At 44.7% G+C, this 70,897-nt stretch overlaps 3 protein-coding genes and 1 long non-coding RNA gene across 4 annotated transcripts; all 4 read right to left on the minus strand.

Moving 5' to 3' along the window:
* Positions 1–635: 635 nt before the first annotated feature.
* Positions 636–2,757, minus strand: foxi3b (forkhead box I3b). Its single transcript, XM_076041542.1, has 2 exons — positions 1,955–2,757; positions 636–1,841 (listed from the first exon to the last, which is right to left on the minus strand). Exons 1-2 carry the CDS (start codon positions 2,553–2,555, stop codon positions 1,261–1,263), a joined length of 1,182 nt encoding a protein of 393 aa, XP_075897657.1. The 5' UTR covers positions 2,556–2,757; the 3' UTR covers positions 636–1,260.
* Positions 2,758–9,148: 6,391 nt separating this feature from the next.
* Positions 9,149–10,915, minus strand: LOC142898583 (protein Wnt-8-like). Its single transcript, XM_076041576.1, has 6 exons — positions 10,795–10,915; positions 10,669–10,702; positions 10,446–10,575; positions 10,164–10,289; positions 9,915–10,057; positions 9,149–9,817 (listed from the first exon to the last, which is right to left on the minus strand). Exons 1-6 carry the CDS (start codon positions 10,860–10,862, stop codon positions 9,275–9,277), a joined length of 1,044 nt encoding a protein of 347 aa, XP_075897691.1. The 5' UTR covers positions 10,863–10,915; the 3' UTR covers positions 9,149–9,274.
* Positions 10,916–11,388: 473 nt separating this feature from the next.
* Positions 11,389–13,338, minus strand: LOC142898582 (protein Wnt-8a-like). The gene is made up of 6 exons (XM_076041575.1): positions 13,191–13,338; positions 13,031–13,064; positions 12,764–12,902; positions 12,443–12,568; positions 12,197–12,339; positions 11,389–12,011 (listed from the first exon to the last, which is right to left on the minus strand). Exons 1-6 carry the CDS (start codon positions 13,259–13,261, stop codon positions 11,445–11,447), a joined length of 1,080 nt encoding a protein of 359 aa, XP_075897690.1. The 5' UTR covers positions 13,262–13,338; the 3' UTR covers positions 11,389–11,444.
* A 4,425-nt stretch (positions 13,339–17,763) lies between these two features.
* Positions 17,764–20,408, minus strand: LOC142898584 (uncharacterized). The gene is made up of 3 exons (XR_012928614.1): positions 20,139–20,408; positions 18,796–19,117; positions 17,764–17,778 (listed from the first exon to the last, which is right to left on the minus strand). It is a non-coding gene; the product is annotated as an uncharacterized LOC142898584 (long non-coding RNA).
* Positions 20,409–70,897: the final 50,489 nt, after the last annotated feature.

A 70,897-nucleotide genomic window follows, 5' to 3' on the forward strand; every position in this document is an offset into this window, starting at 1 on the left:
TACATTGCATCAGGCCCATTCTGCATTTTGCTGTTTGTTAAAAAATATTCATTTTTTCTTTTCTTGGGAATTTACTTAAAGCCATTGCTCTAACCATTATTTATGAATGGGAAATATTAGCATTTGCAATGTAAATTCTGCTTTTCAGAATACTTTTGATAATAGTGATGACATAAATTTGCTTTCTCTGTGGAGTAAAAGGGGTGTACTGCAAACTGTGTAACAGCAATTATCTTAATTCCTGCTTCAGCATCTTTATAGCTTTTTACTATCAGTCCCACTCTCATAATAAAGCTCTTTGTATCCAGTCAGCACAATGTGTGTATAAATGGTTTGACAAACAGGGAATTTGCTCAGCAAGAAGGGAATCCGTGGGAATGTGCATTTCAACCGTTAACTATCCATCAGAAAGATATCAGGTTACAACATGCAGGGTTTATACTACTGGTCATCACTTTTCTGACGGGACAGCTTTCTGTCGGCGAGCGCTAATTTATCTTTATCTGTGTTTGGGAGGGGCTGACTGGCTGGTTTGGAACTGTAATACAGTGTTGATGGCTTCCATAATGTTTCTCTTTTTCTTTTTTTTAATTTTGCATAAAAATGAATAGTAACAGCACCGTGGAACATTAAAGTAATCTTTAAAATGTTTTATTTATATCAAAAAACACAACAAACATGCAACACCATACATTAGTAATTCAACTTATACAGCAGTGCCAACCATGAATACTACACGGCACAATGACATATTTACAAAGCACTGCCACCTCTGTATCAAAGACCAAAACTGTGGGTTTAGCGGATTGTATTGACTTTAAATAAGTCCCTTTTTACCTTAGCGTGGACAAATCTTATAGACAATGGTGTAATTTTAACTACCCCCTTGAATGTGCTCTAAGCCTGATATTATCAGGGAATCACAGAGACTATGGCCTGATGTCAGCAGACACAATTCAGAATCTGTTAGTAGTGAGTCAGATCTGATAGTGACTAGCTTTAGGTTAAATAAAAGCTGACTGAGCATCTGATAGTGTGGCTGACAGTGGTTTCAGGGTGTGACACTTGCCGGCCGTTGTGGCAAACTCAGCAGTTCCTGTGGGAATCAAAGACTTCTTGCTGTGGTGTCACACGGGATTGTTTACCGTCAGCACAAACAAACCACTTCTGTCTTGTAATTTGTACAACAGGATGTGAATTTAACAAAATTGATCTCAAAGGTAAACTTTTCAGTCCAAGAGTCAAACTCGTACTCCTGCTTTAGACCTCTGTGCCCTCACGATGGTAGATGAGTCCCGTAGAGCCCAGTGTTGGGTAGAAATGCCCACTGGACCCAGCATATTGGCTCAGGATTGGGCTACTGTAGCCAAGCGATGATTGGGTGGGCGAGGAGGAGAGCGCAGGGGGTCCGGGTACAGGTGGTACAGGCACCTGTGGGACCCACTCTGAGCCGCCTGGGCTGGGAGAGTAGCTGAAGTTTCCAGGTTGTGTGGGCCTATGAGACCCATCTAATGGCAGGTTGATTGGTAACGGCCTGTGAGACCCATCTCCGGCCTCAGATACTGCGGTCACTCCAGACATTTCAGATAGGAAGCTGCTGAGACAAGGTGTAGGCCCAGATGACGGAGGAGAGGGGATCCTGTCTGCTGTGGGCGAGACGTTTAGGGCAGGATTCCCAGAGAGTTTAGGGCTGCCCTGCTCACTGTCACCTGACTCTGGAGCCCCAGAAATGCCATCACCACCGGAGAGTGTATCAGACTTTCTCTTCCTTTTGCGACGGAAGTTACCATTGTCAAACATCTTTTCGCAGTTCGGGTCGAGTGTCCAGTAGTTTCCTTTACCTACAGCATAAAAAAATCAAAATGAACACAAATTTGAAAAAAACAAGGTGAAAGAAACTTTTGCAGGTATTCTAAATGATATAAACACTTAAACACAACACTTAAAATATTACCTGGGTCATCCTCATCTCTTGGCACTTTTTTGAAGCAGTCATTAAGCGACAAGTTGTGTCTGATGGAGTTCTGCCAGCCTGCTTTACTCTTGTTGTAGAATGGAAAGTTGTCAGCCACATATTGGTAAATCTGACTCAAGGTCAGTCTTCGCTCTGGGGCCCCGTGGATAGCCATTGCAATGAGAGCTGAGTAGGAGTACGGTGGTCTGACCAATTTCATCAGGTCCTCCTGTGAAGGAAGAGAGAACCAACCTAGCTCCCCTCCTGGACCCCCAGCCCCAGCAGGACCCAAGTAAGGCCTCTGCATGCCATAGTGCTGAGGGACAAAAGGGGGTCCAGGGTTCCCAGGTGGCCCGGTAGTAGACAGGTACGGCGGGGTGTTGATGCTTGATCCATTGAACCACAGGTAGGGGTTTGGGGAGGAGGTGGTGTAGTCGTTCAGGTCATAGGACGTTGGCGTGGTGCGCTGAGGACTTGGCAGTGAGGGTGGAGGATAGTAACAGTCGCTGTACATGCTGAGCTCAGGGGGCTCCTGGCCAAGGCTGGGGAACTGTGGGCCACAGCGAGGAGGTGACTGGCCCTGGGTTTCAAATGAAGACATTGTCAAAATTTCCTCTCACCTCCTCAATTGTCTTCTTTGTCTTTTCCTTCAGTTGTCCTTTTCAAAGCAAAAATTCAGTGCAGCAATTTGGTCAGCTCCTGGTTTTCCTCTTCTTCATAAATCTGCAGATATTTGAACCTAATTAAAAATGTGACTCCTGATTTGCAGGTTACAGTTGATTGTCCCTGTCTTGTCCGTTTGCCCTTGGTTTCTGCAACGATGCCTCTTGTCATTCCTGCTTTATCTCTTTCCCAGGAAACGCCCCCTTTTACTTTTCATTGGTTGGATTCTCAGGTGAACTGTCAGCTTCTTCTCTCCCTCTGTTTTTTCCCCTGCTGTCAGCTTCTTCAGTCCCTCCAGGGCATTTGTTCACCTACAATTAAAAAATTTTCCTCTCAGGCTCTCAGTCCGTCATCAACCATTAGTGTATTTCGGATCATAAAGGCACAAATGTAAAAAAAAAAAAAAAAAACAGGCAAGATTTGCGTGTGTTATGTTATCCCCTCTCACCAAAGTTAGTCTGATTAGTATACAATATTAGATTGCATAGGTTTAGGATAAATAAAATAAATAACAACAAAAATAACATAGTCATGTAGAATAACCTTGTGTTGAAAACTGTTTTCATAAATTAAAAATTATTTAATTTTAAATTAATTTTAAAACCCCAACACATTATTTCTTCTTCTTACTGAAAGATTGAATGTTGCTTTTTGGCTTGTGCTTGTTTGTTTATTTTTATTTTTATTATTATTTTTAAATTATGTATTTATTTATTTATTTTATTTATTTTGCTTTGTTAATAATTTTTTTTCAAAACTTTATGTCGCTGTTAAAAAGGTGCTTATTTTTCCGGTTTCTTTCTGTAAATAAAATGTGATCGTAAAATATTCTTCTTCTTCTTCTTCTTCTTCTTCTTCTTCTTCTTCTTCTTCTTCTCCTAACTTTTGAAAGGATAGCGCGAGATTCTTGTAAGGAACGCACACTCAGACGAGAGGCTAAAAATTGTAAGTTTTACGCATTTTAATGCCACACTGCCTCTTTATTTCATGACAAAAGTCAGTCATCTCTGTTTTTACTGATGTCCTTTCGGGTGTGAATGACAAGCGTCAGTGTCATTAGTGAGTGAACAACGCTTAACTCTGCGAGGCTAAACAGCCGCTAGCTAACTTTACACCGTGACTTGTGTGAAATGTGATTCCGAGCCTCACTCGTTGCTCTTCAATGTGCTTGCTTGGTGGTGTTTATGAGTGAAGTGGCTGTTGAAAGGCATTTGTGTGGTTAATAGATGGCCGATTCATCTTTTGAGCCCCCTCGGGACAACAACGACGACGCTCCGGAAATCATTCACGATTTGGATAAAATGATCGAAAACATGGAGCTCATATCAGGTGGTGCAATTTTTCTTCCCAATACCCCCATTACTTGTACACCACGTAGCGGACTCACGGCAGTGTGTTGTGTTCGTCTGTAGTGCAGCTCACCTGGATGGCCTATGACATGGTGGTTCTGCGTACCAACCCCGAGCTGGAGGTCTCTATGCGTTTACTGCAGGAGGCTTACGAGAGATGCAGATCTGTTGTCTTGGGAGGAAAGGAGCCAGAGATGGATTCCAATTTGTAACTTCCAGCTACAACACGTTTAACACACAGTTTTGGTGTAAAACGTCACCTACCTGTTATACAAGAGTAGAAGTTAAAGTGTTGTTGGGAAGCTCTGCCTTGCTTCTGTTTTTTTTGCCATTTGTTTGGAGGTGTTCAGCTAGATTTTTCTGCTTTCAGGCTGTATTTTATGTCATCAATCTGCATTCATTCTGCAGATATTTTTGTTTTGTTCATCTGATGGGCTGAATTGTGTTTTCGTTTGTTTGTTTCGTCTGTTGAGCCTGCTTTGTGTGATAATAAATTAAAAATGAATTAACTGAGATGTGTGTTCTGTGTTTGTATTCAAAAACACAGACTTCAGTGTTTGGGCACTATTTTTTATTCATGTGATGTGGCCTGTTATCAATTGCACTGCAGATGGAAACCGAAGAAAAAGACACCAAGGCGGTCACTTCAGCTGCTGCTGCCCGCATCAGTCTGGAAAAAATACTGCAGGAGCTGAACGTCCTGTCTGACTGCATGAATCAACTGGCATGTATGCATCACTGTTGAGTCCTATACAGTCGTGCCTGCAGGCACCAATTACGTCGGTGGAATGGCCCCCTGCTAATTTATTTGCAAATATGCAAAGCATGTGATGAAACTGTTGCACTAGATGTGAGGAGTGATAACCCTAAGTGGATTATTGTACACCAACTGTTACTTCTTGGTGTCAGCCGGAGGTGAGATGCCAGTCAGACTTGACTCTGCCTCTGAGTAGAGAGGAGTAACGGAACTAAACGATTGCGCTTGCTGTCGGTCAGACAGCTGACTGGGAGGTGTGAAGTGGGTGTTGCTTTGACATATATTACAAATAAAAACTGACAGCTTTCAAAGATGCCGATGGATAAACAGCATGTGCAAACAGACCTCTCTCAGATAGCCTCTGCAGAGAGATGCTTGCCACAGTTCCAGATCTGAAAGCCTGCTTGTCATGTCTACACAATATTTTAAAATGAATTTTGTGTGTTCAGGACAGAAATCAATGTTATCAAGAATTCATGATGGTACTTTCTCATGAACCTAAATTTGATTTTCAAAATAATTTTGTTTTTGTATTGTATTGTACACCCTCAGAACCTCATCAGAGTTTAATTACATAATGAATTATTGATTATTTAAACACAACTGTGCTGTTGTGTATTTGCAGGACGTGACATGCTGTTTTTGAGTGTATTTTGAAAATTTTGTCAAATGTATACAGTGCCTTCCTTTTTTGTGATGTCATTTTACGCACTTTGCTACGGATGTTCCTTTTCCTTGCAGTGCGCACCCAACTGAGGTTGTGTGATTTGATCGTTTGTGTTGGCCACCCTGAAAAGCAAGCATCGCAGAACGTCCAAAAGACGCTGGAGCAGCAGCAGCAGCAGCAGCAGCAGCAGCAGCAGCACCACCACCACCACCACCACCACCACCACCACCACCGGTAGGAACCTCCCAGCAAAAGGACAAAGGTAATGCTGTTTGTACGCGGACAAAGGTCTCAGAGAATACACAAATCATCTGTCGAGGATGAAGAAGTTTTTTTTTTTTAAAGCTATTTCTGTTTATTAAAAATATAAAAAAAACAACAACAGCAAAAATAGGTATTACATAAGAATGACCTTTGAAATTTCAAATTAAAAGAACAATGGCATTTGTTTGGACATTCTTAAAAGGCCTCCCCGAAAGACTTGCTCTATGACTGAGCACAAATTAGTATGCATGTAACCCAGGGTCATAACCAAACACCCACATTAAGCTCAGTGGATGTCTTGGTCAGTAGCTGTGGGAGAAGCAGGCAGCACTGTCTCTGTGCGCTGCTCTGTGGTACCGCAGAACAGCAGGATGATGGCTAATCATCTCCCGCACCCTGGGGAAAAACCCCAGCACACTGGCACACACCATGGTAAGACAGGGTTGTAATGACACTATGCAGCAGCATCACGCACCCCCAGGAGGTCTGCGGCAAGACGCAAACATTTAAGTTCATTTTAAGGGAGCACACCAACTTCTTTTTTTCCCAGGAGATTTTAAGATCCCAGATAATGGTCTCATCATTTTCAATTTATTATTTTGTATGTCGAGGTCATTGCCGAGGGAGCAGGGGCTCTGCTGGTGATAAATCTTGATATTGTGAACCTCTCTGTGGATAAACTGCATTATGTTGTTGCAGTGCTCAGCAGAGCTTTCAAGCTGTTTCTCACTAAGAACATCCTTCCTGCTTAAATGTGCTAATATTGACAAACTTGTGAACGAAAAGGGTTAATTTATTGAAACTTAAAATGTTATTGATATATTTTTGTGCAACTCAGCCCCAGAATAAATATTCACCATGCCTTTTGTAAAGCCATCCGGCCTTGTTTACTTCTCAGAGACAAACTTCAGGCTCAGCTGACCCCATTCTTGACTGAAACTGACTCTTCTTCATTTCTGTTTTACTGTCAAGTTGCTATTTTCTTTTTCATTTTGTTTCCCCTCACTTTTTTTTTTTTTTTACAACATCGCCATCTGCTGTTTATCTGCTGAACCGACACACGATGTGCTGTTCCATTTTACTTGATCTCAAGTGTTATTTGGATATTTTTTGAACGATGCCTTGGGTGATTCTCTGTACTCTTCGTTCTAGTAACAGTTAATGAACTAAGCAGGTTGTGTTGGCAGCTTAAAAAACAGAATTGATGTCGACTTGCTTTTAAAAAAATGAAAACCGTATGTGTGTGTTTAATGAATTTGCGCTGGAAGTCCTCGCAGTGCTCGCGATAGCACCGCCCCCTTGTGGAAGAAAAGTATATCTTAGTGTTTAAAAAGACCACAAACCAAAACATTTCTTACCAGAGTAGAAGCAAACTTGTCTGAATTTACCCTCTAGATTTCAGGAGGATAAAAATAGCTTATTTACAATTTTAAATTAATTCTACTTACTGTGCAAATGCCAGGAGAAAAATACTTCTAATATTATTTATTTATAATGATTTATTATATATTATTTGTTGCATAAACTCTGAAAAAGAAGTCTTCACCTTCAGTTAGTTAGAGTGCATTTTTGTTCTGAATTGCCTCGGGAACTTAAGAATTCTGTTGCTGTTGTTGTGAAATGTTCTTTCTTTCTTATCAGTAACAATGAGTAACATGGAATTGGTATTGTTATTTTAAAGTTGTCAGGAAGGAATTTGGCACATTTCCAAATTGTAGATTTGTTCAAATTGTAGACGCAGAAGAAGACAAATTTACTTCTGTGAATAAATAAAACACACCTCACTGCAATATGTTCCATTAAAACCCCACACTTTTGAAAGTCATGTGCCTGAATAAGTAACAGCAGCTTGACTGCGGCTGCTGACTTGTTAATCAAACAATTTAAAATATGCTCGTCGCAACCATCTCATGTTTGCTGTATAATTCTGGATTTACAACATGCAGTTATTGGAGGATGCAGCAGCCTGTCAGGCATCTCGGCATCTCACACTCAGGTGAGAGGGGAGGGGACGGGAGGGTCAAGGAAGGGAGGGCAGAGCCAGAATGATCAATCGTGCTGACGTCCCCATAGGACTCCAGGCATAACCGGGTGAATATACGAGCCCTCCTTGGGGGGTCCTGCTGGAAGCTCATCCCACTTTTTCTTAGTCCTGTTTGGAAGACATACCACCACTGTGAAGGGGAAGATACTGTGGCCCTGTAAGAATCCTACCTAGGATGTTCCCTCTTTGCATGTGTTGGGGGATTGGGCTACTATGAGATGGTCAGCACAAACAAATGGCAGAACAAATAAACAACAGCATCATATGGGACCAACATGGAGCCAATCATGTAGTCAGTGGAGGGCACAGATAAGAGCTGCATCACTGTTTGGCTTCCAGTGGGGCGAAACATCCATTAACACACAGCGGGGTGGCGCGGGAAATACGGGACGCCGGCAGCAAACACACAGATGGGAAGACTGATCGCTGTGATCACTGTCTTTCTATCCCTTCTTTCCTGACAAAATTTAGCCCTTAATACTTGTGATTTCCCGTGAGAGTCTCAAGGGAGCTGTGAAAGTCCTGCAGGATCTCAAGTTCTGCTATTGATCCACAGCAGCACCACTACTGTAATAACTAGTTAACTCTCCTACTACAGCTTAGAGGCTTTCTAAAGACAAAAACTTCCTTTTTTTTTCTTACCAGCCCCCCCTCTCTGTTAGGGTCCAACTCCCCCCCCCCCCCCCCCCCCATCCCCCCAGGCACGGCCCTCCTTTCTGAAGGTAATATCCATGCCATCAGTCATTTAGACGAAGCCATGGCAGATTTATGACACTTCCAGCTGAGAGGGAGATTTTTGTAGGAGATGCACACTGGGAGGGGGATGAATGGCTCCTGGAGGAATTAGGCAGGCCAGTGGGCGGGGACAGGGCGGCTCTTGGAGCTAATTACTTGCAAATTATACTATTAGAAACCAACTTGCATTGAAGAGTGAAATTCAACAGTGGTGGGTTTATAAGAAAAATAACGTCGTTCGGCATGCGGGCCACCCAAAAAAAGAGACCCCAGAGTAGGATTAGGTTAGAACAGTTTCCCCTCGGAGACTTTGATGTATTGTGATACATGGCGCGGCCACAAAGGGCGGCTCTGCAGCGTCAGGATCAGCGGGGCCTAATACGCAACTTGTAGCGATGTGTGTCTTCTTAATTTGGCTTTCAAAGCTTCACTATTCTTTGAGTGGGGAATCAATACACATTGACATCAAAGTGAATCAGAGCCGGATCAACACCTTGGCTACGGTGTGAACAGCACCATGTTACCCCATGTAATCCTCCGCCGAGTGTATTGCGGTCATTCTTATTCTAATGGCATTATAGATAAAAATCTGGTTCTCAGTTTGTACAAAGGGGATGATCCCCTGGGTTGTGTCAAGTAAAATGTTTATTTATTTATCCGACAAGAGAATGAATGAAGCACGCTCTCGGGATTTGCTTTAATTCAATATTTTTATTTAAGTTGTAATAATATTCATAAATAGACACGAAGGGGAAAGTTCGCAATGGAAGAGACATGGAAAGTGCAGGCAGGCAGTTCGTCTCTTATATTTTACACGGTATAAAAGTTTCTCTGACTTGTGTCACTTGGGCGTCCGGTGTCTCCTGAAGACGTGTCCCTCGGTGGCGTCCCTCCTGGCGCACACGTGTTTGACCACCACCTGCGAGCAGCGCTCGCAGTTCACCGTGCAGCACCAGTGGAACTTGCAGTTGCAACTGCTCACGACCTCCGTGCGCCGCTCCTCCACCCCCAGGCCGCAGTCGTTACACAGCCGCCGGCAGCTGCGCCTCTCCCGCTGGCTCAAGCCGTCCTTGTGCTGTACGCACTCCCGGCCCTCGGTGCCGTACAGGCCCAGGCTGGTGTTCCTCCGGCAGTAGTCCGGAGACTCCTCCAGGTAGATGAGCTCCGTCTGGGCGATGCCTCCCAGCTCGTCCACGATGGGACCCTGGTTGTCCGCGCTGTTGAGCTTTTTGTCCAGGTCCAGCTTCTGGGCTTCGTGGTGCTTGGCTTTCAGGTAGTTTCCGATCTCTCTGAAATCGGACAGCTGCGTCCAGCACGTTCGAATGCTGCAGCTCTCCGACATGCCGTGGCACCTGCACATGCGCTTCATGGTCGCTTTCACAGCCTGTTGTTGGAGAAACATTCGGAACGTTCAGTCACTGCCACAGGCTTCACTTTGGAATCCTTCCAAGTAAATAACTGGTGATGTGAACGGGACTTACCAGGCGTCCCGCTGCGTTGTTGTGCAGGTTGACAGCAGCCCTCGAGTCTTGGCCGGTCTCCTGCGTGTCCACGTACTGTTTGGAGATCTTCTCTCCGAACTCCACGTTATCGCTGCAGCCACCCCACTGCCAGCCTCGACCACCTGCGCGCGAACAATAAAAATGATGATCTCCCCACAGAAAACGCCAAACTTGGGTAGGTTTTCTTCGTGCACTACCTTTTTGTTTTGTTTTAATGTTTAAGCTCACCGTCTTTCCCGTTCCTCGAACGATCACAGCCGCAGTCGTCCAGGTCCCCCAGGCTGCAGTTCCTAGTTAGGGTGTACATCACTCCCGCTGCACTAATCGCATGGACGAAGGAAGTCTCTCTCGTCGCTGTAAGTCGGATTCAACAGCTATTAAGTAACGATTAGCAATTGCTGCAAACCATCATTGCGTATTTTCTAATGTGATGCGCGCAGTCTTGCAGTTTGCACGCGAATGCAACGTGCGTAAAACGTGATCATGATGTCGCTTCGAGTGTCAACCTACCGCGTCTCAGGCCCCTGAGTTGGGTCGAGGTGTCGGCACAGTTCCATTTGTCCCAGGCAAACTGGTGTTTGCACTCCTCCAGCCCATTCTGTACCCCCATCTGAACGCTTCTCGCATAGGTGAGGTGAGCCTGCAACGGACGCACAAACGTTACTACTAACTACCAATATTATGGTTGATCAGATTTTGAACGCAGCAACCAATTATGTATTTTTGTATCTACCTTGTGTCCTGTCATGAGGAAGTTGTTTGCCGCCCTAAAAATAGATATAGAGACAATAACAGACGATGAGAATAAATTCACTCGTCCGTAAACCTCCAGAAGACAAGTTTGTATGTATTTTCTTACCAGGCGTTTGCTGGACTCATTCCGCGTAACAATGACAGGAGCCAAAACAACAAACACACCATTTTCATCCACAAGGCGAACCTTCCAGAGCAGATTTATTGCTTTTTTCAACCAGTCTGCTGCTTTCTCTTTTATTTGGACGGCGACCAAATGGGACTCCCCAGTGTCCGAGAAAGCTGATTGGTGTTTCCATTCTTGGAAACGCCTACTGCGCACATCAAAGAAGGGCGTGAAGACGTGGGTTTGCTTTCTTCGCTGGGGTTGATGGGCACACCATTAATATATAAGATCGGATCTAATATATATTGAGTTTCTTTTTAATGTCTAGACAAATTAGATCACCAACGAATTTTAACAGGAAAATATTTATTTGTTATAATTATTCGATACAAATGTAGAAAACAATCTGACAATTTTCAGACTTCACAGAAGATAAAATAAATAAATAGAACTGATTGCTGTCATAAACTTGAACAGGTCTACATTGGATTAAGTTTGCGTTTTAAGTTTTTAAATTTTATACAGAATAGTGAAAAAATAAAAAAAATAAAGTGCGTTAAAAGACATGAAAACATTTTTTCCCCAACATATAAAAAAAAACAAAAAAACAAAATGCCAAACATCCGCGTCAAATGCACGTCCTTTCTTGTTCAGTTGTTGCGACGCGGCCGGTGCCTGCGCTTCGTTTTGTTGTCTGGCCTCCTCCCGTGTTTACGTGTACAGTAGTATTTCGACACGACCTGCGTGCACCTCTCGCACTTCACCGTGCAGCACCAGTGGAATTTGCATTTGCAGCTGCTGACCACCTTGATGCGCTTCTCCATCACCCTGAGTCCGCACTCGTAGCACAGCCTGCGGCAGCTCTTCCTCTCCCACACGGGCATGTTCTTGTCCCCCTTCAGACACTCGCGGCCTTCCGTGCCCTGGTACTCCAGGCTCTGGTTCTTGACGCAGTAATCCGGCGACTCCTCCAGGTAGACAAGCTCTGTCTGGGCGATGCTGCGGAAAGCGTGCGCAATGGCTCCCCTGTTGTCCGCGTTGTTGCCAGACCTCACGGGCCTCTTGTCCATCTCCAGTTTCTTGGCCTGCTCGTACTTCAGCTTCAGGTAGTTGCCCACCTCTCTGAAGTCGGCCAGTTGCATCCAGCACGTTTGGATGCTGCAGCTCCCAGACACGCCGTGGCACTTGCAGGCTCTCCTCATTGTAGCTTTGATGGCCTGAAAAAAAAATCATGATAGTTGTATTATAGTATTTATATTTAATAGTATACAATATTCAATCTAACCACGTTAGGAACATAAAGACGGGTTTACATCTTTGTATACTTCTCTAGAATGTACACGTCCGATTCACATTAATACTCGTGTTAAAATGGTGAAGTTGAGCGTCAAATCAAACTTACCAATCTGCCTGCCTCGTTGTTGTGCAGGTTGACTGCAGCGCGCGAATCTTGGCCACCTTCCAGCGCGTCCACAAACTGTTTGGAGACTTTTTCCCCAAACGCCACGTTATCGCTGCAACCTCCCCAAATCCATCCTTTGCCACCTGAGAATAATAATACAAATGTTATGCAATCTGGACATAAACAAATATGTACACTTTATTTTTTTTCAGCGCGTATGTTGGTTTTGTTTTATGTATTTTATACCTGTCTGTCCAATTCTGGAATCGTCGCAGCCGCAGTTGTCCAAGTCTCCCATGCTACAGTTTTTGGTAAGCGCGTGCATAACTCCGGCCGCGCTGATTGCGTGGACGAATGACGTTTCCCTCGTGCCTAGAAGAAGCATGAACCACGCATGTTACCATCTGCAACCTCTTCTTAAATTGTACTCGTGTAGTACTCCAGTGCGTAAACCGTGCGTAAAGTCAAAACTTTAAAATAAATATGCAACAACTCATTTATATTGACAAGAGAAAATATGAATGTGGTACCTGTTGCATTATTATTATTACTATTTTTAATGTTTACCTCTTCGAAGTCCACTGTGTGTGGACAACTGGAGTGTATTTTCAGGACAGTTCCACCTCTCCCACGCGAACTGATGTTTACACTCCTGTATTCCACTCTGCGCTCCCAGCTGGACACTGCTGGCATAAGTTAAAAATGCCTATGGGAGGAAAAAGGAGATATGTTCGCATTACATTTAACCTGCAACAACAAACACAATCGAATGCATCAGGAGCCGTTTTACGCACAAAATCTGACGAGATAGAGGAGGATTTTTTTTTCTTTTACCTTCGGTCCAGACATTAGGAAGTTATTCACTGTCCTGCAAGAACAAGAAATAGAAGGTTCTGTTAAATCAAGGATCCCACAACATCAGTCAGCTGACATTACAAAGCAGATTTTCTTCTTTTTTGAGAGCGAGAGAATCCTTTCAAAATAAGTGACTTACCAAGCAGACGTAGACGCAGCGCGCAAGCACGTGGACAGAGCCATGCATAAAAGGAGAAAGTAAAGTCCCATCGCAGCTCTATTCCAAACTGATGCGTGTTTGTTGCCAAGATGTGGAAGCCAGGCGGAGACAGGACGACTGAAGATGAGTCTGGCCGGATGATATTTATACCGTCCCGTCCCTTTGATTGACAGATGCTGGTAACGGTTCGCTGTGAAAATACGTCAGCGACGGCATGTATTGCCGTGTCCTATAGACAATCAGGAGTCGTCGCAGCATTAGTACTTCAAAGACGTGACACAGACGCTTAAACAGTACCCCTCCCGACTCCCCTCTCCAATTCACCTGTCGTCCGGGCCTTTCCCACGAACTGAGGTCTTATGTGGTTTAATGAAGTTTTGCAAAACGTCTACCACATCTCTAGTATGCATACATTTAATTGGAACTTTACAGTCGAAACAAAATATGATGCAGCGATGTCATGATGGAGGCAGTAAGTGTATGATTTGCAAACCAGAAATGCGCCAAAACTACGCTCATGGTGTTTTACTACAGGCTTGACACGGCGACTAGTAAGCTGGTGTGTACTTGGAAACATTTGGGAAATGGCACTGGTATCCCAGAGGGAAAGACGGCGACTACAAAGCCATAAAGTCTTTCAGGAGCTGATGGTATAGTCATGTAAATACTGCCTCGCACATATCGGCGACATTGGCACGTTCGTGATAATAGGATAATAGATGTTTCCCTGGGAAACAACTCGGTGTGAAGACAGTCTGGAATTTACAAGAGTATGAAACAACTACAAGCGTTTGGATCCGGTTGCCCGGAGGATACATTCGATTTAGCCTGTACCTATTTTTTTTGTCATTAAAAAAACAAACAAACAAACAAAAACAAAAAAAACCTCACCACGTGATTGGATTAATAGGGATCATTCCTTATCCTGATGGTCATCTGCAGAACACCCCTGATTATCCTCCTTGATACGACCATCATTGGCAATCAACGTGGCAGTTTCTGTCTTCAGGCGCGCATTCCGGCATCCGATGCGAGGGAAACTTTTCAGATTTTTAATGAAATCGTTACACTTGTCAAATCCCCGCTAAGCCACTCAAAATCCCTAAAACAACAATCCACTCAGCGGCGCGGACAATGGGCGATGTTCTCCACATCGACCTGCAGGGGCGAAGGTGAGGATAATCCCCACTAATTGGTAATGACCCTCATTTATTTCGCGATATGACAGAAACCTGCAGACCGCTCAGCACCTGATTGGCAAATCGTGCTGAACGATTCGGATTCTGCGAGTTTATCTTGCTGGCCCTCCTCAAATTAATGGACTAATAAACCTCACACAATAGACTTCTACTGAGCTGGGCGTGTTTAACAGCATGAGCCCCGCATCCTATGAAAAAAACAACCCGAAACCCCCAACAAATCACGTGCGTCGAGTAAATGTTTAAGTCATTAGCAAAAAAAATCACACATTTTCAGTAACGTAATCTCTTTTTAAATAATTCTAAAAAAGTGTCTCGCACTATGAGTACTTATTGTCCGGCTATTACTACTACTACTACTACAACCACCAATAGTAATAATAATAATAATAATAATAATAATAATAATAATAATAATAATAATAATAATATTTATTTTTTATTTTTTTTATTTTCAGTTTTGGAGGATGTGTATTCCAGTTCTCACTGACAGTTCGCACCTTTGTGCTACACGGCAGGGTGCTTGGAACGACTTGTAGTCAACAAAGGGTGCCTTCGATGAATCCCTCCAGCCAACATTTCAGCCACATTAGGGCGGGCAAGGAGCGCTGTGCGCCGCCGGCAGGCGTGAGATGTGGAGCAGTAAAAGCTGCGGAGGTGACAGGTTTGACAGACAGAGGATGGAGGTGGCAGGACTGCTGACGCCAGCCAGGCGACCCGAGCAGCACTTAAGATTAGTCACACTCGCCAGTCATGTCAGAATTTAGGAAAGGGGATCATAATAAACGGGAAAGCCACTCATGATTATAACTTAGAAGAAATTATATATAAAGTATAACTGGGAAGAAATACATGACATACAAAACGAAAGAACGAAAGCAATGTGAAATTGAAAAGAATAAAAAAAAAAAAATGAAATTATTCAAAAGGTGCATTCTTTAAAATTTAGCACAATTTATTGGCTAAAGCTAGCCATTGCACATAATCCTACCCGTTTTTTTTTCATCATGTATTCATATAGCGAGGCTCTTGCTCACTGGTAGTCGCTATCGTGCACCGTCATGTTTGTAAGAGAGCCTGCTGTGGACAAACCAGCTTTCAAATAAATGAAATACTAAGAAATAAAAAAAAAGGTTTTATTGTGACTGAAATGCAGTGAAATGTTATTTTCTTCTTGGAAAATTACTGCACCGACTGATATACATAATCTAATAACCTGTATTTACAATTCGTCTTTTCCTATTTTCCGTCTCCCATGGTTACTGTTGCTATGCCTCGAAAGCTTTCGCTACCCCTTCATTCACGGCCATAACAACAACAAGCTGTTTTTTGTTTGTTTGTTTGTTTGTTTTTTAACATTGGTGACAGACAGTCTGAAGAAAATCATATCTGCTTTCTGGAGTAACAGAATTGTCAGAGAGAACTAGACAGCAAGGACTGTAATATGCATTTAAGACTCCCGGCCAGCAGAATAGCGCTGCCGCTGTTCATGAACAGCAGGAATCACCAACCTTTTCCGCACTGAGAGCTACACTTCATGGGTCCCGAGTCATTTGAAGGGCTTCCAGTTTTCTAGACTCTCCTGAAATAACAAATTCTCTGTGTTATATATTATTATTAAAGATTATCATCTATGTGAAGACACTTATCAAGTTATTGCGTTCTCAATAATTAACAACAATGACTTAACAAAGTGGGGTGACACAGTGGCGCAGTGGTTAGCGCTGCTGCCTCACAGCAAGAAGGTTGTGGGTTCGATTCCGGGGCCTGGACCTGGGACCTTTCTGTGTGGAGTTTGCATGTTCTCCCTGTGTCTGCGTGGGTTCTCTCCGGGTTCTCCGGCTTCCTCCCGCAGTCCAAAAACATGCATGTGAGGTCAATTGAACGTTCTAAATTGTCCGTAGGTGTGCATGTGAGTGTGAATGGTTGTTTGTCTCTATGTGGCCCTGCGATGAACTGGCGACTTGTCCAGGGTGTCACCCTGCCTTCGCCCTAAGACAGCTGGGATAGGCTCCAGCAGACCCCCGTGACCCTGAATAGGAATAAGCGGGTATAGAAGATGAATGAATGAATGAATGACTTAACAAAGTTGGATAAAATTGAATTTTAGACTAAGCTCAACGAGTTGTGCAATTTTTCGAACCAGCAGCTGCAGGCTACTCATGTGGTCCTTGGGGGCTACCTGGTGCCCGAGAGCACCACGTTGATGACCCCTGGTGTACGGGTTTACCAATAGCGTTGCTAATGGTCCACTGTGAGGTGGACCAAACGGGAAAATATTTCAGAATTTTCTCACATTTTCGCATGTATTTTTTGACGATTACATTTTCACGTTTCCAGCCTTGTTTCCAGTCTTGCTAGACCTGATTTTTGTCAATTCTGGTGGCTCTTGAGTGTAATGTTTTCATTATTTGAGGTATGAGCTGGATCATTTCATAGAGTTATTGTACGTGCAAGCATTGCAGACATATTTTCTGTTTTTGTCCCATGGTTGTTATGTTATTTATGATTCCACATTTACATTTGATTGCATGATTATCAGAGCAACATTTGCAGTATTCGGGGAAGGAATGCACAGCTTTGACTGGTTTCACATCTTGTTTATTTGACAAAGAAAAGTAAAAAGTATATCAAGAAAACACCCCTGTGTGATTAGACTCCAATTGGTTCCTGGTCTGGCGACCCTCCCTCCCTCCCCATACCCTTTAGCTTGGATGCCTGCCTATCTCTGTGCTTCATCAGAACACGCACTCCACTTTGTCATCACTGGAGGCGTGTTAGCGACAGGCTAGCAGCGCAAGGCAGGCACCCAGGTGGACGTTTTTCCCTACCCGGGCAGTAAAAGAAACCCCCACATGAGGATACCGTTTACACCCAGGGCACCCCAGCAGGGGGGCGGGGCTTCAAGAGCACCCTCATCTGAAGACAACGTTGGAGATTGAAATACTGTGGCAATCAAAAGAAAGTGCTTTTTGCAATGGCATCTCGTCTTCTTCTTCTTCTTCTTCTTCTTTTCTTCATGTGCAGAGAAGTCAAGGTGTGGCGTCGCCTTTCCTCTCCTGCTCGATGGCTGCATGGGAGAGAAGCGGAGGGTTTAGCGTCAGCCAGATTTTATCTGCATGGCCATTCTTGTTTAATCTGCCCGGCTTGCTGAGGACGTCATCTTTTTTTGACAGGTGCCGGAAGTGACAGACTGACAGTCGGGGGCGGGCGAGGCGAATGGTTTCACCGCCGCTGGCAGACACGCTAACGGGGACACTCACTCTCTTTGGTGGGCAGAGGGTTCTTCTCTTTCGTCTCCGTCTTCTTCAGCTTTGTCTTGTCAAAGCGGCTGATCTCCGTCATGTCGGGCTTGTCAGACATCTTGGCTGAGAGGAATGAGGGTGGGAAAAAATAGGAGAAAAGAAAATCACACCTGACTCTACAAGCAATGACCCTCTAAATAAATCAGCAGGATGCGTTATATATATATATATATATATATATATATATATATATATATATATATATATATATATATTACAAGATTTTTGCCGCAGCCGACACTGGAGATGTGAAAACCGCCCCAGTGCACATGAAGGGAGTGGCCGGTGCACATGCCCTGCATGCCTGTGAGCGATGGCTGCCTCCCACATACAGTATGTGCGCTCTGAACCTCACGTTCTCGCCATGTGGCAGTGCACCTATTTTTACCCGCGCTGCCGCTTCATCGTTCCTTTGTCTCCCTTATTTCCTCCTCTGAGCTTTGGGTCTTTGTTCTCTCCCTCGCCTCCTGATCGTCTCTCTCCTCTCTCCCTCCCTCTTCCCTCCCTGCATGTCTGCATCCACCCCTGCAGCGTGGCCGAGCTGGGCGGTCGTCTTCCCGATGACCTAGCCTCAGGTCCCACTAATCCGCCTTTCACACAGCGTGGCCCAGTCGCAGCTGTTTCCCCCGACCGCTGCCGCTTTGCCACCAGTGTGGACAGTGGCCGGCCATTTTCAGAAAGCCAAGCGACTGTGAAATTATCCTCCACCGCACTGATTTTCAACAGGGCCTCCTGGGGCGTAGAGGCCGGGCCCGCACGACTTGAATTTCAAAATATTTCTGCCGCTAGACGCGAGGCTTTACCTCAACAGATCCTGATCAACAGCACCGCTGATAATGTCACCTTTTCCCCGGTTCATCACTCGCCCTATTGTTCCCTCTGTCATCACCTGCATCCTTGTCATTATTCTCCCGCCGTTGCCTCGCCTCAGAGAGCTGCAGCTTCATTCCCCACAGCCAGCCACACCCCAAAATCCTTTGTTTCTCTCCCACCACGTCTCCCCGCTAATCACACGGACGCAGAGGCAAGCATGGACGCACTGAGAGGAGAAGAGAAAAGAGGGGGGCGTTTGGTTCTTACCGTTGTCGCAGGGCGGCGAGGGTTCAGTCTACCTGCGGAGGGAGCAGGGAGGGAGCCGTAGGAGCAGCAGTTAGAGAGCGATGCGGAAGCCGAGTGCGTCTGTTTGGTGTGTGCGTGTGTGTGTCTATGCGCGCCTCCTCACATCCAGGGCGTGGGTATAAGAGGGAGGGTGAGAGAGAGAGAGAGAGAGAGAGAGAGAGAGAGAGAGAGAGAGAGAGAGAGAGAGAGAGAGAGAGAGAGAGAGAGAGAGAGAGAGAGAGAGACTGCAAGCTTGGTCAGTCTTCCTGCCGCACATCAATATTAATGTCCTCCAGGGAATAGGCTGGGGGGAAAAAAAGAAGAAAAAAAAGGCAGCCAGTGACAGGAAAGGATTGCCCATGATGCGCTCAGTTGAGATTAGTACGGATTGAATTGTCATAAATATTTTAGGTTGTGCACATCTGTGTTATTGATTTGTAGTATACGATGTCTGTAGACTGAGGATTTTCTCTCAGAATAATAATAATACCTGCTATAAATGTCCTTTTTAATGCTTGGAAGCGTATGCCTGGTTTTATTTTGACGCTGAGACATAATTGTTTATTTATTCAACGTGTAATGTTTATTTTAGGAGGTGAGGCTGGGTGCTTCATACCTCAGTGCAACAGTTTGTCAGGGCCAAAGTTTGTCACCGCCTGGCCTCATTACAGGAAAAACAGCATGGGAAAATTAACATAAAACTGAAGCTCTACTATGAAACCCTATTATCTTATATATCGACAAATCATTATAGATTGACTTGTATTGACTTTACTGATTGCTTTTCCTTCAGTCCTTCTTGATCTTCCAGTCATTAAGATGTATGTGAGAGTCTTGAGCATATATAGAATCAGCGTAGGAGCTGAAATTTATATCTATTCCTGGAAGTCAGAGCACTTCGGAAATGCTATTTTTATATTTACATTTCAGTACTGATCGGGGCTATATAAACACATGTGTTACAGGCTACGTTGCAGGGCACGTCCTTATAAAGGCCTTTCAACAAACACAAAACCTGATGTCAAAATGCATGGCAACCTGTTGAATAGTAGTTAAACAGTTGCGTTGCCAAGTCTGTGGAAAAAAAGGCCTTTTGATGCATCAAAATGTTCAATCAGTTTTCCAACAGGATGAAATTTAGTTCATCCCGAGATCTTTTAGTTTTTGACAGAAAACCAAGATGAGGACATTTTAATTTTATTTAATGGATTAATAAGAAGACATTTTCATTTCATTTGCACAGTAAGTCACTGACTTACAACACGACTATTTAAGGATCGAAGCTGTTCTTAGACATATACATGCAGGTCTGAAGGTAGTCATACCCTTTACTTTGCCACTGATCAACAGGCTGTTCACTACATCATGCTCCGATGATGTGTCGTTTCTTCTCGGCCTTTGGTGACATCATGAACAACCGCCCTCAGCCCCCCACACTCCCTCCCTCCCTCCCTGCCTGCAAGGCCCTTGACTTCCTATAGCACACAGCTGATCTCAGAGCAGGCTGGTGGTGACGGCGGTGAGTCAGCATGTAGTCAGTCAGTGCTCGGTTATGATACCGTAACCCGAGCTGGCGGGCCGCGTGCTAGGCCGCCCGCAAGCACGCCGTCAATACGTGACATCATAGTTCTGCGTCGCTTTGGTTCAGCTGGCTCGCACGAGGTCGCTAATAGCTCCGTGGTGCTCTGTGGGGAGACTGCAGCACCACCTGCTGGCAGAAATATGAAACCGTTTCATTTAGGAGACAATCACGTGGGCAGAGAACTTGAGTGGCAGCAGGCAGACTCACTTTGCCTCGACTCTGCATGAAAATTCTGAACACTCTATCGTAGCGAACCCGGCTAACCTATTGCGTGACCTTAAACCAGCTAATGTTATTCTGCTGCTCTTCAAATCTCTCTGATTCAACCTCTCAGACGCAGGCTTCCATTGTGCTGTGCTGTTTCCTTTGTGTGTGTTTGTGTTTGTGTTTGTGCAGTTAGGGTACGGGGGTGGGGGGGGTGGTTGACCTTCTTTGCGTCTGCCCAAGACCGTCCTATTAACCTTTCCCTCTGAAATGCTATCATATTTGAGGCCCGCAGACAGAACGCTCACTGCCAAAAGGTCAAATATTGAACAGATGACTCGTCTGAGGAGTCAAACAGACCTCTGTCTGCTGGCAGAGTGGCAGGGTGTTTGTGTAAACTCTGTCTCTTGGGGCTCGGATGAAATGGCACTCACGCGTGTTGCTTTATTTTCTTTGCATGCAAAGACTGAAGCGATTTGACGAGGACTCGTCGTGCTCTTTCTTATGCGTGGCGTGAACACAGGGTGGCAGCACAGGACTGTTGACGTTGTTACGATCGCTGAGGAGCGGGGACTGCGGGGGACCAACAGCAGGCGCAACACGACGCCTTCCACTTGATTTCATCCACACTCAAGAGTGTCGACGGTCAACGGGAAACGATTCACGTGAGCGGGGCAACATGTTTCAGGAACGACTCCCGAATGAACGGACATGATTTGACTCGGTCTTAGTCTCAGACTGATCTCAGTCAACAGCACAATGTTGACCGTAGGAGGGAGTTACGTCATGTTCCATCCTCGCGCAAGCAGTTTGACGATCAGAATCAGTGTTGTGTGCACCGATTCAAGGTTTTTGCTGCACGCACATTCACCTTCTCTCACTTTGGTGCTTTTAACGTGACTGCGTTGCCATGGTAGCGTTACCACTTTTGGCATCCCTTAACAGTATTTGCTATGTGACATCCTCTGTGTGCACGTTTGCTGGGCTATATATCAAAATGCAGTGCAACACCGTAGTCAACAGGAGTAGTCAAACAGTGCCAACTGGTTTTAACATCAAGTGTTTGCATGGAGTTGACGTTACATATGAAATGAACGGACAGTAAATAAACCGAACCATACGCAGCACATGATGTCTATAATAGAAGAAGATTTGTGTTGGTTTTTTTTATTTATGTTTATGATTTAATGACGGTCTCCCTTTAATTGCTGGTTTTGCATGTGGAGGTACTTTAGAAGATATTCATATTTGCCCATTTGTTGTTTGTCAAAAATCCTGTGAGAGCATAAAATGATCTTCTGAGATGAAAATGCGTGTTTGAAATTAACATTTGTATTTAGTTTATTTTGTGTGTAGTACTCACTTCTTCCTTGCACACAGGACTTTTGTTCAGATTGAGTGACACCTTGTGGCAAACCTGCAGGCATGGCTGTAGACGTTTCTCCTATCGTTAACCACCCACTGTTCATGTTTCTGCTGAGCGAGCTACAGTGTAAGTGTCTTATGCATGTTCAAGATTCTAACTTTGTTTTCGAGAGGTAGATGATGTTCTTCATGTATTTCTGGCACTGCCATAAAATTGGATTGCTTCGTTTAAGGACCTGATCGATTCTTGCCTAACGCTTATAAAAGATACAGCCCAACTTTGACATGTTTTTTTTTTTTTAAGAACACCAGCCTTTTTCTTTTCATGACACCTTTAATTTTTTTGATATTCATGTTTTTATATTATTATTTATGGCTTTTAATTCATCAGCAGTTTACTTGCATCAGTACTATTTGACTGTGTTTTTCTCAATGTAACATATATTTTTGCTCATTATAGTGGTTGGTGTTGTTACTTCTACTGCTGCTGCTGCTGCTGCTGCTGCGATAAGGGCATGGCTGCACTATAGATTCAGAACTTTGTGCGGCTTCAAAGTGGTGTGTAGGAGCTGAGGCTGAGTGTTTCATGCAGGCGATCCAGAAATCCATAACTGTTTCTGCCGTTAGGATTGATTTCTAGCCTTGATCTACATTCACATATGATCCTACTGCAGCGAGGTACCAATGTGCCAATCAATGCAGGAAAATGTGAACTGCGTTGTGCAGAGTTTTTTTCTTGATTTAGAATGTGACCAGTGTCAGTATGTTTGTGGTTCTTTTGTTTTTGTTTCAAATGAGATTCTTACAATGTCACTACACTAATGCGTTTTTCTTATGCCATTATAGAATCAGAAAGCTTTACAAAACTTTTTTTTTTTCAATTAAATTGTAACTAAATCTTCTCACTGCCTCTTAGATATTATAGCCACTGTAGCAGAAGTCATTTGACTTTTGTGCAAAATATAATGTGACCGATGTGATGGACTTGCTGGATTCCCTGAAGTGACTTGCTTGTAGCCCGGCATTGATCTGACTGTCGCTGCCAGATACTTTGCAACTTCACCTCATTTGAAAGTCGAAACTTTACACGTTCCAATTTGTTTTTGCACTTCAGACACCCCTCATGCATATTTCTGTGCAAAGTTTTTTCTTTAATGATCCACGTTGATAGATGATGATTGTAAGTGGTGTTGAAAATGAAAGCAGTGTAATATTAAGCAATGCATTAGAAGAAGAAAAAAACCCGCTGCGAGGCAATTTTATTAGCCAGAAGATAAGCGATCTTGGAGACGAGGCAACTAAAATAATCTCGAAGAGGGCTGAGTTATCACAGAGGAGAATCTTATTATGGCGCCTTTAAAGGGATTTAGAATTAGGCTTCAACAAAAATGAATCTTTTGTGCCGACACACCAGAGTGGGGTGTGTTTCTGAAGAACTGTGGGATGTGCGAGACTGATTAGGACAACGCCGGATCAGTCCGACCAGATAAACGCTCTTTTCGCTCCAGCTCCGGATCTCGGCGGCTAATGATGCGGCGTTTGATTGGTGCCCTGTGTTCCATCAGCCCTGCAATGAGCTGAAAGCACCTTGCTTTGCGGGGAAGTTATCTCACCTTGCCAGCTGGAGCACAGTGACAAGGATGAGCGGAGTAGACGGAACAGGGCAAAGAAGGGATGGGAGGAGAGGGAGGCAGAGATCACGCCCGGGGAATCGAGGGAGAGGAGGAGATGGATGAGAGATTGGTAGCGCTGCTGTGTACACAAAACACGTTTGTAAGGCGCCTTATCAGCAGCTCGGGGAGTAATGGCTCCCTGCGTCTGATACAAATCATAGGTGTGTTTACTGGTTAGAGGTGTGCAGGTGTCCTGCTGTATTTTATAAGTCCAGGCTACTGGCTACAGGCTTTGCTGGCAAAGATTAAAAGGTCAAATTAAAAGGAAAAAAAAAAAAATCTCTTTTTCTTGCTCTTCTCGCACTTCTATCTTTTGCTTTCACACTTGGAGCAACTCCTAAGCGTCCTCGGAGGAACCCATTCAAAGCATAAAGCACATATGGAACTGACAGCGCGGGGTGGATTAGGCAAATAATAACTTCCGTAAATCTGTGCTTGAAGAAATTCAACGTATAAAAGAGTGACGATGCAAGCAAATTGACTGCTCTGGTAAGACTTTTTTTTTTTTTTTAAAAGGGATGAAGATGGCCCTCTTGCCGTAAGGAAAACACAAATTGAGTGTGTTGCAGACTATTTCATTGCTGGCAGTTAAAGCAACATCACTTTTATGTTGTTTTAGCAGCACAGCTTTATAATCCCCGTGTTTTCTACATCAGCAGAAGAGCCCTAAACTAAATGGAAGTCACTTCGTAAACATTTTTGTTTTTACTGCACCTTCAACAACGCCTCTCCATCCAAATGCGAGAAATAAGTGGCAGACTCAAGAGTGTTTATTGCTCTATAGGCAATCTGTATGGCGTCGAAGAGTGACAGTGCTGTTAAGCAGCGGTTCCTGATTCATTTTCCGCAACAATGAAAGCAGTTTCAAAAGCCTCCAAAACTTATTTTATGATTTCAGTCTGCCGACATGTTTTTGCCCCAGCAATGCAAACCTTTTGAGTTCAGAGAGGAGAATGAGTCTTTAGAAGTTAGAAGTGGGCTTGTTATTGATGTGTTACTAGGACGCTTCCCGCATATGGTCATTCTGACAGGACGATTCACATCCGGCATGTCTGGAAATTCTTGTGAAAATAATAAATGAAATAATGCAAATGAACAGAAGGGGGAGCTGAAATCACATTGCATCTACGCCTGTTAATAGCGCAGATGCAGACAATAGAAATGTCTTGCATAAGGTTTTTTTTAATGTATAATAATGAAAATGTAATGAAACGAGAGAGAAGCAGGTCTGGTGGAGGGTGTGAAGTCTGAGGCCTGCAGGACTAACAGTCTTACAGCAAGTTAGGGGGATGTAATTCTCAATACTTAAATAAAAAGAAGAAGAAAATGTGCAGAAGCGAATCAATAATTCCAGCCACGGTTATTATTTCAAGAAATACTTTAGATATTGGCCCTTAAGCTGAGCAGAGCACTCAAAATTCTGTCTTAACTCAGAGGTTAAGAGTGAGTGAAGACGATCTGCTGAAAAAGATCCACCCAGAGGGCAGACAGTGTTGACTCGTTAAAGATTTTTTTTTTTTTATTATTAAGTGCACTGAATTGAAAATAGAGAACATATAGCTGTCAAAAGCTAGTGTTGCATATTGCGCTGTTTCTTATCCTCATAAATGTGTTCCCTTTTTCTGAGTAATCAAAAAGAATACTCTGCCAGCATACAATCATGATTTTGACTCAGTGACCTTGTACAGTAAAGGAGGCTATTAGTGCTTTACTGTAACGTTCGCATCAAAAACATGTGTGGGCTGAGTGAGTCATCGTGGACTTTCAAAGCAAAGGTTATTTGTTGAAGGAACATTTGCTTCTACGAGTCATTTATTGAGGGATAAGAAAATCAAGCTCGCTTTAAGTCACAACCGCAGGTTGCAAACTGAAAATTAATCCCTGATATTAAAAGCTAGCTGTTGCAGAACATCAGAAAGCTAGCGACAAATCTAACCTGTGGCTAGCCTCTACTCACCTTAGTACTTGCCCAAAACCAATCCAGACTGATGTAGAACAATGTTTTCTACAGAAAATAAGCCTTCCTCACTGTATTTCTGTTTATCCATTACTTGACAGTAACATTGAATTCTAAGGTGACTCCATCTTGAGTCAGTCTCCTGAGCAGCAGCTGAGCTTACAGTGCCTCTATGTTTCTCGCCTCTGCCTTATTTGGTATTTAAATTCAATTTCATTTTAAGAGCCACTGAAAATGTTTTCTATTGTAGACTGGCAATCCAGCAATCCAACAATCCAGTTCTGATGTAAGGAAAAAAAAAAAAATAGATTTAACTACTCCAAACTCTAAATCACCGCTCATGTGGCAGAAATAAATAGATAAATGTGAAAACACAATTAACAAGCGCTCTAAATCCTTCCTGCACGGATGGAGGGCCGTTTGATTTACACATGATGAATTGGAACGACTCTGTCCGCTTGTATTTCTGAGCCTTTGAATTGAGAGATCAATGCAGAGATTGGCTCGTCACCAGATGTGAAGTGGCAAGGTCGGCCTGTCAAGCGTAGTGGCAGCAGAGGCAGCAACTACTCTGGCACCAGAGAGTTAAGAAAAAAAAAAAAAAAAACTTTTTGAACTCAGGCCCACCCACACACACACGCACATCATCTACAAAGGACAGCTGTCTTTAGTGGTGCGTCTCTCCACGGCAATGGCAACAAGGCAAAGCCCCCCCCCCCTTTTTTTTTTTTTTTTGTTTTGTCGTTGCGGCGCTCCACGCTGGGCGGGTACGCGGTGACATCTGTTCAGGAATCCCTGCTCACACACCTGGAAGGCTTTGGCACTCCTCTTCTGAAATGGAGACATTAATAAATGCCCCCTCTGACTGGCTTGGGATTAAAAATAAACACACACAAAAAAACAACAACAACGACGACGACGACAAAAACGGTGTGTGTTGCGCGCGCGGGCGCACCGTTGTCGGCGCAAAAATGCTGAGCGCTATCTCCACACAGACACCTGTTTACGTGAAGGGAGTCGACAAACATCGTATGAATTCCAATAAGGCTCACCCTCCGAGTACAAAGACTTCATCATCACCGAGCTGTAGCGTTGTTCACTGTAATCTTAATCCCTTATTTGAAAGCTGTGTGTGTGTGTGTGTGTGTGTGTGTGTGTGTGTGTGTGTGTGTGTGTGTGTGTGTGTGTGTGTGTGTGAGAGAGAGTGTGTGTTTGTGTGTGTGGGGCAGGGAGATAAAAACAAAAAACAAAAAACAATTTCGGGAGCCTTGGAGGCAACTTGTGTTTAAGATAATGGAGACGGGTATTATAAGTGATCAATCATGGGTTTAATTAGCAAATTGTTGTCATTTCTTAAGCCCAACCCCTTTTTTGTTATTTGTCTCACCTGTGCCCTGCCTTCCCCTTCCTATACATCGAGCCCTTTCACTTGAGTTCAGAGTCTTGGTGGGGGGAGACGGGACTCAATGCCGATCACTTCCGCGACGTCCCGCGTCCAAAAACATGGTGACATCCCGCTAATTTTAGTGGAACAGAGGCCATAGGGACTGAACTTGAAAGTCGACACTGCTTCAACGTCGGGTCTATATCGTCAGTTTCTTGTTGATGTTTCGGGGGAAATGCTCCTGCGAAGTTGTGCATGGATCGCCATGCCATCATTCCAAGTTCCATTCGAAAGCTTTTCTGGTTTGGCTCCGGATTCCTTTTTTTTAAACTGACTTCCTTTTAAATTGTGACTAAAAGCAGGAAGCAACCGCTGCAGTCAACCATTAAAAACCAGGATAGGAGAAAGTCTACCTGCTGCAATGCAATGTTAGCATGGAGGGAACAGCAGACAGAATGGGAATGTGATGGTATATTCACGTGAAAGGAAGCAGAGCCGAGAGGTGGGCAACATTGTAGGACTCATGAATGTAGGACTCTGGACTGGCATTGGCTGGAGATTGTCCAATCACAGGTTTTCCTGTCTATGGGAAGAACCTTCCCTTTACAAACGAGGTTCTTCGGGGTTCCTAGACAGACAAACAGAATCTTCTTTGAGATGCCACCAGAGTCAGACTCTTTATTGGTCTGTTATTTTAATCCCCTCAGAGGCTGAAGTACCGGCGAGCTCAGTACCGAAGAGAGACAGAAATTTAATCACTGCACCGGAATTTGATCTTTTATCTGTTCTCGCAACGCCAACAGTGAGCGTGATGCACGCTCGAGTGTCTGTTACATCAGGAGGCTGGTTGCCTGTGGGGCCCTCGCTGTCATTATCTAATATTAAATCACCCTCTATTAGATGTATAATAAACTGCAATAAATTGAAGGGCATCATCCTCTGTGGTCGAAATAGTCCTCAGAGCTTTTTTTTTTATTTTTTATTTTTTATTTTTTTTAACCCCAACGCTTAGTTCGCAAGATCTACTGCGATATTTTTCTCAGTGCTCTGTCCTTAGTGGGCCTTTGGACAGTCTCTTGCCTTGCTAGTATTTTCTCATCTTTTTAACTTAATCCTAAAAAAAATCTTCCCCGAAGCCTCAATCACCTTCCCCTACAGATGACCTCGTAAAACAAAGGACTAATGTTGGTTGGGGGTAAGGGTGTACAAGGATTCTGTCTGGTTCTATGACTGCCTCCACTGCTTCACAAGAAATATTTGAGTATTCACCTCACATGCTGCCTCCATTTTCAAAGAGGAAATAAGACTTTTTAAACTGTTGAGAATTAAAGCTGCTAATCCCAGGGATTAATACAATTGAGTTTGCTCGATTCTCTCCTCTTTTTTCTTCTCTCTCCCCCCCCCCCCCGTTTTTTTTTTTTTTTTTTTTTGGGGTAATGCTGTTTCCTCAGCTTTGCCCATTAGGAACCTGCAGCTGTCACACTCCAATGCCCTCACAGGAAATTGCCTGGTTTAAGGAGGGTGACAGCGTGCCAGGGCATTTTGAACCGTGGCAGCACATGAAAAGCCGTCACACACTCACACACACACACACACGCACTCTTAAAACACTCACCCAGGAAGTCAGATTCTGCAGTTCCTCCTCCTTGTTTGGCTTTATGTGCCCAATTACCAACCCAGGCCCATGTTTGTGTCGCTTTTCCGGGGCATTTGTTTTTGTGAATTAGTCGGCCGCTTCCAGCCTGCAGGCAGATGCGCCAGCGGAGCCTGACAGTCAGTCAGACTTCATGCTTCACAGAAGGCTCGCCAACAGACACACTCTGTCTAGGAGTTTAGGAGACGGCCGGCCTTGTGGGTCTTGGAGGAGCTTTTCACCGACGTGATTATTTTTTTTGGAGAGGCCAATCAGGAGCGCGCCACCGGCCACGGATTAGCATACTTCAGCTTTACGCCACGTCTCCAGACGAGGCTGCCGAGGTTGCGCCGCTTGTCACCTCTGATTCTGCCAGCTTGGCGAGACGGCGACGGGCCCGACAATAGATGGCGCAACTGTTGGGGCGAATATATTTCAGCGCCGGTGCGACACCTTGTTGCCGCCGTCACTGCAGTGTGTGTGTGTGTGTGTGTGTGTGTTGGCAGCGGGTGTGAGTGCAGCTCAGTGTTAGCACAAATTCCCCATGTTGTTTACCTATTGTTCAGAGAGGTTTTCTAGTTGATTAAGTCAAACAGACTGTGTTTTAATTGAGAGTCTGGCAACTCAACGGTCACAGCTGACTGGTCAACCTTAGAACGGAGATCCCTCCCCTAAACACCCCACTGCAACTGGTAATACAACAATACTGCAAACAATAATTAATTGGTTTAAATATTTATTATTTATTATAATATGTGATCTATTTGCAAACAACTGTATAAACAACTGTTATACTGATGATCACAACTGCATATGTGTCTTGTCTTATGATGATGACAAACAATAAGTGGTATTTAACTTAGTTAAAACAGTATGGTATGGTGGTATGTAACTTAGTTTAAACAGCAAACTGATACTTTTCACAAGGTAAATGGCTATCTGTGTGCACGGTGTACATGTAAAACATATTGTGTTCACTGGTGCACTAAATGTACCCATGGGAGGTATGCTGCTGTCAAAGTTGTACGCCTTTCAGATTGTGAACCAGTACCAGAGAATGATAAAATAAAGTTTGCAAAAGCGGTGGCCAGTGTCCAGCTAGGGTTGTTCGCCCTCCAGTATGAATCATTTTAGAACATGCAAATCTGCAGTGACATTAGGAATGCAAAATAAAATTTAAAATGGATGGCCTATCAGACAACAATATCATGACTGGCATATATTAGCCAGTAAACTTTAGTTATACATAAATATTTGGCTTGGCTAATCATGCAATTTCATTTCATTTAATCCTAAGGCAAAAAAAAAAAAAAATCCTTCCAAAACAAAATCTATCATACTTAAAGCAAGACACACGCACACGCACACACACACACACACACACACACACACACACACACACACACAGTTACCTGTCCTTTCAATTTTAACCTGCTGTGATGAGCAGGTTTTCAAGACTGGAGGCGTCACTGGCAGTGGCGCTGTTATTTAGATTGCAAGGAAAATATCAGATTTGTAAACCTGACTCAATGTTTTCTGTAATCCTTATACGTTCCTTGTGAATCATTCAACTGCATTGTGCTTCAGTGGCATTCCCCAAGGGAGCTGCATTTGAATTTCGTTGCCACGGTTTGAACCAAGTGCAGCGGCGAGAAGGTAGGAGGCGCTCCCCCGAGGATGCTGCGCAACCTCAGGTCGAGCTTTGTTTTTTCTGCACCACCACAATTCCAACTAACATAGCTTCGGGTCCGAGCTGCCGTTTCTTTTCTTCTGCCTTGGGTGATTGCAGGTACTCAGTGTCGGGGTGGTTTTGCGTTGACTGAACTGCTCTGCATTGTGGGTAAATGCTGGAGGTTTTGCGAAAAAAAATCTGTGATTTTGTTACAACTTGAGGTTTGGTTTAACAAAGGAATCACCTCATAGCAATTTTCAGTCTTAAAACTGACACCTTCCTGATTGTGTTCTTCAGTTCACTTTGCAAAAGAAGTAAAAAGGCGCCAACTTTAAAGGCAACTGTCTCCAATAAATCACTTTTCTATCCCCTGAACTTGGGGATTGTAAACTGGATTCAGGGGCTACAAAACAACAACCATCCACATTTATTCACGCCTATTGCCAATTGAAAATAGAATAAATTAAAAATCAAATTAGAATTGCCAGTTAGTGTAATGTGCATGTTCCTGAACAGAGAACCCAATGCAGACAGCAGAAGAACATGCAAGCCACACGCACACAGAAAGGTCGGGGGTTTGATTCCTTGGACCAGACATGTTGTGAGCTAACTATGCTAACCACTGCACAAACTATTTGTATATAGCTTATAAACCAGTAGCCTCCATGTTAGCCAGCAATTTCCACTTAAATATCAAAAAAAACAAGAGAGTAGCAAACACTCCTGAACTTCCCGCCCTGCTGCTCTCGCTTTTAATCAAACCTCCAGCCCGTCCAGGTATCCCTGTTGTCTAACCATAAACAAGCTGATCCAGCCTATGAAGTAGCGATGATTCAGACAACCAACCGACCGGCTGGGACGAATGTGTCACCCAACCTGTCGGCAAAGTTCACAAAAACAGAGTAAAAAAACAAAACAAACTGCAAACATACGGCCAACAAGTGGCGGAGGAGGTGGCGACGCCTCCCCCCTCCCCCCTCCCTCTCACCCAGACGCTCTGATGCAGCCGTCTGCCTTCACGCTTTGCGTTTGCCTCGCTCCTTCACGCCCCGACTTCCGTCGCACTCGTTATAAATAGGCCACCGCAAGTCACTCTCTCTCACCCTCTCTCCCCCCCCCCCTTTTCTGCGGCCCTCCCATGCTAATCCGCCGTGAGAAATCACCACTTTATTATATCTACACCGATGCCTCTACTGACCCCATTCTGATCCCCCTCCACCACCCACCCCACTCCCTCCCTCCACTTACTCAAACGCCATTTCCTGCAGTGCTCGGGGGGGGGGGGGAGCGAGTAATTAGTATGCTGATACATGAGCCGGTGGTGTTGCCATAACTAGTTAAACAGCCGCTCTCTCGCTCGCTCTCTCGCTCGCTCTCTCACTCGGCAAACCCGAGCCTTGACGGGAGACTGTGATGTGCGCCTGCGTGGGCGCCCGTGTGTCTGCGTGTGCGTGTGTGCGCGCACCTCTTGTGCGACTCCCGTAATGAGGTTCAAGTAACACGGCAGCACATACTGTTCTTGTCACCGGGAAAGAGGAAAAGAGATGTAGCGCCGCCAGCGGATGCTGTGGCCGTGCCGTCCGGCAGTGACTCACTCCAGTCTGTCTGTCTGTCTGTCCGACCGTCCGTGTGTCTGTGCATCTGTGCGTGGGGTTGTGTGGTTACGTAAGGCTCCGCACGGATCCCGAGAACGTGCGCTGTGTTCCTTTTGTGCGAGCCGACAAGTGAGGGTTGAGGAAGCGTTACCATGACGATGGCATTCGGAACGAAACTTGCATCAAGCCACATGTGGCGCTGCGTTCTTTTTCTTTTATTAATTGCTGTTGATCTTTGTACATGGTTGCTCCGACATTTTTCCGAAGCCCCTTCAGAGACCAAATCTCGCCCAAGGTCTCGTTGTGCTTTGACAACAACAATGAAGACATTCTGATTTGTCGGTCCTTCTGAAAAGTGGACGTAGAGTCAGCACAATGCCATTGCATACACACACTCGAACACACACAGGTAGAAACACACACCTACACACACACACACATTGTCTGACACTGTATCCCATTCGCACCTGTGAATATGCCATTTTGCCAGCACCGCTGCGAGCACCCTGTGCACCTCTTGCCGAAGCTGTGAGTCAGCAGCGTGTGTTTTCACGTGGCGTGTGTGCGCGATTGTGTTTGTGTGCAATTCTTTGTTGTGTGAGCAATTTTTTTGTTTCCGCAAACGCGCGCACGTAGCTGACCTGACCTACTCGGATCATATTAGTATTGTTTTCTCTGGCCGTTTCTGCGGTGTTTGAGTCCACGCTTGACCTCCCCCCATGGGTCACCTCCCTTTCCTCCCCCCTGCGCCCCGCCTGCACTCCCCTGTGTCTTTTTTTTTTGTATCGCTGCGTCGTAAAATGTCACAACTGTGGGATATTTTGGATTTCTGTGCCGGTTTATTCTCGTAAAAGCCATTGCTGCTCCATCTAAAGTATGTATTATTCTTCGTCCACATCCTAGTCATGCATCACTACAGGGTTGACAGGAACCTGAAGCTCAAATTAACAAAAGGCAGCGGCTCCGAACTGCTCAATTTTGCTGGGCTGTGGTGTCGCAGCGCCCAGACACGGCTCCACTGAGGGATCACGACTGCTATGGGTGGGTTCTCACCTGGAGAGCGCAGGGGGCGAGTTCAGGTCGCGAGGGACTCGTGGAGCAAAGTCTTCCGATTCAGATGAATGCAGGTGCTGACCGCTGTGACCAAACAAGGGTGAACACCTTGGAGAAGTGCCATTGTGTGCAGGCTCCGACTTCTGTTTGCCAGTATTTGTTTTTTCAAGTCAAGCTGCACATATTCATGCATTGGCATGACGTGACCCTAGCAGCAACACAGGAACTCGTTTGTAATAAAAACACATGAATTTAAGTGTGTAGTAAAGTGCAGTTTTCCAATGGCAGCAATTATTCCGTTTGTATATTTAAAGGTCAATTTCTTCATTTTTTTAATATATGTAAAACACAACCCCCCAATCTGACACGCTGACAAACGTTGCAAGGCACCTGTGAAGCTGTTGCTCCAAAAAGAGGTAGAAGTGACCCACCGCAGCCCAGAGACAGGGAGAAGAGGGTTAGATAAACAGATCAAAGATATGAATAGCAGCAAGACGGGGGAAGGGAAAGTTGTGTGCGCGTGTGCGCGCGCGCGCGCGTGTGTGTGCGCGTGTGCGCGCGCGCGCGCGTGTGTGTGCGCGCGCGCGTGTGCGTGTGAGGTCCATAAGTGCTCAACTTGTCATTCAAGCTTTAGGGGGTCTTATCTTGGGGAGCAAGGGCACCTGGCTGAGCCGGCTTTGCTGCGGGGACGGCGGATATCTGTGGCTACACGCTGTAGATTTGACAGCAGGTATCCGCTAGCCTGCAGAGATATGACACCGTGTCATTGTGCGCGGCGCATAAAACATTCAAAGCAGCGAGCCTCTTCTTCCCTCGCCTCTTTTTTAAGAAGAAAAAAAACTTTCTTTTTAGTTTTCCATTTTCTTCGGTGACTAATGGCATAAACATGGCGGACGCGCTCAGCTTGGAAGGGGATGTGCGGAATAGGAGCAGCTATGCATGTTCGCCTTATCTCCCCACAGTCAATGCACCATATGATGAGTCCCCAAGAGGCTCGAAAATGCAGTCGTGCACATGGGAGTGGAAATATTTCGGATAAGCACGGTCACCGTATCGCGGATATATTTATATATTTTCCCTTTGCTGCGTTCTCCTCTCTATCAGCACGCGCGCAGGCCCACAGAGCTGCGCTCCGCGCCGAGCACGCTCACCCACTCACATACGAGACCATATGCTTTTGGCGGCGGCAGAGATAAATCATGGTGACAGATGAAGACGGATGACGTGTCCCTGGGCCGCCTCTTTGAAAAGAAATATCGCAGAAAGCGCCGCAACGGGGTTAATGTCGCAGTGACGGAGGCGGCAGCAGCACCCTGCTTATTATCTGATTCACTAAAGACATAATAAATAAAGCGGAGATGCACTTGTGTCTATTGCAGAGTAAACATATCAATATTTTAAACATTGCTATTTTGGCCATCTCTATTAACTGCGCCTTTATTTTGTAGTATTTCACACCTCGACTCTCAACACGTTGTATTGAGTTATTCTTGAAATGCCTCTGCAGTGTTTTTCTTCTGTATTTTGAGGGCAGGGCCCTGCAAATGTATTTATTTATTTTCTTAGAGAGCTGGATAGAGTTAACTGGCTGAGACTGGCTGAGTCCTTGGTGTGATTTTTTTTAATTTTTTTTTTTTTTAATCTTCCCACAATAATGAGCATCTCATTAGGAGGCAGTGCCACATTAACTTAAAGACCCAGATATCACATTTATTTTTTTACTTACAGCACTCTGGCTCATGTCAACGCGGCACCGCCAGCGCTTCTTATCTTCCTAATCCTCAACAGATCCTGGACAAATATTACACTGGAGATACACAGAAGATAAGGCTGTCTGCTGGAGGCAAGGTAGTATATGTTGCGCCACACAGTCTTGTCACGTCGGTGTATTTCTCCAGCCACCCGCCGAGGCTATTTTACCAGATGAAGCTGGCAGTTTTATTCCAAAAATGTTGACAGAATCTCAAATATCAGTAGGCTGATGAGGTCGGACGGTTTCGGGAGTAAGGTGCACCATGCTGGGGACCAGCACGGCTCTGACTTTTTCACAGCGGGGTGATAGTTAACAACGAGCCGACAACATGTGTAGCCTGACAATCTGACTGCAAGGCAAGACATTTGCAACTCGCTGACAACCAGTTTGGTCTTCAGTCAATATTTTGGGTCTTGTGAGCTGAACATTCGATCCATTTATTCAGCGAACCTTTTTCAGTAGTACATGTTGTGCATCAGCTGTGATTAGAAAAGGACCAAAACCACTTTAAGGGGATGTAGGAACTTTGTCTCTGCAAATTAGATGAAGACGCCTGAATGTTGCCATTTCTGCTCATTTCTAATTTTGTTTTCTCCTTAATGTGTTCAGCAAGATTTAATGGAAACACACTAAATGATGCGTGTTTTAGAATACAAGTCAAGTCAGACCAATAGTATAATTCTTTCAGGTGGTAAAACAGCCTGATGAACAACCATTTATGCAATTGGCTGTATGATGCTCGGATTCTGCCTAAAAGGATAGAAAAAAAAAAGGCCATCGTTTGCATTCAGGACACATTAGCATTTTTCTTTTGCGTGTGACTGGAGAAAAAGCATCGAAGCATCAAACTGCACTCAACTAAGAACCAAAGAGGATGAACAGACTGCCGTTCGGGGGGGAGAAAATGTTATTTCAGAATGCCTGGAAGTGAAGTGGCGGCAACCCTGTACGTTGTACAGGAACATGTAATGATCATCGCATGATGGAAATTCACTTTTAGTTCCAGCCTCACTCCAGCCACGGCCGCTGGGAAAAGCCCCACCCCCCTTTTTTTTCACCCTTTCCTTTCATTTGAGAGCGTGCCAATCTCCTCCCTGCAATTGCATCTTCATCTTCCTCACCTGCTAGACCACCGTCCGCCTATCCGTCTCTCCTCTCGGCCCATTACGTTTCATCACGCCGGCTATCCCTTTTGTCATAAGTGGCCATCAGCTTTTAACAAGACGCGGGGGGCCAGTGAAGCAGGCGTGGTTAAACACTCTCCGCCCCGCCGTCCTCCTCGCCGGAGCGCGGCAGTGATGGAGTCTGGTGTCAGGAAGCTTTATTTCCCCCGTGGGCACTCCAGCATATTGTGGGTCATCTGTAGCACTTAGATGGCTGAGCGAGTGAACATATCTCAGCCTAAGCTCCTCGACAAAGTGCCTCACTCTCTGTTTCAGTCTGTAAGCTCCGGACAACAAAGACCGGGGGGGGGGGATATTGCAATGGATGATCAGTTTTCTGCCACAGCAGGGGCGCTCAGGGCCACAGGCCCCGCTGGCTCCGTCTGCCAAGAGGATGCGGCGTCGGCCATCGTCAAACATCGAGCACCTCACGTGAACCATACATATCTGGCGGGTCTCAGCGGGAGCCAAGAATCCCATAATGCAAAAGAAAATCAATTTTTCTTTAGGCTTGGGGGCTGCTGAGATTTTAACTCTCAGTTTTAGCGGATCATTGCTAAACCAACAGTCGATATTCTGCAGGACCAATGTGTGACCTTTGAAAAGAAAAAAGGTGGTCACAAAACCAACCTCAATCAAAGCTCATCCATCCTTTTTGAATGTTTGTGAATCAAGTGTTTGGTGTCTAAACATGTTTTCATGCATGACAAACCAAAAGCAGGCAGGACAAAAAACCAAAAACTTTTGTGCAAGTATTAGCTCCATTGTTTTATTCTGCGAAAAGGCTGGTGAAAAAGTTTTTGTATCGTCATTTATTTATTTATTTGTTTATTTTTTTCTAATTCATTCCTATGCTAGCCATCCACAGTGTCTTCCAATTAAGCGTCATACTTTAGGATACATTTGATGAGTGTATTGTAATTTAGGATAATCACTTGGATAATGGTTTGGGTTAATGGAGTGCAAAGTTCCCAAAACAGAGCAAGAAAGTTGGTAATGTTATATGATATTAGAGCAGAAATCCCAAACTGTGGAGGTGTGACTCTCGGGGAAAAGAGGCCGCGTTCTACATTAATGAGCAAATCAATCTTTTGTCGTCTCTGCAATGCAAAATATATGCTCGTCCTTCTGGTCAGGTAGTAGCAGCACCACTGGCACTGCTTTGTTTCTCTGTGTTGTTCAGCCACTTTAGTTGCTTTTCTGCTAGTTTGAGTTTGCTGGCACCAGCTGCAAGCTACTTTTCAAAGGCCTCCCTACTGCAATTACCTGCATACCAATCATCACTGGCTCAATCTTTTTAAAATGTATCTACAGATAGAGTTTGCAGAGAGATCTTTGGATACTGTGGCTAATTAAGATTACCAAACCATACACGATACACGTATCAAAAGTGACTTTATTTGGGAAGACCTGGGGAGAGATTTAAAAGGTAGCAAATGGTGCAGTTTTATGGGCGGCAGTCAACTCTGTTTGGACATCAAACACTGTAACAGCGCTGTTTCGTTCAAACAAACAGCCACTGTACAAACCGCCTATTGTCAAGTCCAAATAGCTGTTCAAACAGATACGGGCGAGATCAAAACCAATTACGATCAAAACAGGAGAGTAATCCCCCATGCCTGGGAAACAATTTACTGATAACATTTAAAAATTTGAGAAGGTTAATGGAGCTCAATCTCCAGTGTCGGAGTGGCGATAATGGTCGACAGAAGTGTAAGCGGCTTTCTGGGTCTGGCAAAAAAAAAAAAGAAAGAAAGAAAGAAAAAGTCTGCAGTGCCAAGACAAAAGCCGGTCTGTTGACGTGACGGCGCGAACAGAAAGAGGATGAAAAGAAAATTGCTTTGACGTCTCTCTCCAAATCTCTTTCTCTTCCACTCGCATGAAATAAAGAGTTTAAGGCAGCGAAAGTACATCAATTTTTACCTAATTGCAGAGGACACGTGCAAAACACCCCCTGATGACAAATGACGGTGCAACTTCTGCCAGCCGAGTTGAGGTACAGCCATCCGCATGGGAACGTGTCTCCCAGTCGAAGTAGGAGACAGAGATCAAGACGGATGAAGCGGCGTCCTTTGGATAGTTGGGGGGTGGGGGGAGTCTGTGATCAGTTTACCGGGTGACACCAGTGTTTAGTCTGGGGGGGCAAGTGAAATCTCTCTGCTGCCTCCTCTGTGAGAAAAGACAGAGGGCAGCAAACGAAGACGCTCCTCAAAGGGGAACGTCAGGTAGCATCAGCCTCATTATAGCGTCGAGTCCTGGCTCTGTTCTTTATTGCCACCCGGGAGTTCTCTCTGCTCGTTGTCTCCCCGCAGTGTCTTTATCCATTTGCCCGTGTGCATAACACCCACTTCATTTGGCCCGCTTGTAGCAAGCGCTCTTCGCGTCAAATATAGGAAGCCTGGTGGAGATGCAGAGAATAGCGTCGTTTGTGATGTTCTTTTTCTTTTGTTCGGAGCCGTTAGCGTCAGCCTGCCCTCTGTGATTTCATCCGTGCTCATTACCCGCCCCAGAGCTGCCTCCACACTGATTCAGCCTCAAAAAAAACAAAAAAAACAAAAAACAACCTCATGGAGCATAATGAGCCACATAGTTTCCCTGCTGCCTACCAGACACTAAGCAGGGACTCGGCAACCACCGTGGAATGGAAGGCGCTAACGGCTCCATTAACAAAGTTTTAACAAGTTTTCGGAATATTTTGGGGATGTGATGTGCTGCTTATTCACAGAGAGGTTTCTGATTATGTGAGCTCCGACTTTGTTATAGTTCTGCTTTACGGACTTCCCGTTCCCTATAGGAGCCCGTATCCTCGCATTTTATTTATTTATTTATTTTTTTTACTTCAGCTCATGTTGCTATTTAGGCAGTGACACGTTTTCGAAATTGTGATGTGCTCTCACAAAAGCAGGCCAGCGACTCCCCCGATCAGTCAAGGCGTTCGCCGTGTGTCGTCTCGGCTGGGTTTGAATGGGAGATAATTAGAAGCCGCATCTTTTCATGTCGAGAATCACTCCAGACCCAACAAGTGGCAGCATACACTTGCTGCTCGCTAACACATCTTTTTTTTCTTTTTTTTATTCCGCTGCCATAGGCTGCATTGAGATGTGTTGTGTGTGTGTGTGTGTGTGTGTGTGTGTGTGTGTGTGTGTGTGTGTGTGTGTGTGTGTGTGTGTGTGTGTGTGTGAACCGAGAAGAGGTTATTTGTGGCAGACGACTGTGGGGCTTTTGTTTCTGCTGTATCTTCGCTCCTGATAGAGTGAGGAACTCTGGGCTTTGATCTCGATACTGGAAGTGCTTCACACGGATGGATAGAGCGGTGGAGAGGGGTGGAGTGATGGAAGAGCTGAAGAGCGGAAAAAGCAGACTATGCAGAGAGCGGCGTCGGCGGCTGGAGCATTCGCCAGTAGCGGTCACAGCAAAACAAGAGCGCTAGGAGACCAAATGAGAGGCCAAATGTAATAGCATTATTAGCAATAGGCATTTCTTTTTCAATTATACTGCACATGACATTTAGGTTTCTACCACGATGATGCTCTTAAAGCTGCAGCCTTTTAAACTGTTAACCGACAAAACATCCAACCGGGTGACGAGATGAGAAATTCTTGGCTGTTACAAACTCACCCTCTTCACAAACAATATACTCCATACCTGCACCGACATGCATGGTCAAAATGTGAAAAAAAAAGGACCTGAGGAGTCAAAAAAAAATAATGCCTGACCAAAATAGCATTACAACGTAGCAACAATCAACGAAACAAACAACAAATTAAAGGGAATTTACTACACGGTGAGCAAGTGCTCTGTGACAATAGCTGCAAAATATTTGGAGCAATAGGATTGGACTAAACTGACTTGTTAAGTCCTCAAAAAGAAAAAAAAGACAACCATCCTTTAAGATCCTCAAGGACTGATAACACACTAGAGGATTTTTAAATCTTAACCAATTTTTAAAAAAATGTATGACGTTGGAGACATGGAGATTACTCCAACCACTTTTAGGTCTACAGGACAAATCAACCACACAAACACCCTTAACCATTCGCTCTGGTCTCTCTCATTGGCTGTATCCGTTAGGGGCGGGTAGATGCAAAGAGTGATGGAAAATCTGGATAGTAAATGCAGGATTTACATGAACCATTTGCCATCACTCCAACCCACTGTGGAGCAGTTAAATAAGGACTTGACATTGCTTACCACATACTTGAGTTTGAGAGTTGGAGAAATAATCCCCCGTCGAGCCCCAATTCAGGCCATGCCCACAAATACATTCTGAGGAGCACATTGGGCTGAAAAATCCTGCACTATATGGAATGGCAAGTTCAAGTTGTCAATCATATCAATGTACTTTACATGCACTGCAAAATGACAAAGTAAACGTACACATAAAATATATTTCAAACAAGAACAAGGAAATACAAAAGGAAATTAATCATATAGGGAGACGAAACAGCTCAATCAAGAGCAGAATTAGAACACAAAGCAAAGTAACATTGCTGTGCAGTTAACCAGAAGCAGCAGCAAACATAAAAGTCTCCAGTGGGGATGTGATGGCACCGAGGGCTCTGGCAGACCTGCAGTTTACAGGGAATTTGTTCCAGATAGCTGTTGCATTGGAACTAAATGCCGCCTCGCTAGGTTTACCCCCGACTCTGGGTACAGATAGAAAACCTGTCCCGGATGATGTGAGGGGTCGGGATGGCTCTGAGGTGACTAGAAGGTCTGAGGTGTATTTTTGGACCCAAAGCATTTAGAGCTTCAGGAGTATTTTGAAATCTATGCTCTGTGAAGTAATGAGAGCAGAGAGTTTGCCTGGCACACCCAGACTGATTCACAGCTCCAAACCTTAGCATCAACGTCCCATTTCTGCCGTTCAGGGATCCAAGCATGTTCTGCATTGTGGGTATCTTGATTGATGGAGCAGCCGGAGTGGTTTGAACAGCAGCTCCTCTGCACTCGGCAGTGAGTCATCGCCTGAAGCCTCCACCGCGCAAAATACGCAGCTGCAAATGGTCAGGAAGGGGTTTTTATTATTTTCCACCCTGCAAAGTTGATCATCAATGGATTCAACTCCAGACCCCAAATGTGAAGAGAGTGAACTCCAGGGCTGTTTTTCCAGGATAGCAAAAGAAAAAAGAAGCCAATCTTGAGGAAATATATTTTTTCATCTCGGCTGTCGTGATGAAAAAGCTGTCATGTACTTTAATACTAAAGCATGCAGACATATGTTCTGTGAAATAGTTCAGTTAGGCCAAATCCCAGACCCATTTTGTTTTGTTCCTTTTAAACTGAGACACACGCTGAGCTAACTGAGAACATATTAGAGATAAAACATTTTAATGGTTGGTGAACGAGGCCGAACATATGTTTATCTTTCTATCCCCACAAAAGGACGATAAACAAACCTAGGCAAAAAAGATTTTTGCAATCAGACCCAAATAACGGCTGCATTGTTTAGAGATTTTTCTTCCTCAATTTCACCTCCGTTGCTCCAAATCAATATCAGTGGCACGCACAGAGGCATAAAAAACAACAACAAAGATTTGAAAGGAGGAGGATAGATTTTGCAACATCCATTGCTTCTTCTGAGTTTCCTTCCAATTTGGTTACACTGCTGACTTCTCTGCTCACAAAATAGTAATAAAAAAAAAAAAAACAACTCTGGGGTTATGTAAGCACAGCCAACTGCTAATGGAATGTAGTGACTGACAGTGGTGGCTTTTGGATGAGACGTGTCTGCGTGCCTCGGTTCCTCTGCAATGAAAACACCTCGTGTCAAGTCACTGGAAGAGAGAGACACACACTGGTACCAATTTTACTTTAGTCAGTCCAGTTTAGCTCCACTCTCTGTGGGGATGTAATTCGTCGTGTTTCCTGGCCATTTGCGTCGAAGTTACTTTTTCTACTAGCTGGTCAAGAATACTTAGAAGGTATTCTGCTACATATTCTGCAGGTACTCATGCTGCATTATGAACATCCTTTTGTTCATATCATCCCTGTAGGGGGGAAATATGATTTTTTTTCTGTCACTTTTGTAAGATATGCCACGTGTGGGAAAAGATTTATATCAAAAGTTTCTTGGAGGTCTATGAATCATGCATGTGGGTGGCAAACAGCTGGAGCTGTGGCTGAGTTGTTTTTTTTTAAATTTTTTTTACCCTTTTCAATTTGAGTCACGAGTTTCAATATTACACATCGGCCCTCGACGATAGCAGTGCAGATTTTATGTTGCAAACTTTAGTGGATTTATTGGGCGAAAAGAACCCCCAAAAAATGCATTTTTCTTGTTTGTGGCCTCTAATAACAAAAGCTACTTTACCTGTGCGCCTTTAGGATTAGTTTGTACATCATCGCAGGACAGGAAGTGCTGCAGCCCAGTCGGGTCTCAGCACACGTCCTCTAGCGCGTCGCACAGCTTTTATTCCTGCAGTCCTCGTGGCAGCCTCCCGCGGTGACATATCGAAAATTAATGTCTGAGAGAGTCGCTCCTGCTTCCTCTCCGGGCTCCAGACCAGATGTATTGCTTTCTGAGCCTCAGCGTTTGTTGTCAGGGAAGCATCCCCCCCACCCCCTCCCAAGGCTCTGTTGTCTGGATCTCTGGGGCTGCGGGGATGTGTGATAAAGAGTCGTCGCAGTCAGTCGGTTTCCTGTTAGGAGGGTGTCTCCGGTCCGTGCCGTCGGTCGGGTCTGTAACCTGCACTTTGCTCGGATGAGCCTCATCGGTTCCAGGCTGCCAGAGCTTGAGCGACACGTTCTGATTCAGTGAGGGGAGGAACAGTTCTGAGAATACCTTGTCCTCGCTTGGATCAGTTCACACATCGTTGAAACCCGCAATTGTATCGTCCCCGTCGTTGTCATTAGCCCCAAACCCATTTGCTTCTTTCATGCCTTCACACAGGTGTCATATTTCTGCTCTACATTTACAGTGGGTTCGGAAAGTATTCAGTCACCCTTAAATTTTTCACTCTTTTTCATAGTGCAGCCATTTGCTAAAATCAATTCATTTCATTTTTCCTCGTTCATGCACACGCAGCACCCAATATTGTCCGAAAAACACAGACTTGTAGAAATTTTTGTATTTTTCTTGGTGTTTTCCAGCGGCAGGGACAGGACAACCGGTTGCAATTGAAGGAAAGGTAAGAACATTGACATCCTGGACAAAAACCTTCCAGTGTGTGTGGCTAAGCCAGAGTCCTGACTTCAGTCCAGTTGAGCATCTCTGGAGAGACCTGAAGATGGCTGTCCACCAACATTCAAGATCCAACCTGACAGAACGGGAGAGGATCTGCAAGGAGGAATGACAAAAGATTCCCAAATCCAGGTGTGGAAAACTAGTTGGATGATTCCCAAGAAGACTCAAGTCTGTATTGGCTTGATACTTGATACTGAGCAAAAGGTCTGAATACTTATGGTCATGTGATATCTCAATGTTTATTTACAATATTGTGTTTTTCTGACAATGGGTGCTGTGTGTACTTGAACGAGTAAAAAAATAAAATTTAGCAATTTTAGCAAATGGCTGCAACAGGACAAAGAACAAACAATTTAAGGGGGTCTGAGTACTTTCGGAACCCACTGTAGGTTTTAGCTGTTCTCAAGGTGAAAGTTAAGGGTCTCTTGGAAATCATTTGGATCGGAGAAACAGGTCGAGTGCCACTGTTCAACATGGACGCCACCCCACTGAGCTCTGTATTCTATTCTTATTTGACTTGTCTCGAAAAATGAGAGGCAGACTGAAGCAAGCAAAGTAAACAAGGCTAGATAGCACGGACTAGCGGAGGAAACATCCTCATTAATGCAGAGCAATTTACCGCCGTATCCTAAAAGTGGCAAAGGCAGGCGCTGGCGGGGGAGGGGTAGAAGAGGGGGTTCAATAGAAAAACTGGAAGCAAGCTAACAATTTGTGCGGAGGTGATTCAGAGTGGAACTGCCAGCGAGCTAACAGTGGAAGGAGGAAAACTTTAAATTTCTCTCTGATCACTCGCTATTAGTGGCAGATGGAAGGCAGCCTGCGCCAGATCAGACAATGCTCCACTCAGATGGCTCCCTCAGTGGCGTCAGCCATGACGGGGAGCACATCTCAATGACAGCTACTTTTAAATATAAAAAGTCGGCTTGTCCTATTTAGGGTGAGATGAAAGCGCACAGGCAAGGGGAGTTATTCTCAATGAGCACAAGTGTGGAAATTACTTTATGTTGTTGTTGTTGTTACCCTGTTAGTGGCGTAGGCCCCTATAGGCAACTCTGGGGGAACATTTTCTCTCCTAATATTGATCGTACTAATTACGCATTACTGATTATGTGTCGAAAAGCAGTGAATGATCACATGTTTTCCTCTGTTCAGGAAATTCACAGTGAGGGCAGTACGGACGCGTTGTGCCCTCAGAGATCTTATTATTTTTGGGGTTTTTTTGCAAAAAATCCCAGTTGATCAGAAATGTGAAATTCTCAGACCAGCCTGTCTGGCACCAAACAACCACGTCACGTTTAAATCACTCACCACCCCTGCTGGCGCATGCTGTGAACAAGCAGTTTTCCAAATGAAGTGGCCGCTGAGTGTCCCCATCATAGATATCAGAGGCCCAGCGAAAGCTTTATGTTCCTTCTTGATGTCCTGTTTTCAAAGTGACTCCATGCGCGCTGTTGCCAACATCCTATTAATTTGTGTTCTGGGAAGGGGGGAAAAAAACGCAGCTCGTCACCTGGCCGTGACAAAACGTCCGAAGAAATGACATAACTAATTTCCCATCCTTTTTTTCACGGCGTGTCTCCGAGGAGCAATAGTCCTCATCCCAGGAGTCTAAAAGCCGCCTTAATGTATTATTTAACAACCTCGAGGAGCGCCGATACAGAATGTCAATGACTGCAATCGATTTGGTATCATGGACCGGAGTGCCTTTTTTAAATGGTGATTTAATTGGCCAAACGGCGGCGACACAAAGGACAAATTTCAAGAGCCGATCGATGTCACGGCGGCGACCGCGATTTGCCTCTGCTCATGTAAAACAGCGGCCGGTCTTCGCTTAATCACCCGCCAGAAAGACGCACCGAGGCTGTCAGGGACGGCCTCGCAAGTATCCACTCCACTTCACATGGTATTTTCCGCAAAATGTGACTCTGGTGTAGCTTGAATGTTTACAACGGTGGCTGAGACGGGGGGGAAAGGTTGAGGAAACACGGCTGTGGCTGTCGCAGAGTCTGGTTGGACAAAGATTTTCCATTTGCTGTTCTGGGGCCAAAGGCCGTGTATTCCAGGAAACAGCACACAGGAGGTTTGCAGAAGCAGCAGCAGCCGGAGCTCGGTGGGAATAGATGGAGAATGTGACCGCTTGAACCGTGCACTTGGTGCATGCAAAGCAAAAATACCCACGTTACGCACGGCTTCTTCACCTGTCGTCTGGAGAATTGTGTTGTCCTGGTCTCAGACAGCAGACAAAATAGCCGCAGTGTTTACACTCCAATCAATTCTGAGGTGTTTAACCAAAAGACACGAACGCACGCACGCACGCACGCACGCACGCAAACATTTTACCAGCCAGGTGGGCTTGATTGCTTTCTGAATTAATAACAGAAGGGCTGCGCCCCAAGTTATGTCGATAACCTTTCTCCACTGCCTCCACCACTGACTGTTTTTTCCAAGATGCTCAAAGAAAAAAAAAAAACGGTGACACAGACTTGAGAACCGGCCGCCTTCTCCTACCTTTTGGAGTGGAGGCAAAGCTGTTTGTCCTGTGCTTTTTCTATGTATACATATCCAGGTCTTTTGATATAAAAGCATCTGAAATTGCTGCCATTTGTAGCAGAGAAGGAAGATTTTTTTATTTATTTATTATCTGCACCGAATAAATGATGTTACCCTCATGTTTTTTCAATTTTTCCACAAACAATTTAAGTTTCATTATCTTTATTTCATTTTTTTCATTGTCTTCATCACTTCATGTCTATTTTCTTAATTAAAACACTTCAGAAAAGTATTTATTTTCTTCCCTTTTGCTCTCAAGTTGTTTTGTTTGTTTTTACCCCAGTTTGTTCCTCGTCGTCCGAAGTTTGGCACCCTTAAACACGGCCACTTATTCGTGTTGCGTCGTGCCAAGATCGGGTCAGGGTTCACCAACAAAGCCGTGTTGGCCCGGTTATGCAATATTTTCCGGAGAAAAACAGGAACGTCTATTAAAAATGCTAATCCAATTGTTGTGCGAGGGAAAGTGCTTTTCCCAACACAAAGGGATTATATGGAGATGATCAGCCAATTACTTGTTCACACCTTGGAGGAGATGAGAAGCAAAGAGAGTGTGGAAGAAGAAGAGAGCAAGTGAAACAATGGAGCGTTGATTAAAAAAAAAAAGAAAGACAAAAATGAAACACAAAGCCGCGCTGGTCGACTGCGGTGGGGTTGCCTTAAGCAGGAGGCAGGCGGATCCATTGTTGCCACCACCACCGCCGCCAGCAAATCCCAAATAATAACTGCAACCAGTTTTAGCGCTGTTTTTTATTTTTTTTTTTAATGTATATAAAGAAATAAAGGACCGGCAGCTTTGGGCATCAAAGCGTGAAAAATCCCTGTGTGGCTGAGAGCTGAATGCCAGCGGTCTCCCTCCTGGTACCGTGGCAGATTTTATCAATGAGTTGTGCATTTTGTTGTGAGGATTACCCGGGCTTTGTAAGAGGGGATATTCATTAACTCCTGTTGACATCTCACAGAGCGATCATAATCCCACTAAGGAGCAGAGGGCACAGCACATGAACCGAAACCTAAGCTTCTGGCCCTCGGCGGCACCGAGTCGGGTGAGCCGACTGGGAAACGCCAGCGGTCTGCTTCACGGAAGAGCGCTTTACCCTGCAAACAGAAAGGCCACTTGGCCAAACTGTAAGTAGAATTGGAATTTGATCAGAAATGGCTGAACTGAAAAAGGCACGGATTGGAATTTTCTAAGCATCCGGGTGCAGCCACAGCACGAGTGTGCTTGTGCTGCTCCGGGGAAAACACCAACGTCTCAATGTATCTCAATGAGTTTGTCAAATACATAGTGCAATATGTGATGAATTTGGTGTTGTTCAGCATGTTGACAATCAGAGCTTATTTTATGTACTTTAAACAGTGGTTCACATTTGGAGAGTTGCCATAGCGGTAATGTTTTTGCCTCTTGCAGCGAGAGATTGCACCAGATGCTTTGATCTGTTCATACAGTACAGCACTGGTGTCATTAGTCGCAGACACAATGACTCTACTCGAGGCTTCCAGAATGGAAGGGTTTGAACTGCTGTGGTCTTGCAGGGCGGCAAGCTGCAAAAAAAAAAACAAAACACTCAAAAAAAAAACAACGTTTGATGTCACAGCTTATTTCGGCTCACGTCACGTAGAGGCTATTACAGCTAACAAAGAGCCGATCCAACTCTCTGCAAACAGAGACAATAAAGACTCTGAGTCGATGTTACTTGTTATTCCCCTCTGAAGGAAACAATGCAAACTGTACATTTCTCTCTATAGGCAAAGTTCATTTTGTGAAGCCATTCTTTAAAGCTAGTCTTTTGGTATTGTAGGTGGTGACGTTCATTAGATGAGATCGGGGCTCCTGGAACCTCTGAGGCTAAACAACGGCCTGCCAATCAGCTGGAAAAACTCATGACTTGTGAAGTGCGAAGTCACATTAGACCCTCTCCTTACACAAATCTGTTTAATTGATTCACTATTTGCCTCCCGCCTCAGCGATTAGGCCCATTAAAGCCCATTTAATGGAACAATCTCATTCTGGTGATTGATATTTTCGGAGAGGAAAGTACAGCTCCTGAGGGGTTTGGCTGCGCTGAAGTTTGTGAAAGAGCGGCGCAATTAAAAACTGTCTCAGTCAATCTTGGACTGGGTGAGAGGGAGGGTTTAGGGTGGTAAAGGGCTATTAACAAAGCCAATTATAAATGAAATAATCTATAGTATGGAAAGCAAATTAAGAAATTTGCTAAAGTAATTACCTGGTTGAAAGATTGCAATTTATATCTGCATCTTTTCAGACTTTTTGCTCTGCATGTTTTCACGTTGCGATTTGTATATGCTTTTGATGTTATAAATGTGCATGTGTGTGTGTGTGTGTGCAGCACCAGTGCGATCAGCGTGGTGCGCCGAGCTGCGGAAAACAGCTTGCGGCGATGAATTCAGTCACCCTCTGTCGAGTTCTCATGCCTGTAGGTGTGGCCTCTGGCAGTCTGGCTCTCCCATTGGGTAATCCTCACAGTTCTTACAAAGTGTGTGGGTTTGCGTGTGTGTCTGTGTGTGTGTGTGTGTTCATGCAGAAACATGGTTACTATAATGGAAGCCATTGCTCATTTGGTGCTGTGCAGCTATCTGCAACCATTCGTTTTGTTTTGTTTTTTTTGTCACTGTTGATTTTTTTTGTTTTGTTTTTTTTCGTGTGCGTAAAATGCCACAGCGCCGTCATCTATCACACGCGATCTCACCAGATTAGCCGCCGGGAGCACAAACAAATTTATATGCCACCGAATGCAAGTCAGTTCAGGGCCGCATTCATTTTCTCTCCTTCTCGACAAGCGCGGCCGCAACGCATTAGGTTTCCGCGGAGCCCCTCCAAAGATTTCCTTCGCTTTTGAACGCGATAACTCAGGAATGTTTTCATTCCTTACCCTCATTCCGAACTTTATTACGCCTGGCGCAAATTGCCAATTAGTCACAGAAAATTAGCTGATGGATTTGCATGCTAATTATGACTCGAGTATCTTATGGGGGGACGTATGGGGGACGCAAAGACTGATTTCCGTTGCATCCACAAGGTCGAGGATTTAGCTCGATGACTTTCTTCATGCTTGGAAAATTAATTTTTTCTTCCAAAAAAAACCCCAAAACCCTGAATATCTCTTTGTCGTTGTCCTTTTCCTGCTCCGCTGGCGTATTTTTAGAACGTGCTTTGAACGTGCGGAGCGTGGATGGAAACATCCGGTGCATGTATACGCCGTCTTCAAATTTAGCACCATTAGCGCGTTGCATAGATTTATCTGCTTCCCGGGCGGGACGCGCAACTATATGATGTCAGGGAGTGTGGGTGAGAGAGAGTGTGTGAGAGAGAGAGAGAGAGAGAGGGGGCGTCTGTGTCATGTTCTACTTGAGTAGGTGGATTAAAGAGGTGGGTTAAGAGAAGCTCCCACTAGTGATGATTCCTCATGTTTATTTCATGCGGTGATTCCGCAGTACAGTAAATAATCTCTCCGCTCCGGCGTTTGCCACCAAAACATCCTGCCTGCGCTGCTGCCTCGCGCTGCTCCGCTAAACATCTTGTAATGTTTTATCCTTGACCTCCTAATCTTGGCTAAAAGCTCCCCGAAGAATTGTAAATCCACCGTTTGTTGATTTTTTCTTTTTCTTTTTCCTTTTTTTTTTTTTTTTACCTCGGCCGGCGCCGATATTTGTGTCCGTTCGCTTCCCCCATTTCCTGTCTCAGATTCTCCTCATCGATTTCTTCGCCGGTCCTCTCGCTCCTGTGCCTTCTCATCGAGCGTCCTCGTGTTTTTTTGCGCTCGCTTTGTTGTTATGTAAGCACCGCTCTCTCCTCCTTTTTTTTCTGCTAAAGAACCCATTGTTTTCCATTGCCATGGTAATCTTCCACAGACATCGTCTCACCCGGTTGCGGATCTCTTTTTAACGATATAATTAATCTTCAGCATTGATCCGACGCTCCATAAAATGATGTAATTTCTGCTGATTGCCGGCACGTCGAGGAGGGGGATATTTTATCCTTCCGTGTAATTTTTCACATTTCATCCTTGCCATAGCGCCGGGATTTTAAGAGGATGCTCTTACATGAGTACTTTGATGTCAACTATTTGGCTGGATCCTCGCCCGAAAAACTTTGCACATCCCCACTGCTCTTACAAACCCCCCCTACGCATCCTCCCCCCACACCCCCCCCACCCAACATCAATGCCCGTCATAAAGCTGCATGTTGTGCAGGGTTTAGGATTTTGCTCTGAGCTAATCTCTCTCGGTGTTCAAAAGCTGAAGGCCCACTGACTCCAGCCTCTCGCTCCGCTGTCTCCCGGCAGCCTGTTGCCATGGTTACCTCGGCTCTGTGGCAGGCCGATGCAGCAGCAGCGGCGGCGGCAGCCTTGTGTATGATGCGAACTCCTTCGCTAAACACCGGCAATTGTGTTGTTGTCATCACAAGTCGCAGCGCCCCCCACCACATCGCCCTGTGCAACAAACTGCCACCTGGTTTTGCTGAACCTGCGTGGCAAAAAAAAAAAAAAAGAGAGAAAAATGACAGAAGTGACTTTGGGTGAATTCCAATTCCTCCCTTAACCCTCAATCTCAACCCTCAATCTCAAAAATGCGCGCTCCCGCGAGGTGCAAGTGATGTCCCGATTCTAAGAACGTCAAGTTGAGGGAGGAGTTTAAGGGCTGTATCGCCCTCAATATTGAGATTCTCCGGCACCACCCTTGGCAGTAAGGGCTACCCAGAAGGCATTGCGTATTTTCGCCAAGACATCTTCGCAAAAGATGAAAAAGCGAGCTACAAATGGAAGTATTTTCTTAGTTAATAAAGATATAAATATTACGAAACCATGTTATTGTCTTAGTGTAAGAGTTTTTTATGGATTATTGACATCGTTGTGCCGTAACATTTTTTTTTTTTACTTTACGATGTTTGTCAGCCGGACCGGCGATCCCGGCTTCACGTTACTTGTATACCTCGTTGTGTAGCGAAGGAGGACTTCTTCCTTTTTCGCCGTCTTTTTCTTTTTCTCCTTCTTCTTCGTCGTTGTCGTCTTCTTGACAGACTGAACGTAGTTTTGGCGTAAGGCCGCCCCCCGTAGTCTGAAGACGTAACTGCACTTAAGGGGTGTCCCATTTCTAAGCCCTTACACTTATTTTTGAGGGCCAAGATTGAGGGCCAAAGATTGAGGGTTAAGGGAGGAACTGGAATTGGCCCTTGGTCTACACGTGTACCTGCGCACGCACGGACCGGACAAGCGCATGCGTTGTGAGATGTAAAATACCGTCAAATTAGTTCCACTTGACTGCATCACGCGCGGAAGAGGGTGTCAGAGTGGCTGCATGTGCGAGCGCCAGCCGGATGAGGTGCGTCTGCGTGCGTCCGTGTCCTTGGGAGGCTAAATAGCTAAACTAGGCAGGGAAAGCAGCGGGGCGATGGAGTTGAGATACAGTGGACATCGACCGCTATAAGGTGGAAATGCGAGAGAGTCAGAAGGGTTTGATAAGAAGAAGGAAAAAAATACTGAAAGGATGCTTTTATTAACTATTCAAAAACACTTTGCAGTTTTTGAAAGCCTAAATGCAATATTAGAACACCATTAATTGATCATAAAAGGAGCTGAAAATAAGACAACAAAGAATCAGCAACATGCTAAATTGAGAAATCAATTTCCCCATGCTTATTTAAAGCCCAGATTTCCACTTGTGTGCTCATTGAAGACAACTCAAAATGGAAAATGGTTTGTTATTCTTTCTTCTCTTGCCCTATTTCTGAATGCTCGATGGGAAACAGCAGATTTTTTATTTCTCATCTTGAAAATCGGCAAGTACACAGGCCATTGAGATGATAACCCTCCGCTTTGCCATTGTGAGTTTTCAATTGAATAGTGTAACAATGTCAGTTCAGCTCATTCTTTCATTTCACACTGCAAACATAGAATAACTGTAGATATAAAAAGCATGCTCTTATGAACACCATTTTCAAAACCTTGTTGGAACTATGTGCTATTCCTTTGTCAAATGTGGCAACTTTACCATCAATTCTATTTTCATTGTTTTGCTTTACCACCACTAGATAAAATTCCATCCCATTCTTTCAGGGAACAGCGTGGGCTCGTGTACGACAACTGTTACCCATTGCCGCAACATCTCGAGCTATAACGCAAAGAAACCAAAGTTAAATGAATTACCCGTGTCCGCGGCTGGATAATGAGGCCATGAGTTATTTAAAGGCATTAGGATGGATGGAAGGGCCAAAAGAAATAGGTGAATCCCGAGGGGGAGGAAAAAAAATCTCAACATCCCCATCTTGCCTCAGGCTCACTGTCATTCCTAACAGTGTCATGCAATATTAACACATCGGCCCGCGGGAGCAGAACCTATCACGCCGCCTGTAATAATTGCCCGCAGTTAGGTCTACGTCGCGCCTTGAGAGAAGAAGGATACTGAGAAAACCCTGCCCTCTCACCCAGTGCCCTGTATTCACAGCTAAGGAGGACCCGCTGCCCTGACGCCACGGTTGTGTCATAATCATAAAAAAAAAAAAGTTTCAATAGCTCTGGACTCCTTTGCAAAGAGGTTGTGTTGCTGTGGTTACACAGGACACAACGTACAAAGGAAAGTCTGAATCAGTGAAGCAACATGAGCGTTCTGATGTCCGCTGTTCAGATAATGTAGCATGCGATTGTTCCCGCTGTTGTGTAAATGACAGGGTTCGACTAAAAATGCACAAATAATGCACCGTCTGTCCGGGGAGGCTGAGCGATTGGCCAGAAGGTTCATTCACTCAAGGTCAAGCGGACCAATCAGATTTGTTTTAATTCCACTCGGAGCCAGGTGGCAACTGGCTTCCTGCTAGTGCAAATGGCCACATTAGTCGCACATTACTGCCCTGTGGAGAGCTGCGGTGTTGCATGATGTTTCCCTATACAGTCTTTCCAAAGCAAGGGGATTTTATGGGATGTCATATTTTTCCAATGTAAAAATCTTTCAGTGCTTTTTTTTCTCCTTCTTAACGCAAAAATGCTCCAAAATTCTGATATCACAACCTCTGCACGGCAACATCCATGCTAATCAGTTCAATCGGCCTCAATGGCTTCCTGTATTTCACTTTCACACTATTTTTTGGATATTTCTTTGAAATTGTGCTTGCTTTTGTCTCATCTGCAATGAAGCGGAAACTCAGCTTTGTTCCTTCAAACGCTGGAACAAAGTGAAAATGCATTTCATTAGAGCTTGACAAGATGGACGTGAGATTTCACACTTCAAAATCTCGGTGGCGCTCAGCTGCTTTTTTGTTAAAGTTGCGTGCTTGAAAAGGTGTGACGAATCTTGGCGCCGAGATAAGAGTTAAAGCGAAACTGTGAGTGAGGACAAGTGACAGATAAACTACGAGAAAAATTACCCCCAATCGGTATAAAAGTCACTCTCAGCCGATTGCCTCCCTTCCTCCCCCGCCAGTGTTATTCATCTAAAGTCACATGGCAATCCACAACCCCGCCGTGATTATCTCCATTATTAAGCTATGCCAGGTGTGAGCTGACCTCTGGGAAAATCCCAGCTAATTAAACTAGATGCCGCATAATGACATTATCTCCCCCGGGTCTGCGCTTGCGCCACATGAAGGAGAGCTCGTATCGATCCGTCCAAAGTGCCGCGGCGCTCGGCTCGTGAACAAAGTCATCACAAGCAGGCCTTTTCATCCCGTGGAAATTTGTTGCTCTGTTTTTTTTTTTAAATGTCAAAGAAGTGCATAAAGCAAATTGAAAATCCCTTCCATCTCCGCCTGTTCATTGAAGTGAGACATTGGATTTGCTTCCCCCCCACCAAAAACAATAAAGAAGTATATCTTCAATCTTATAGGAAAAAGTAATTAAAAAAAAATCCACTGCAGTTACAAAGGTCCTGATCCTCGCTTGTTTTTAAATGTCATCATGCTGAGTTGCAAATCTCACAGTAAAATTAAGATTGAGATTGTTCACCTACATTACTGGTCCTCTCCTACATCAGGCCCAAAGTCAGCACCTTCACCGACCCTCTACAGTTTGCATACCAGTCCGAAATTGGTGTCGATGATGCACTTATCTACCTGCTCCAGAGGGTCTACGCTCATCTCGACACTTCAGATGCAGTGGTTAGGAATATATTTTAGATTTTTCCAGTGCATTCAACACAATCCAACCAGAGCTGCTGGGGGAGAAGTTGAGGAGGATGCAGGTGGAATCAGTGCTTGTTTCCTGGGTGTTGGACTGTCTCACTGCCAGACCGCAGTATGTGCGGCTCCAAAATTGTGTCTCGAAGACTGTTCAGTGTAGTACGGGGGCCCTCAAGGGACTGTGCTGTCACCCTTCCTGTTCACTCTTTACACGTCGGACTTTCAGTGGAATTCAGACTCCTGTTTTCTTCAGAAATTCTCTGATGACTCAGCTGTGGGGGGTTGCGTGAGGGGTGGCTGTGAGATGGAGTACAGAAACACAATCAGTGAATTCATCACCTGGAGTAACTTAACTTAACCACTTGAGGCTGAACATATCAAAGACCAAGGAAACGGTCCTTGATTTTAGGAGGAGGAGGTTCTGAACCTGAGCCCGTCTCCATTCAGGGAACTGAGGTGGAGTTTGTCTCGCACTACAAGTACCTAGGTGTACTGTTGGACAACAAGCTGGACTGGTCCAGCCACATGGAGGCAGTCTATAAAAGGGGGCAGAGCAGGCTGTACTTTTTAAGAGGTTTTGCGTTCTTTTAATATCTGAAAACCACAAACCATTGTTGTGCTCTTTTTACAAGACTGTTGTGGCCAGTGCACTGTTTTTCGGTGTTGTGTGCTGGGGGAGGGTGGGCTCGCTCTTCTGACAGAAGCACACTCAATAAACTGATATATATAAAAAGAAAAAAAGGCGAGCACCACCATCGGCATCTCTCAGAACTGGGTTGAGCAGGTGGCCGGAGTGAGAATGCTCAGGAAGATGAACAATATCATCATGAAAAATAACAGTCATCCACTTCATGCCCTGGCAGTCTTTCGGCAGAGCAACTTCAGCGGCAGGCTGATTCCACCAATATGCAAGACTGAACATTATAGAAAGTATTTCCTTCCAGCCGCCATCAGACTTTTTAATGTGCAATAACTGTTAGCCCAGTACTCATTTTCAGCACTTTAATCACTCCTGCACGTTGCTTGGCCTGGTTTTTATTTCTTTTAGTAAAGGTTTTAAGCCCAAGTTGTGTTTTTTTGTGTGAGTGTATATATTTATTTATTATATTGGTTGGTTTTAGTTGTGGGTGGACTGGTTTTATTTTTGTTACCTAAGTGTCTTGAGTTGAGGGTACTGCATGAATGTTGCTGCTGTGACAATTTAATTTCCTGCAAGGATTAATAAAGTACATCAAATCCAACCAAATTAAATAATAATAATGATTCCTTAAATAATAATAATAATAATAATAATAATAATAATAATAATAATAATAACATAATCATCATCATTATCATCATCATCACTAAACTTAAACTCAACCAAGTCAAAATAATTATGAACTAGATTCACTTTATTTCATTTTTTGCAGGAAAAAAAGCTTTATGGACTGCACTTGTATAGCGCTTTCACAGTACCCCAAAGCACTTTCCAATGGCTTCTCATTCACCAATTCACTCACACTCACACTCACCAATGGGTGGTTGCTGCCATGCAAGGCACTGCCAGCCCCATTCGGAGCAATTTAGGGTTCAGTGTCTTGCCCAAGGGCACGTGTGGGCAGTTGGAGCCAGGATTTGAACCACCAACGCTTCGATCATAAATTCGCTGCCCGCTCTACCGATTGAGCCACAACTGCCCTATCAGAATGATTTTAGTTCCAAACTGAAAAAAAAAAAATAATACACACGTATATTCACAAAATCATTTTCACCTTTTAGCTAAAAAAGTAAATACGCTACAGTACGCTACACTGCCTGTATTTGGAATTTCAGAAGGCAACACCAACTCAGGGTTCCCTTTTAATTTATTTAATGGATGAGTATAGAAAAAAAAACTCATTTGTTATATTAAAAAATTGATCACGCGTCAACATCAACGCCTCTTGCACGTCAATAAGACACTCGTTACTCTAAAACCTCGCCAGTGTGACGTCAATAGGTCAGATTTTTCTTCGCCGTGGGTCATGTGACGCTCTTGGGTTTGATGTATGTTTGAAGAGATGGGAGCGAATCCGAAGAGGGAACGCCGGGGAAATCCCGCAGCAAGTGTTGATGGATAATTAGCACGCGGGAATCCTTTAACGGGAATCCTGACCGAGCCAATTATCCCGACGTGCCTTGGTGCGAACCGAGGCAACGCGTGACTCCATCTTCAAGGGTTCTCATCCCGGGGTTCCTCCCGGACCAACCCACCGGCTCGTGATGAATGTTGATTGCGTGTGACGGAACGATCACCTGAAGGCCGACGTGGCCTGGCAGAGGAACAGACTGCTGGTTAGCGGCAGCGACTTGATTACAGGGCGACGGGAGGCGGCGCTGCTGCTGCGGCTCCGCTCGGCGTTTCGGCGAAGAAAACTTTATCTTCATGCTGTTTGAGGGGCCGACGCCGATGTGTAAAATAATCATCTGATGAGTGCAGTTTGTCCCAGAGCTGTGAAGAGATAAATCGCAGCGGTCGGACGCACAACTGCTCCTCTCTCTCCCTCTCTCTCTCGCACACACACACACACTCTCTCTCTCCCTTTATCTCTCCGTCTCTCCCTTCATGTCTTTTGGCCTGCCTTCAGAAGCATAGAGGGCACCGGCTTTATTAATCACATCAATCATCAGTAACACCATGGTGACCAAAGGGAGCTCTAATCGCTTCTCACCGACCTGACAATTTCTTTTCTGGGGGCCTCATTGCAAGCCCACATTACCTCGATGTGTGTGTGTGTGTGTGTGTGTGTGTGTGTGTGTGTGTGTGTGTGTGTGTGTGTGTGTGTGTGTGTGTGTGTGTGTGTGTGTGTGTGTGTGTGTGAGAGAGAGCGTGCGTGTCTGTCTGCGTGTGGGAGGAAATCTGATTGTCTGTCATAGGGTTTTCAGGCGGGGAGGAGAAGGAAGGAGAAGGAATGCATGGTGGAGGAGGAGGAGGAGTAGGAGGAGGAGGGGGGGGTAGGGGGAGGAGGAGGAGTCCTCCCGCTGAATTTATCAACGACAGCCGCCTTAAAGAACTTGTAGAAGTTAAGAACCGTTTTCCTTCGGATCGTAATCAGAAGAGCCCTCCCGCCCCACCTCACTCTTTTGTTTTCCGACATTTGCCGGGCAGATGATGCCGGATGTGTTTCCATTAACCTTGAAATGGGGGGAAATTGAAATGCAAATATTTCCCTAATGGAAGCACGACAAATGTTTTTCGTGGGCCGTTTGATAAAGACGCGTTCAGGAAGACTGCAGCGGGAGGAAAAATACATTCACAAGTCACGTGACACACAACTGAGGAGGAGTCGCACAACACCAGGGAGTCCGTGGTGATGTGTGGATGCTGGAGGAGAAGGAGGAGACGTTTGAAGGTGTGGAGAACTGCGACACAAGGGACCCAAGCGATACCGGGTTCCTTCATCGCTGCGGTTCGATTCCCAAATGCATCACCGCGGGGGGGGGGGCAGCTGAGCGCATTCCTCCACTTCCCTGGTCTACACAGTTTCTCACTGAGCTGAATTGCAAAGTGGGGCTGTTGCCTACAAAAAGTCATCTGCTGGTGTGAGAGAGCCTGCTGTGAACATGTGGTGGAGACAGCATTGGTGTCAGGGGTCAAAAGAGAATCGCCTGCCACTTCCTTGGCACTAGCAAGATGCAACTCATCAAGGTGGTGGGAGTGTATTATTTATTTGGACCTCACTCTGGGCATTTATGAAAGTATTGTCATTATTTTTGGCTCTACGATTCAGATCTTTTTCTTTTTTTTTTTAGTAACCCAGAACTGGTGCTGGCACAGAGCAAATTTGCTGCAAGTGAAAATGCAGTTGTTATGCTCCAGGTCTAGAATAGAGGTTCTTAGAGGACCAAAAAAATTCCCCACCAAAAAAACAGGAATTTGAGATTCAAAACTAAGACGCACGGCTCCATATAAAGTCCTCCAAGGAGAAACGAGGCAGCGATGCTTCCGCAGTGCTTCTGACTCTCGAACAGCTGTAAGTCACGGAGAACAGAGAGCTCTGCAAAATTGATGAGAAGCCAATCAGCCAGTGAGTCGAGCTGCGCAGTGGAAGTCAGCCTGCCAAAACTTACGGTAGAAACATCTGCGGCCGCGCGTCTCCGATTGACATGACATCGAAAAATGTTTTGATTTTGTTTTGATTTTGTTGCATAATTTCACTCGGAGGACTTGCGGTTGGTTTTAAAGTTTTATGCTAATCAGTCGTGGAAAACCCAGGTACTCTCAGCCGGGTTTGGCTTTTAGCGAGCAAACCAGCGATTGCCTGCAGGAAATTAAAGCTTTTGCTCGTAAATTTGTGGAGCTTAAGCTTCATTTGATGAGCCTGACCTTCAGCTGCACCGCCGTCCTGGATTGATGTTTTTAGAGACTGATTTATTCGTGGCGCAAATAAATCTAATAAAGCTGAATGCAAAGTACTTGTTTTTCCTCTAATTGCTAAACACTATGATAATCACCCTCCGCTGAATCTTTGTAAACACCTATTAGACAGGTAGCTGTTTATCTGACTGGGCTTTTCATCATTTTTACTTTGTGCGTCTCTCTTTGTGCAGATGAAGGATTCACAGTTGTTAGGGCCTAAGAACTTAAATACTAACTTGTAAACACTTGTCTACAATACAACTCAAAATATCAGAATTGCTGTAGTTGCTGTTTTCAGAGTACAATGGACTCCAATTTCAGAGTACAATGCAGTATTTTTTTTAATACAGCTTCTCTCCTTTATTTTGTCAGGTCAACCTCGACCTAACGTGCTGTGAATTGCGACAGGAAGTGATGGTTACTGCTATTTTCACTTATTCACATTATTGATTGGAATGGAATTTGGCCGGAAAAACAGGTCTGACAGGTGGGAAGCGCGGCAGTAGTTTTGACAGATGAGTTGCCAAGAGTGATGGAAGAGATGAGAACGTTGTGGATAGTCGCTACGTTACAATTACAAAACCGTCATTAGAGTTGAATTAAATGTGCTCGCTAGTTTTCACTCTTTGTAGTTCCTCAGGGGAGGAGATGTTCGCAACCTTCGTTGCTGCGAGCAGTTTGTTTCTGTCATCGGTCACACTCTCTTTTCAACATTTTACCTTGAAAGTCCCCAGCAAGCCAGCACGTTCGGGGCCTCTCGCCGCAACAAAGAGGGTAAGGGACGTTTCCAAACTTTTTTTTTTTTTTTTTCCCTCCAGCGCTGATGTGATTTCCTTGGTGAGAACTGAGAGCTTCATTAATTAGGGATAACGGGATAGGCATCCCTCACACCGCGTACAGTTTCGGCTGCGCGGGCAGATGGTTCATGATTTCTTAATGGAGAAATACTCTGACAGATCAATGAGCGGCGCCGAGGTGAATTCCGGCGTATCGCTCGGCTGCTGTGCATTGTATTCCAAATGGGGTTGTTTGTCAGGATGCCACGCCGCTTGCGCGCCCGCCGCATTAAAAAGTAAACGCCACTCCGGAGACTTGTTCAAAGTCGGGAGAGTTTGGCTCCCTGTGAATAATGAAACTGGCTGCTTTGTCAGAGTTAATGCCTGGAGGAGTCCATTGCTTAGTCATATGAGAATTTGCGATCGAATAAAAATGTTACGGCTGGAATCGGTGGAAGAAATGTATCTCTTTGTTTCTGTTCTCCAAGGCTCTGATTAGAGTTCCAGCGGCTGCTTGGCGCAGAAGCTCACGTCGCTGCTGTTAGCAGGCGTTAGCTGATGTTAGCTGATGTTAGCTAGCGCACTATCTGAACTCGTCTCCCTTTGACTTTTGTCGAGGAAAGAGGTTTCAGGAACCCCGTGTGCCAACATACCTGACATGCAGAGGAGCTGATGCGTTATTCTGCAAACTGAAAGAATAACAACACCGCCATTCAAGAACGCAACGTACTAAATACTAGCCTGATGTTTCATTATTTCCTGAACCTGGATTCACTGTTCCATTTGAGGCACTGCCGCTAACGTACGGAGGAAATCCCCAATGTTGTTATTATTTTCCCACATTAGTAAGTCACAGATTCCGTCACCATCTTTGCATGTGGGCCCTTGTAGGAAACCTCACGGCGGCAACTGAAACATCACAGAAACGCATGGAACCACAGCGAGCGAGATCAGAACATCTGCACCACAAGCGTAAAAACAATTCTCACAATTAAATTGTCGAACCAACTGCGATTGTTTGACAGTGGGAGAGAAAAGCAGAGCTTTGCTCCTTATTTATGTCTTTGGTTTACACAAACATACCATTAAAACACGGCGTGACAGGCTGTGATGCGATGGTTTAAGTCTTTTTTTTTTGTTGTTCACATACCCTCCTACCGGCAGACACCTGCTGCAGCCTTGCCTGCTAATGAGGCAAATGAAAGGAACATCGCTGCCGCCGCTGCCGTTTCCCTCGTATGAAAAGTGTTTTTTCAGCATTTGAATATTTCTCGCTCCTCGCACGATTTTTCCGAGACGGCCCCATCTCCTCTAGTTGATTGCCGTCGTCCTTCCCTCCCGTTGTGGCAAAACGGGGGCCCGCCATGCAGCACGCCAGCCGGCTAGCACACTGCGCTAATGAAAGCCAGTGGGCTACTTATCGCCCGCCGCTGCCTGTGTGGTGACTTCCTTCCACACGTCGTGCGGTCAGCGTTAATTTCAGTCCCTGTCACGGGATCGGCCTGATTCTAACGAGCTGAGACACTTCCTAACGAATGGGAGCTTTTCATTTTTTGCCTTCACTTTCTATTTGTCTGGCAAGGAAATGTTGGGAACAGGAAGGTGACGCCGGGTGACCATGAAGCAAACTTTTTTTTTTGCTTTTTTTGAAACCGAGTTAAATTCAGGAAACATTTCAAGTTGGCATTTCTAGTTTGAGTAAAGGGACGATCTGGACCTAGTGACATTTTCATATTTTGAAAAATCATTAATAATTTATTTTTAAAAAAAAGAAAAGAAAAACTGAAATGAAGTAAAACCACTTTTTCAAAGTCGTTAAAGTCAAACTCTAAATTGTATTCCTGTATTTAATTCCCATGTATTCATTCAAAGAAGCATGAGAGAATCCGGTTAATTTTCAAAATAAAATACTGCGACTGATAAATGCGATCATGGTTTGAGAATACTTCAAGATTTTAGGTTTTTTTTTTCGAGTATCTGGACAGTAGAATTATCTAATTGTTTTGGAATGTTCCAATAAATATAAAAACAATTTCCACAAAATAATTATTATTGTCCTCCCCAATTTTTCCTAGAGTATAAGAAACACAATAAATATCTTGTTAAGTTGCATAGAGCAGGGCGAAATTATTTGCAATTAATTTGTGATTAATCGCGAGTTAACACAGGACAGCATGCAATTAATCACGATTAAAATTTTTAACCGACTGACAGCCCTAGTTCTAAAACATTCTAACAGTGCCTTTTTGTCGTCCAGCCCATTCATAGAACAAAATCTTGTTGGAACTTGTGCGATCTTTTGACAGGGCCAAATTTATTTGTTTGGTCAAGAATAAATTAAAGTTGCAAAAGAAAAAAATATCATACCAGGCTTGTCAATAGGCTGGATGGATGGATGCTGGTGCTCTTTTCCCAAGGCGGAATATTGATGTGATTGTGCGATGATGAAGCGTCGCGATCCGCGACCGTGAGATTAGGCTTCCGCGGACGGCTCGCTAACGCTCGGGAGTCACTGGAGTGGAACGCTGACAGTATACATTTTCACACGCTTCAGTGTAATCATGTAATCTTCATTTGCGGCGGCCTGGATATGGAAGAATCGCTTAGTTCCACTAATTGGTACAATGCGGATCTGAATGAGATACGGCTGGTAATGAGCTCTGATTGGATTAATGATCTGTCACCACCACTAACTTATCATTTGATTATCTCGACAGCGGGCGATGGTGATGGTCTTTTTCTCCTCTGCTCGGCCCGAGACCCAGCAGCTCCAGCTTACGCTCTGCGGCCGCTTTTTTAGGCACACAATTGCTAGTACTGTTTCCGGACGCGTTGTGTATTCCGGGATTGTAATATGTGCAGCAGACCTTGGAAGTAACCAGTGGTTGTTTGATTTACTGCTGCCTTTCGTTGGTGTTTGACCTCTGACCCTTAAAAAAAAATCAACATGACACCTTTGGAGACCTGCAGCCTGTCTGACACCAGCAACCATGTTTGGAGTCCCTTCAATCACCATTCTGATGCTCTCTTTGAACTTCAGCAAGTCGTCTTCCGAATGCATTGAGCTGCTGCCACATGATTGGATGATTAGAGAGATGCGCTAACAAGCAGTTGAACCTAATAAAGACACCACTCGGTGCCTGGTGTTGGCAAACACAGCAGTCTTATGACCTTTCCCTCGCATGCTGTCACTTCAGGGGCAGTGGGGTGGAGAAGAGCAGGCGCCTGCGCCAGTGACTGCTCTGGATTTACGCACTAATATTTTTCTTAAATACACAAGATAGACTCCCAGGGCCGCAAACTAAGCCTGAGCTTGTTTCAACATCTCCTCTTTGGAGATGCTGTTGTTTATCAGAGCGGCGTTTTGGATTTTCGCTAGTGTTTCCCACCTTTATTGAGTTCCTTTTTGTTGTTCCCAGGTGTAGACGTACGCTGGAACTTCTATAGATATGTTTAAAAAAAAACTGTACGTTATATTAACAAATCAATAATGCAACTCTTTGAAGCATCCTAAGCACAGAGTCCCCGGCTGACTGTAAACACCTCGCGAAAACATGCATGAGTGCACGCATGAGTTTGCTGAAAGTCCCTTTATGCTCCCACAGAACCTGAGTGTGGAAGACAGAAGCACACTGACTTCTATGAAATATGACTCTCTGCGTGTGTGTGTGTGTGTGTGTGTGTGTGTGTGTGTGTGTGTGTGTGTGTGTGTGTGTGTGTGTGTGGGCATGTGATGGTAATGATGATTCTCAGCTCTTGCAGCATTTTTTTGTTATGGTAGCAACAAAGGAGGCAGGAAAGTATTAATTGTTTTTTCTGAATACCAGCGAAATGACTTGAGCGAATTTGAAAATAAATAATCTCAAGCTCTCACAGCCGCTGATAACTAATCAGAAATCATTCATCGTGATGTTTACCAAAACTATAGGAGGCCTCGCTGGCTGATGCAAGACGTTCTCCTCCTCTAGCGACCCTCTCGCTAAATGACAACGAATGAAGCGTGAATCAGATGAATGGTGCAAACTTTTCAAGCCCTGATGACTTCTCAGCACCTCCACCACCATTTGCCCTTTAGTGCTGAACTTCAACCAGTTCCGCTGCTTAATTGGAGACTTCAGCTTTCTCAGGCCCCTTTGAAAGTGGCAATCACTGCAGCATTCATTGCAGACAAAGAGCGTCTGGGAGTAATAAATAATCTGTCCTCAGATGATAAACTACTATTTACCTTGTTTTTTTTATATATTTGAAACAAAGTGCTTGTGCTGATGAGAACAATGTAAAAGATTTACATCTTAGAAAAAACTGTAGAACTGTGGAAAAAACAATTATATTTTTTCATTATCTATGGTTTTCAAGCCACCTGCTTAAAAACTGAAAGATTGGAAATGTGTGTGTGTTGTTCCCCATTATTTTCTTTTGTGCTTAAAAAAAAAAAACCTTTGCCATTGCATCAATGTATTAAACACATCTCAGTCGTGACATTTTCCTTTCAGTTTGTTATCGCAAACCGTACAAGCCCTTCAGGCTCTCATCAAAATCACAATGTTACCTTGAAAATGTCATTCTATGCCAAGTGAGTACGCACCATGTCGGCCCTGTATGATGTTAACAGTTTGAGCGGAAAATCTGAATTCCATTGTGAAATCACTTTTCATTCGACGGACAGCTTCCTGCTTTCAACGTGTGGTTTTGACCTTCGATCTAAAGAAGAACTTTGCAGGTTTGTGCTCCGAAAACGGCTCTTATTAATAATATTTAGCTGCTTATGGCCCGTGGGTGAGAAATTCACTTTAGGCAGGTTTTCTAAGTCACACCTTCACCACCATCCAGGTGTAACTGCGTCACTAGTCGTAGAAAACAGTGGGTCTGTTTCTTTCACCCCCGTACTCTTCTCTTTTACAAGTGGCCGCTTAAATTCAGAGCTATGTTGCAGTTGACAGGAGCCTCATGTAAACTAGCTGGTGAACTGAAGTTTCTTCCATCCTTTTTTCCCCCCATCTGCCTTAATAAAAAGCATTGACTGGCTCTCACCTGCAAGTTTAACCTGCAGAACCTCTTTCTTGACTGCCGTCCTGCTCTCCAACTCAGCCTTCATTAGCAGCGGCCCGCCGTCTCTCCGCAACCCGGCCCGGCCGTAACGGCTGTTTAATCTGGAGACGCGCTTTTAATTTGCCTGACTGCAGCCGCTCGCTGATTTGAGAGAGAGACTCCTCTGCCTCAGCAGTCCTGTATGTCAACACTCTAATTCTCTCCTGCTCAGCCTCAGGTCACCCCGGCTCCTCCATTAAACTCACATAATCCTCGGCCACTGAGATCCCAAGTCCGCAGACAACTGCTCCACACTTGTGTGTAATTACCCAGAATATGTTTTTTTCTTTTTTTTTCCTCTGTGGTCTGCTGTCTGTCTCAAGGGGTCTCCCTCTGCAGCAAAAGGAACAATTAATTTTGGGTCACTGCTGTGGGGCATTTGGAAATTAAAACTGTCTATTTGAGCTTATTCCTGTTAAAATAAAACAACTTGATTACTCCCTCAAGGATTTTTCCCTCCTTTCCTCTCTTGCCTAACCTTTAGTTGCCTTGTTAATACGTCTCTAACCTTTTAATAGCTTCTGCCGACTGTATTATTTATGTCGCTGAACATAAAGAACTCTTGCTTTTTTTCAAGTGCCTCATATAATGCAAACGTCTCTTTGCCAATATGTGTGTTTGTATCCTGTCAAAAAACGCCTTTACTTATTCCTGCATGGATGGAACAACGTGGACGTGCGTGGGTGTATTATCTTAAATTTTGTTTTGTCTTAACAATCATGGATAACAGGTGAAATAATAGACAATATGGTCTTAATTATAAATATTGCAAATAATCATATCTATGAATCAGATGGAGAAAAAAAATCTGTCTTCATGGCTGATTTTTGTTGTTGTTGCTTTCATCGTTGTGTAAACCTCATGAGAGTGAGATTTCTCTTCACCACCACCACACAAAGATTCTTCCAGATTTCTAAGCCAGCTTTAGTGCGTCAATGTTTGTGTTCCACAGCCATGGAGATGAAACGCCAAAACATCTTTCCCTGCGATGTCAATTTCACAAAAAAAAAACAAAAGCGCGAAGGCGAAAACCGAGAGTCTGACGTTGCTCTTCATTCGTCATTCTTGCAACTTTTAGATGTATTTAAATGATTGGAGGAGGGGGGGAGGGAGACGAGCCGGGGCGGGAGGGAAGGAGAGAGAACATCGAGAACAGATCGCCTATTGTTTCATCTCGCGCCTATTGTGTCTGTTATCTGACAGCGCGAGCTGACAGGACGGCACAGGAGTTCGGTCTACCTGTCAATTATTCCCCCCCGTTCCGTTTTTACCGCAGCGTATGAAGAACAAGTCGACAAGTGCCGGCGTGTAACTCGTGAGCGCCCCTCTGCTGATTCAATTAGGCCGATTCTGGTGGCAAAGATGCTCTCTGAATTACATTAACCACCTCCCCCCCCTCGCCCCTCATGCATGACCCTCCATGAAATATTTAGTGGTGTGGGACGATAAAGACTCTGTAGGGCGGCGGGCGCCGGGAGTGGTGGAAGGAAAAAACCCACAGAGGAAATCCACCGAACACGAACGGAGATGTCAACTGGTGTTAATAATCCCACATAATTAAAACGGGTGACTAATGTATGGTAAATGCATGCAAACTAAATTCTGTTAACCCCGTGTTGACTGCAGGCAGGAGACTGCGGGTGACTGTCAAATCGTAACGACATTGTCAGCATGCAACACATGATGCAGCTGCTCCGTTAGTGGAACTGCAAGTGCCGTTTCTGTTGTTTGGTCCTCGTGCACAATAAAGTTGCTGCGCCTCCCTCTCTCCATAGCTCTGAGTCGGGGGTTATATTTGCAGATTATGTACATGACACAGACCTTGGTCCAAGTCCTCTAAACACAAAGGACATCGCTGGCCGAAGGCAATGGCATGTAGCCAGCCTTGTTAACAATGTAGAAAATGTCATATTCATTTCTTTTTTTCTTTTTTTTCCCGGTTCAGCGATAAAAACAAAGCCTCTGTAAAAGCAACAGAAAGCTATTTCCTCATTTTCCCCCACCTTTTATATTCTTTTTTTTTTTTCAAATTTATGTCGCACTTTGGGGTTAACAGTGAGGCGCCATGAGCATCCAATTTCCTCAACTTAGCAGCGGTCGGCCCACGTGAGTTGGAATCCTGATGTGTTGACAGTTCCGGGTACAAAAGGTAATGGAATTTGAGCTCAAAGGAGAAAATGAAAAAAAGAAATACCAAGATAAGTATTCCAATTTGGCTGTCACATATTTAATTGAGAACCTTTCATTTTTTTTGCCCACACGGATGGATTTTTGGTGTTAGGTGCTGAATAAGGTCAGTCTGACCGTCAAAGACCTATCAGGGAAATCTCATTAAAGAGTCTTTCTTTTTTCTTAGGGCAGTTGGTGCGCTGTATGATTTGACAGGCGACGGGGTAGCTGTCTAGTTTTGGTATCTGTCTATGCGCTTGCAGCATAGCTTAAACGTGGCACAATGTTCCTTGGTGTTTTTTTTAATATTAAATATTTTTATTTAAAAAAATAAAATCATAAATAAGATCATGTGAATAAGTAAGATGTGTTAAGTAAACACATCCCACCACTTCTACTCCACAGAGTATCAGTGTTGATACTAATAGTCTTACATTAAATCTTACCATGAATGAGCTCATTACGTTACAATCAATCCGGACTTTTCACTTGGAATCAGTGTACGGTGTTGCGGGCATTTTCACGACACCTCGCAAAGCCGTCTCCCATTGACTTCCTTCAGAGAAGGAAGCTTAAAAGTCTCAAGGAGATCTACAACGTGATCCTGGCACTTCCACTGAAGCCTGCAGCCTGGAGGCAACCATCATGCATCATTCTCCACCGCTGAAGACAGAAGCAGGAGGCCTGAACAAAGTCTACTGCTACAAAGGGCATCGCAAAGACCATCGACAGAGGCTGCGTGAAGAAGAAGACGAGGATGAGCAAGAACGATATACAGTGCTGTGTGTTTGGCAAGTTGCTGAAGCACGTCTGTCCAAGACCATCAGCAAGTGCACAGAGTGAGATTTAAAAACATCCTTTGATAAGATGGCAAGTTAGTTTGCACACTACTGGACCTTCTCACGGGAATGGTGACCCTGGCCAGAAGACTACAGTGGATACATAGTGGGGGCAGTCTGGCGACCATTACGAGAACATGCTCCCCTTTGAGTAAATGGCCATTATATGCTTCCGTTTTACAGGCATTGCTTGTGGAATCTTTGGGTTATTTGGATTCAAAAACCTCAGCTGACCATCAACACCATGATAAGTAGAGAACTGACAACATTTCAATTTTGAGTGAACCTTGAACAGCGATTGGCAAAAGGCAGATTTGTAGCCCTAAATGAAATGAAAAAGTCATATGTAGACTGGTGTGCACACTGTGATTGGCAGCTTTGAATAGCGTGCACATGCAAACCAGAACTTCCACGGGTATCTGGAAGTGGAAGGTTTCTGCAACACATCTCACCGTGCCGGCAAATCTTCATGGAGTGTGGCTCTCGACAAGCAGAGCAGTTTGACACGCTGTAAAACCCATCACAAAGATGGCTCAGGGCTTCGGGGATAAGCACCGGAGGCAGCGAAAAGGCAAATAAAACCCTCTGCTATTTTCATCACCGGCAGGAAGTCTCAGAAATAACGAAGTCGGTGCTGTACTTTTTGCTCGACCCGCAACTGGGTGCAGGGTGATGGCTGCTGTGCTGGAACGGCAGGCATGCTGGTCTCCTCAGGTCTTCTCCAGCGATTAGTCCAGGTCCCGATGAATATTCAAGGCTCCTAAAGAGGAGGACACATCACAGGGAGTGCGACAGGGTAATTCTGCTGGTTTATCATCAGCAGTAGTAGTAAAAGCAAAGACTGAGGCGAGGAAAATGTTGTGCCCACACACTCCAGTATCGCTGGGCCTGTGTGGAAAAAGAACAGACACTTGTTTTACAATTTCCAAAGTGTAATCCACTTTTTTTGTGCAGGCCATCTGTGTGTTCGGCCCTTACTGAAAAGTCAAATCTTTACCCAAATTCCTTCCTCTCCGACGGCCTCGGAGTGGCGCAGAAGCCACGGTTTGGCAGAGCCGTGGTAACATATGGAGCGTGTGAATGGACGGAGGAGAAGTGGATTATGCTGCAAGAAAAGCTTGAAAGCGCTTGCATGGATAATTTATTGCTTTCTTCCCCTCCCGACTGTGTCAAGGCGTCACGGTCGGGGCTTCCGTTTCTAAAGTACCGAATGCAACGTCTGTCAAACGAGAAAAAAGGAACTCGGCGTCTCCTCGAGCCAATAGGGGGCCGAGATTCAAAGGCCTGGAGGTGCGATGTGAACAAAAAAAACAAACAACAAAATTACAAAGACCTGTTAAAGGAATTTCAAAGTAAATGCACTGTTTGTTCTCCAGCCAGATTATTCCAGGGTCGGGGAAAACTTTTGTTTCGACTTACTTACACGACCCCCGAGCGGCACTTTGAACCCATGGAAACACAACTCGGGGGAAACAGGAGGTAGAAAAACCTGAAATCAAAGGACTCTGGAATGTGTACTGTGCTTAACAATATACAATCAGCTAAAATAAACCAAAGTCTATTTTAAGGTATGCGGAGAAAAGACAACCCTTGCAAAGAAACCTTAAATATGACATTCTGAGAAGTTGTCGTCACAGTGGGAACCTTTTGCTTGACAAAAAGTGAGAGCGAAAGAAAATCAGACTGAAAACGTTCTGCATCAATGAATTAATAATACACCACAGTTTATGCAGTCGAGGTCCAGATGTAGTATTTAATTACATACCTTAGAGAAACTACGACAATCACAGGTCAACAACACACTGAAGCATCAAAGTTCTGTCCGCATCCGGCCACTGTTTCACATCTGCGATGTGATCAAATATTGTAAAAAAAAAAAAAAATGTATCTGGCTCTCGCTCGTTAAATTTGGGTACTAAACGTAGCCCCCCCCCAACATCAAACAGCATTGCTCATCCGCAGGCGTACCTGGAAGCTTACCATCACGGATCAAACTTAATTTGTACGTCTCCAACTCAGTTTTCATCCTCTCCGCCTCATTTTTTTTAGTTTAGCAAGCCGCTAACTCCCTGCGCTGCTCAAACGTCAGCTCTGAACCTGACACAGACATCGGCACGGACAGTGACGCCATGTCCGACAAAGGCTCTCCCTTACTGAAAACACTCCTCTCCCATAAAACAGTTAGAATGATACATTTAATCTCGCACTTGCGTTGTTTGTCATCCAAAACAATAGCATAGTGACCTGCTATCTGCATAAGCTGCTCCTTCCTACAGCCGTCAAGCAAACGTGGACGAATGTGTAAAGAGTCTGTATTAACAACAACAGAACCTTTTTTAAAATGCATTACAATGAACTCAACACTGCCACCTCACTTCTGTCTGCCGCCGTCGTTGCCGCGGCTTCTGGTGTTCATCGCTCACCATAACAAATCCTCCCCTTCCCAGCAGTCGCACTTCCACCTGTTCAGCTGCTACTGTCTAATTGACACTGACTGCGCGGTGTCACCCAGCGAGGGACTCTTAATGAACAAACTGCCGCTACAGGCCACTAACTATGCTAAGCTAGCTGGGAACTGGGAGCGAAGGGCGGGCGGCCACAGCTAGCTGTTTCCCTCCCATCCCTTAGCTCTCCTGGGGCGGGTGCCAGGCCTTTCATCCCCACCCAGGCCTCCTGCCAACAAAGCGGTGAATAATTTACAACCTTCTGGATAGATCAGCAGTAGCAAAGTCACAGCGTTTCTCAGCACACTGATGTCACCTCACAACAGAAAACGGCCATGTATGTTCTTTCTGGGGAAAAACAAAACAAAACTATGAAATGAGCACAGACAACACAACAAAAAGTGTCAGCTATTTAAAGAGCACAGTTTTACCACATGCAATATTACACTCCAGATATGCACCGGGTCTTTTTTCAGGCACCATTGAGCCCAGTTTGTGTGAAATCCATGTCGATCAAATCACCCAAAACAGGAAATGAAATAAACACAGCATCAATCTGTTTCAAAACACAACACAATGCGTGAGCTTCCTCTACAGTAGTTTTACTTTTCAAGGCCCGTAACATAAATTTGATCCATGTAGGTGGCAATGGGATTTCAAACTATTTTCCATACTATGACGTATTTATTTTTGGGCACAACTGAACTGTAATCACACAAATTTAGGCGAAAAAAAGCTATTTTTGCCTATTTATTGAAAAGCAAGAAACCTCAATCTAAGCTTTTTTGTATTACACCAAGGGTATCCTTTGATTCATTTAAGCTTGTTGTTATGTAATAAGCAGTAACAAAGAAGGCTAACCTCTGGCTAGCGTACATACTTTTATTTATTTATTTATTTTTGGGAAATCAGAGAGCAAGTTGCTTTGCATTACACTGCTCCCATAACTTTTCTCATGCAATATTCTTCGAAAGGTGCATCAAACGGCTTTGTGGGAACTCACTAAGTGAATGTTGAACTCATTATTTAAGCTTTTTCTTTTCTTGATACCGCATTAAAGCCATCAGCCATACTTCTCATTACACCGTTCAAACAGAATTATGGGGTGGACTGACAAGTCAGGTGTAAAATAGCCCTTTGCGGTGTAAGGGATACACACAGAAAGCAGGTGAAGGAAGGGAGAGATGGGTGGGGGGGGGAATAGTGAGGTTGAAACGTATATAATTGTCACGTCAGCACGCGGCCGTATGCTCCTTGGCAGCTTGATGAAGACGGCGGTGACGGGGGTGGGAGGCAGGGAGGGAGGGAGGGAGCGTGAGCTATGCGGGCAGCTCAGCAGTCGTGGCTGGCCGCGGTGCAAATTCCGCGGAGTGAAACGCTTCTGCGCCAATCGCCAAAATATCGCTGACAGCGGCTGTTTCGCCTCGGTGAAGGGAGTCAGGGTGCCAGTGATGCAAATTGGAGTGGAGTGGGTTTTGTTAAAAAGCAG

The sequence above is a fragment of the Nelusetta ayraudi genome, unplaced genomic scaffold (genome assembly GCF_046127955.1).
Source record: "Nelusetta ayraudi isolate G7.1 ecotype Tasmania unplaced genomic scaffold, CSIRO-AGI_Nayr_v1 ptg000068l, whole genome shotgun sequence".
In the NCBI taxonomy this organism is placed as follows: domain Eukaryota; kingdom Metazoa; phylum Chordata; class Actinopteri; order Tetraodontiformes; family Monacanthidae; genus Nelusetta; species Nelusetta ayraudi.

Excerpts from the sequence above, each read along its gene's own strand:
- foxi3b (XM_076041542.1), bottom strand. The coding sequence starts at position 2,555 with ATGTCTTCATTTGAAACCCAGGGCCAGTCACCTCCTCGCTGTGGCCCA. Across the intron at positions 1,842-1,954 it reads AAGAGATGAGGATGACCCAG|GTAAAGGAAACTACTGGACA; the intron begins GTAATATTTTAA and ends TTTATGCTGTAG.
- LOC142898583 (XM_076041576.1), bottom strand. The coding sequence starts at position 10,862 with ATGAAAATGGTGTGTTTGTTGTTTTGGCTCCTGTCATTGTTACGCGGA. Across the intron at positions 10,576-10,668 it reads TCCTCATGACAGGACACAAG|GCTCACCTCACCTATGCGAG; the intron begins GTAGATACAAAA and ends CGTCCGTTGCAG. Across the intron at positions 9,818-9,914 it reads ACAACGCAGCGGGACGCCTG|GCTGTGAAAGCGACCATGAA; the intron begins GTAAGTCCCGTT and ends CTCCAACAACAG.
- LOC142898582 (XM_076041575.1), bottom strand. The coding sequence starts at position 13,261 with ATGGGACTTTACTTTCTCCTTTTATGCATGGCTCTGTCCACGTGCTTG. Across the intron at positions 12,569-12,763 it reads ACACAGTGGACTTCGAAGAG|GCACGAGGGAAACGTCATTC; the intron begins GTAAACATTAAA and ends TGCTTCTTCTAG. Across the intron at positions 12,340-12,442 it reads TTCCAGAATTGGACAGACAG|GTGGCAAAGGATGGATTTGG; the intron begins GTATAAAATACA and ends TATTATTCTCAG.